Below are 72,089 nucleotides of genomic sequence, written 5' to 3' on the forward strand. Positions count from 1 at the left end.
GAGGAGAGAGAGTGTTTTGCGTGCATGCACACTACCATCTGCGGTGCCCTACAGCGCACGGAAAACGGAACACGCGATGGGAGTGCGCATGCGTGGCTTAGGCTTTTATTATATTATAGATGTCAGTAGGAGTAAAATTTGAGGCCTGAAAGCTGGCATGAGCAAAAAACACAGTCACTCAATATTAGGGGCCAGCTCTGATGATATAATGAGATATCTATGGAAAGGGTGAATATAATCTGTGGACACACAGTACAGTACTTGAGTTATTGGACAAATTCTATGATTTGAAAAATGCAGGCACACCAATTTCCCTATGATACTCCACATACTGGATAAGAAGGCAAAATGAACATAAGAATAGCCTTATTGGGTCAGATCAATGGTCCATCAAGCCCAGTAGCCTGTTCTCACGGTGGCCAATCCAGATCCCTAGTACCTGGCCAAAACCCAAGGAGTAGCAACATTCCATTATATCAGAGTAAGCAAGATTCCGGAACCCCAAATAGTAGCAACATTCCATGTATTGTAGATGATTGCAATCAAAAAGATTCAGGGAAGGGCAATCAAACTATTAAGGGGGATAGAAAGGCTCCCCTTGGAGGCAAGGCTTTCAAGGTTAGGGGATGTATGACAGAAGTCCAGAAACTCATAAGTAGAGTGGACCACATAAACACAAATCACTAGTTTACTCTTTCAAAAAGTACAAAGACTAGTGGATACTCCATGAAATAATTAAATAGCACATTTTCCCTGGGGATAAGCAGCTTGGAATCTATCTACTTTTAGTGATCTTGACAGATACTTGTGGCTTGATTGGTTAGTGTTACAAAAAGGATACTGGGTTGCTGGACCTTTGGTCTAACCCAGGGATCTCAAAGTCCCTCCTTGAGGGCCACAATCCAGTCGGGTTTTCAGGATTCCCCCAATGAATATGCATTGAAAGCATGCACATAGATCTCATGCATATTCATTGGGGAAATCCTGAAAACCCGACTGGATTGCGGCCCTCAAGGAGGGGCTTTGAGACCCCTGGTCTAACTCAATATATATAGTAACATAGTAGATGACGGCAGATATAGTACCTTTAATGCTCGTAGATTCTTATGTGTCAATATTTAAGCAAAAGCCATGGCATATCTGATTATTCAGTACTGACCAGTACTGGATGCTGGTGCTGAATATCCAGGTATAGCGGTGACTGCCACCGTTATCCAGTTGATGGCGATATTCAGCGCCATTATTCTGATACGTGTCCAACTAGCCCAGAGTTTCTCAACTTCCCCAGTCATTGGGCCAGGTTTTCTGGATACCCACCATGAATAGGCATAAGATATATTTGCATATAAGGAAGGCAGTGCATGCACATTTATCTCATGCATATTCACTGTGGAAATCTTGAAAGCCAGACTGGTTTGGTGTGTCCAGAGGACGGGGTTAAAAAGTCCCTGAGCTAGCTCAAAAACAGTTTATTTTGCTGTCTTAAATTATCTGGATACCAGGGCTGAATATCGTCAGTCTCCATCCTGGACCTCTCTGGTGCTACCCAGATAGAGGCAGTGTCATTTGCAGATCGCTAGTATGTGTCGAGTTCGGATAAAAACTTGTATTGTATGTAGCTATGGCAAATTGTAACCTGTTAACTGTATATTATGTATGTTTAACCTGTAACCCGTTCTGAGCTTTTTGGGGAAAACAAGATAGAAAATGAATTAAATAAATAAATACATTTTTACCAGCATACCAGTCCTTGGATAGCACCAGTCAATGCTACTTATTTAGGTAGCAATGCCTGCTCTTCAGATAAATAGTTTTGAATGTCAGCCTGTCAATTTCTAGGTAGCTGAGTCCCGCCCGCATCTGGAGTGCTGCGTCCAATACTGGTCGCCGCACCTTAAGAAGGATGTGGTGATGCTCGAGAGGGTCCAGAGAAGAGCAACGGAAAATGATTAAGGGCATGGAAAACCTTACATATTCCGAAAGGCTGGAGAAGCTGGGGCTCTTTACCCTGAAAAAGCGGAGACTTAGAGGGGACATGATAGAGACCTATAAAATCATGAAAGGTATAGAGAAGGTGGAGAGGGACAGATTCTTCAGGCTGGCGGGGACATCAAAAACAAGAGGGCATTCGGAAAAACTGAAAGGAGACAAATTCAAGATGAATGCTAGGAAGAACTTCTTCACTCAGAGGGTGGTGGACGCCTGGAATGCGCTTCCAGGAGAGGTGATAGGAAACAATAATGGGTTTCAAAAAGGGCCTGGATGACTTCTTGAAGGAGAAAGGGATTACAGGGTATAGATAGAGGAGTACTATACAGGGTACTTCAGGATTAGGGCATAAACAATTCAGGTGGTGGGAACTTACAGGTCAAGGATCTGGAGGGCCGCTGTGGGAGCGGGCTGCTGGGCACGATGGACCCCTGGTCTGACCCGCCAGAGGCAATACTTATGTTCTTATGTTCTCTGTCCTAGTCAATAAGAATTTTTGGCTTCAAATATAACATTCCACCTCACTCAGAATTCTGGAGGGGAAACTTGCTCATTGCCATAACGTTTGGGAACGCAACTCAGTGTGCTGAGGGAAATTACAGCATTTATCCCCTCATCTTTGAGCCCTCTTCTGCTTTCTAAAGGACTGTGTAAATGCTAATAAACTGATCTTGATTATCTTCTTTCCTGCACAGTAATTATGAATTCGCAAAAAAAAACCCAAAAAAAACACTTTCCCTTTTGGAAACAAAAGCACAGGCAAAACTCATTGCCCAGCTCATTAAGCGATAATGCTATATTTGAAGCCAGCAATAAGACTCCCATCACAGTCTGATTTATCAGGAAAAGAATGGAAAACAAAGCTGAAAATGTTATAATGCCCCTGTATCGCTCTATGGTATGGCTGCAACTTGAACACTGTGTGCAGTTCTAGTCGACGTATCTAAAAAAAAGATAACGGAATTAGAAAAGGCACAAAGAAGGGTGACGAAAATGATAAAAGGTTTGGGATGACTTCCCTATGAAGAGAGACTAAAGCAGCTAGCGCTCTTCAGCTTGGAGAAGAGACGGCTGAGGGGGATCTATAAAATACTGAGTGGAGTGGAAAGGGTAGATGCGAATCACTTGTTCACTCTTTCCAAAAACACTAGGACTAGGGGGCATGCGATGAAGCTACTAAGTAGTAGATTTAAAACAAACCGGAGAAAATATTTCTTCACTCAACGTGTAATTAAACTCTGGAATTCGTCGCCAGAGAATGTGGTTAAACCAGTTAGCTTAGCGGGGTTTTAAAAAGGTTTGGATAATTTCCTAAAAGAGAAGCCCATAGGCCATTATTGAAGTGGCTTGGGGAAATCTACTGCTTATTCCTAGGATAAGCAGTATAAAATGTATTTTACTACTTGGGATCTAACTAGGCTTGGGACCTGGGTTGGCCGCTGTTTGATACAGGATACTGGGCTTGATGGACCTTCGGTCTGTCCCAGTATGGCAGCTCTTATGTTCTTATGTGAGCTAAGTATAGCACAATCAAGCTATTGTGACATCACTGATGAGTTTGGCTCTTAGGCATTGGTGGAATGAGGCATTATGACATCACAATCTCAGCTCTGGAATGTTGCTGCTCTTTGGGTTTCTGGCAGCTACTTGGGACCTGGGTTGGCCACTGTTGGAAACAGGATGCTGGGCTTGATGGACCTTCAGTCTGTCCCAGTATGGCAGCTCTTATGTTTTATGATCACCAGACCATTTTCTTTTATTGAAATTGACAGATATCTTCATATCATTGGAAAGATGACAACTATGGAGCCCCTGCTCCGCAATTTGCACAAGAACATCGGGAAAACCTCCCTGCGTATCTTCACCCACCTTCAATAATGCATCTCCTCATAAAGGCACTTCTCATTACAGTGCTAGGCTAATTTTTACTAAGCTTAGAATTGAAATAAATAAATAAAGGGCGCGCCTACAAAAATCAAATCAATAAAGAAAAAGTCTAATAAATATTTAGTGAAGTACATACTTAAGCTATCATAGTTTTGATAGCTATAGCAATAAATGATTCTGAGAATCAATAGATGTAATTAGAACAGACAAACCTGCTGGAGCTAACAAGATTCAGGCATATGGTTTTTTTTGGCGTTCCTGATATACCCCCTTCCTTTACAAAGTCACGCTAGCATTTTTAGCGATGGCCGTAGGAACTCCGACGCTCATAGAATTCCCATGAGCACTGGAGGTCTTACCACCGCGGCCAGAACTAAAAATGCTTGCGTGGCTTTGCAAAGGCGAGGGATAGTAAGCTGCCATTAATCTATGGGCTCCTTTTACAAAGGTGCGCTAGCGTTTTTAGCGCACGCACCGGATTAGCGTGCGCTATAGCGCGCACTATCCAAAAAACTACCATCTGCTCAAGAGGAGGCGGTAGCGGCTAGCACGTGCGGCCTTTTAGCACGCAGTATTCCACACATTAAAGCCCTAACGCACCTTTGTAAAAGGAGCTCTATGTGTCTATACAATATAACAAACCCATAGTAACTGTATGCAAATGAGTTTATAGGTTAAAATTTTCATGAGAATGTGTCCATGATGGTAGCTGTACCTTTACATTCCCATGTTCTAATGCATATTTTAACTATGTGAATATAAATAATACATTTACATACACAATTATTCAACTCATTTGATTTTGTATAGATTGCGACCTGATGCTTGCAATAGCTAAATATCCCCCTCTTTTACTAAGGCGTACTAGACGATTTAGGACCCTTATATGATTTTAAAAAAAAAAAAGCAAATGGAATAGCATGCATTATTTGTCAAATTAATGAGTCTTTTTTTTTAACAAATTGCTTTTGTGAAGCATCAAAAAGATGCCTATTTTATTCCTGTTTTGTAAAGGCAATATAGGTATCCATGTGCCCTTTAAAAATAGAGGAGAAGGGATTGGGTCTTTTATACCACCTGTTTGTAGTTATAAAACCACACTCAAAGTGGTTTACTTGCAAGTACTTCAAGCATTGTCCCTATCTGTCCCAGTGGGATCACAGTCTATCTAATGTACCTGGGGCAGTGGAGGATTAAGTGACTTGCCCAGGGACACAGCTTAAGGGGGATGAGGCTGTAGCTCTAACCACTGCACCACACTCTCCTTCAATAGACTTCCAGAATCAGCCCCAATAGTGTGAAAAAGTGAACACACGCATTTGCACTTGCTCAGAAAGTGGTAAAAATGCTACACACACACAGTAGAAGGGGATAATTTGTGTATTATATGATCCTTCCACACTTGTGTTTGGTGATCTAATATTTGTATGCTACACACACATATACCTATGAATTTTATAAAATAAGAATGTACATCACAACTCCACCTCATAGAAACATAGAAACATAGAAATTGACGGCAGATAAGGGCCACGGCCCATCCAGTCTGCCCACCCTAATGACCCTCCCCTGCCTTTACTTTGCGAATAGATCCCACGTGTCGATCCCATTTGGCCTTAAAATCAGGCACGCTGCTGGCCTCAGTCACCTGAAGTGGAAGGCCATTCCAGCGATCAACCACCCTTTCGGTGAAAAAGAATTTCCTGGTGTCACCACGCAGTTTCCCGCCTCTGATTTTCCACGGATGTCCTCTTGTTGCCGTGGGACCCTTGAAAAAGAAGATATCCTCCTCTGCATCGATGCGGCCCGTGAGATACTTGAACGTCTCGATCATGTCTCCCCTCTCTCTGCGCTCCTCGAGTGAGTATAGCTGTAATTTATCTAACCGTTCTTCGTACGGGAGATCCTTCAGTGCCGAGACCATCCGGGTGGCCATTCTCTGGACCGACTCCAGCCTCAGCACATCCTTACGGTAATGCGGCCTCCAGAATTGCACACAGTATTCCAGGTGGGGTCTCACCATGGATCTATACAGAGGCATAATGACTTCAGGCTTACGGCTGACGAAACCCCTGCGTATGCAACCTATGATTTGTCTTGCCTTGGAAGAAGCTTGCTCCACTTGATTGGCAGCCTTCATGTCCTCATGGCCCAAACTCTGTCCCTGGGAACATCTTTACATGATCCTTTAGGTGGGCATGCTGTACATACACACAAGACAACAATTTCACATAATTTTATAAAAGAGCTTTTCCACTTGTAAGCTTGTCTCTATAAACCTTTATAAAATTGCCCCAATGTGTGCAGTATCTATTTCTTAGTAAGAAAGGCCACTGCATACAGACTTTTTAAAGATGATCACCCCTTATCAGCGGCATAGCGAGGGAGGTGGGCACCTGTCATCACCACACTGTATGCCCCACACACACCCCAAGCATACCTCTTTAAATATTCAACAGTGAAAGCAGCATCACGCTGGCTTCGGCTCCCTTCTGATGTCACACCCTGGTCCCGCAACCAGGAAGTAACAAAAGGAAGCCAAGGTCAGCGCAAGCAGCAGGTGGAAGATGTTGCCCATGCTGGTGAGCATTTCAAGAGGTATGCAGGGGCAGAGAGGAGGAGAGGTGCCGGCACCAAGACAGCACCTGGGGCAGTCTGCCCCCTACCCCCTCACTACGCCACTGCCCCTTTTACATGCATCCAATGAGAACTTTGTCTTCTTTTTATAAAACTAATAAAATGTTTTTGAACTGGGAAAAAAGAGGTGCATCTGAGTGTTATTGATGAGCAGAACATCTGAGCACTAAAATATTTTAGCCTTTGAGAATAATAATTTATACTGTAATCTATGTATCTCTTCTAGTTCTTCTTGTATTTCCTTTTGTGTGTAACATAGTAACATAGTAGATGACGGCAGATAAAGACCCGAATGGTCCATCCAGTCTGCCCAACCTGATTCAATTTAAATTTTTTTTTTTTCTTCTTAGCTATTTCTGGGCGAGAATCCAAAGCTTTACCCGGTACTGTGCTTGGGTTCCAACTGCCGAAATCTCTGTTAAGACTTACTGAGATTTCGGCAGTTGGAACCCAAGCACAGTACCGGGTAAAGCTTTGGATTCTCGCCCAGAAATAGCTAAGAAGAAGAAAAAAAAATTTAAATTGAATCAGGTTGGGCAGACTGGATGGACCATTCGGGTCTTTATCTGCCGTCATCTACTATGTTACTATGTTACACACAAAAGGAAATACAAGAAGAACTAGAAGAGATACATAGATTACAGTATAAATTATTATTCTCAAAGGCTAAAATATTTTAGTGCTCAGATATTCTGCTCATCAATAACACTCAGATGCACCTCTTTCTTTTTTTCCCAGTTCAAAAACATTTTATTAGTTTTATAAAAAGAAGACAAAGTTCTCATTGGATGCATGTATAAGGAGCAGTGGCGTAGTGTGTGTGTCTGTCTTTTGTTTGTCCAGTTTTGTAGAAAGGGACTTTAATTCTGGAAAGAGATATACTTTTTCCAACTTTGGGGGAAAAAAATCTTTATTGAATGACACTTAAATTCATGTTTCTCTGTCAGACCTGTGAAGAGGCTTCTGTCCATGGTGCTGAAAGCCACAAAACAGCATAGTAAGGATGCCCCCTCGCAGAAAGTCATTAATCAAACTTCTAACTTGTCATGCCGAGTGATCAAGATGAGTAAGAGAAGCCAGTATCTAGGAACAAAACATACTAGTTTGATTAAAATGCCAATAGAAAGGTGGAGTTTAATTCATACCGCTGGAGAAGCCTCAGAGTTATTCAGTGAAACGGCGGCCCCTATGGGTCTTAAAGTTGAGTTTTGGGACCCAAGTGAAAAATGTGAGTCCACAAAAAAGAAAACAACCAAAACCCGACTGTACTGCCATATAGGTGCTACCTGCAGCCATAAGGGCTATTGGGGTGGTAGACAGGTGGGCATAGTAGGTTTTGGGGGTGGTTGGGGGGGTCACCATGACCTGCAAGGGAATTGTGGTGAGATGTTTATGTGGCACCCTTTTTGAAGTTCACAGCAGCGCGCCACTACTCTGTCTGGGTGGCCAGTCCGTCATTTTGCTGGCCTCTCCCACATCCAAAAGGTCTGGTTCTAGGCATTTCAGACTTGGACAATTTTTTGGATGAGAATGTGATATAAAGATAGACGACTTGGCAGGCTGGACGATCAAATGGCTGGACGTAGAAGTGGATGATTTTCTAAAAAAAAAAATATTTTGGATGTATTTTTCGAGAATGGACTTTAGACGCTGCTGATTTTGGGTGACTAGCGCCCTAGGCCCAAAACGGACTTAGACGTATTTTTTTTATTATGCCCCTCTATTGCCACATAAAATCCACATGTATTAAGCAATGGCCATAACCACAAACTTTTAAAATCCAAAGCAGTTTTGACTTTTGTTCTTTATTTTTCTTTCATACAAATTGTGTCTTATTTTACCATCAGCCAAATAAAACCAATTGTGAATGCTAAGTCTTAAATTCTCATTATTGAATTACTCTGTTTCCCTTCCAGCAGAGAGGCTGATGGTAGTGAGAATTGCCAGATTAGAAAGATAAGGGTTGGAGAGCTTTTCGCAGATATGAACACAAAATAAATATAAATACAGTAGGTCAAACGACCACAAAATTCTTCATAAAACTATCTGCTGTCCACCATGTTTCATGATATAGATGTGTAATAAGGAACTTTTTAATGCTCATTTAATTATCGTTTCTGTGCCCTACACTTTCAAATGGAATTGAAAAGCCTACAAACACACTGAAAGATGAAGCTGTAATAAGAGTTCAAATGAAAATTATAGATTAAGGGACAATTTGATGAGGTGCTTCTACCGAGACAAGGATAGGAATACAGTTAACAACTTTGAAAGCGACGAGAATAATCTGGAACCATGCAGCTAACTCTTCAGGCAGCATTTGGTCTTGTTTATGACTCTACAAATTGATGATTTCATACTGGTAGATGATTTAAATGTTCCAAAGGATAAAATCTACAATTGAACTGCTTTGTAGGACTAATAAATCTGTTTATTAATCTTTTACAAATATATTAAGGGTCTCTATTTAACCAGAATAGCAACAAATTAATGTATGAAAAGATGTTCTGTAAAACCAGACATTGAAAAGAGTCAGGTTACTATTCTTACCCCCCCCACCCCCCCTTTTTTAAAAAACCGTAATGCGGTTTTTGGCACCGGCCATGGCGGTAATAGCTCCGATGCTCACAGGAATTCTATGAGCTGTCGGAGCTCTTGCCGCCATGACCAGTGCTAAAAATGCTAGCACAGTTTTGTAAAAGTGGCAGGGGGGGTAGGGCTGGAGTCCCCTCCCCCCTCCCCCCCAGTGTGGACATTCGATCTAATTCAGGCACTGGGTGTTCTCTGCACAACTCCATGCATAGCTGCAGGGATGGCTAAGGCATCGATGGCATTGATGGTGGCATGCTAACCTGTGCCGATGCAGTTCCCGTGATAGTTGCAGGTTTCTTACACTGTATGTACACTATGCATAGTGGAAATGCCAGATAGTCTGCAGTCAGCTGTTATAGCATCTTGCTATTGACAATCGACACATCTTTATCATACTTCACATACCAAGATATTTTGACTCCTAAGGCAGGTAGTTCCTCTGCCAAAACATTGTTCTATGTCGAGTCACTTATTTAAGTTTTATTGAATAAACCTGGTTTGGTATTGAAAGCCAATTGTCTTCACCCTACATTTTTTCTAGATCTATGAATGGCATCCTAAGCAGAAATTATTGACGATACCCCCTCGAGGGGCTTGTCCCCACCAACCATTCTATGGTGTGGGATAGGAAGGGGGTATACATGGGCTTTTTTAAAAAAATGGCACAGTGGCAGATTTTGTCACCGTCCCTGTCCCCGTGGATAACAGCGGGAAACCATCCCCATGTCATTCATTAAGGAAAGAGGGAAGGATCAGAGTATGAATGGGCAAAGCCACTGACCCTCAAGCCTTGCATTGAAGAATGCTGATGTAGAAGGACTGAGGTTGAGTAGCAACATTCCAGAGCTGAGATTGTGATGTCATAATGCCTCATTCCACCAATGCCTAAGCGCCAACCTCATCAGTGATGTCACAATGGGTTTATTATCCTATACTTGACTCAAATAAGAATTAGAGTATGAATGAGCTCAGCCACTGACCCTCAAGCCTTGCATTGAAGAATGCTGATGTAGAAGGACTGAGGTTGAGTAGCAACATTCTAGAGCTGAGATTGTGATGTCATAATGCCTCATTCCACCAATGCCTAAGTGCCAACCTCATCAGTGATGTCACAATGGGTTTATTATCCTATACTTGGCTCAAATAAGAATTAGAGTATGAATGAGCTCAGCCACTGACCCTCAAGCCTTGCATTGAAGAATGCTGATGTAGAAGGACTGAGGTTGAGATAAACACTAAAGAATGACACAGGGTGGTTTCCCGCTTCCCCTCTAACACCGGCTTTATCACCACTCTTCATATACTTTTTTACGCTCACACTTCTCCTTTCTCAATATCTCAGAATCCAGTTCTACTTTCTGATGCACTACTGGCTGGGGATATAACTACAAAGAGAACCAGCTTTGGTACAGGTTCTGATACCCACTACATGGCATCCTGGACAACTGTCCTGTGTTCCTTGCAGAATCCTTTGTCTCAGTTATACATGCAGAGCACAATCGAACCCTCCTCAAGTTTTATTAAAGCTTTAAATATCGCTTAACATTCCTAAGCGGTTTACATCGTACAATACTAAAAGTTAATAAAATAGAGAGGTAAGACATACCCAATTAAAATATTAAACAGCTCATTAAAAAAAACTTCACAGGATACAAAAGGGAAACGAGAACAATTACATTGACGGGGAAGTTAAAAACAGAATAAAGAACTTACATTAGCAATGGAAGCATTTGAAGGGCTTATTTTCAAAACCCACTATGGGATGCACTGGCTGATTTAGTGTGCCCTAAATTCTAAGATGCCCATAGCAATATAATGGTTATCTTAACATTTAGCATGCACTAATCATTAGTGTTCGCTAAATCAGTTAGCATAGCTTAGTAAAAGGATGTCTAAGTCTTTATTAGTTGCATTGGACTTAGAGAGTTTTGGAAATAAGCCCCTTTTTGGGGGTGGAAAAAGTGCATCTTATGGACCGAAAAAACGGTATATTTTGTAAACCGCTCGTATCCTTTGTTGGCTGGTATGCGGTATATAAATTTTTTAATAAACATAAACATGTTGAAGTAAAGGAAGCAGTGCTCACCTGGCTTCGGGAACAGCTGAAAAACTTCTCTGCGGGAATACTGAAGCTAGTTGAACGATACAATAAATGCGTCGTCTTGCAAGGGGACTACGTGGAAAAGTGATATGTTCAATTGCTCACAGTTACTTATTAAAGCTGTTAAATGTACTTTGTCTTTACTTTTTGGTTTACCCTTATATATATATATATATACACACACACACAGATATACAGTATATATTTTTTGTATATACTGGATATATAGATTTACTGTACTCTACGGTGATTTACCTGTCTCAAAAGGGTTAATTACAAGTTCAATAAAATCAATTAACTTTCAAATGTCCTTATGCTGCCACTTATTATAGGAAAAATATATATGTGTGTGTGTGTGTGCGTGTATATATATATGTATATACTATACATATATTTATTGTACTCCACAGTGATTTACCTGTCTTGAAAGGGTTAATTACCAGTTCAGTAAAATCAATTTACCTTCAAATGTCCTTTTGCTATACATAAAGACACAATAATTGCATTTTCCTAAGGATGTGTCTGGCATAAAGCACTTCTCTGTTCCATGAGATACGTGATCATAGTGGTGTCATCCTGACAGTGACAATGTATGTATGTATTTATCTGGGGAGTTCAAAATCACAGAGGTCTCCTAAATATGCTGTCATTTATTGTGAATTATGAGGACCAGGCTACTTGCAGGCCTCTCATTTTATTTACTGATTTTAAATAAATAAAACGGGTCTGTTCTTCTTATCTGCTCCCGGTTGATAATGATAAACGGGAAAGCCATTTCAAGGCTATGCATCGATGTTTTCCAGCCAACGTATTTCAAGGATATATGAAGCCCCCCTCCCCCTTAAAAAAAAAAAATGAGAACAGCTGTTTCCTCCTGCTTTTTGATAGGTTTGAGCAGCTGCATTAGTCCTGCACAAAATAGTGAAAACAATTACTGGATTCACACAAACAGGATCGAAAGATGTTGTGGTAGGTGAGCTCTTAAAGCCACTTTACAAAGCCACATCTAAAGAGGGAGAAGAGGAAGTCTGAATGAAAGCTCCTGATAAATACCTCATCTTTGGTTTATTCTTACCCTGATTAAAAAAAAAGGTCTTACATCCTGCAAATAATCCTATTGCTTTTCAGAATTCAAAGCGGAATCTTAATGCATGATCATAATTCTGCGTGTGCTTTATAAAGTGGCATCACTAAAGTTGCAACAATTACAGCTGGAATAAATGTACACAGCGAATGCATTTTATAACTTACCTACTTTGTGATTCCACCCATGTTGCAACCAAACTCCTCTCCTTAGAATGTCTAATCTTCAGTTCAAGTTAAGGTTAAAGTTAGGGAGTTGGGATACCAGATTTTACAACTATAAAATCTGGAGCCATGGCTCCGCCCCCCCAGGCCCACCCAGCCCCGCCTCATTCCACCCAAGCCACATCCCATTCTGCCCCTGCTCCGCCCCCTCAACCTCTTCTCGTGATCAGAGCTGCATCAGGAGGGCATCTGCGCATGAGCAGGTGTGACGCGATGACATCACATGCATGCGCACATGCGTGTGATGTCACCGCCTTGCATGCGCAGACGCCCTCCTGACGTGGTCCTGAGCTGGAAGATTTTCCAAAACCCAAAGTGCCAGGTTTTGAAAGGCCGTCCGGATGCCTGGACAGTCCTCTACAAAGATGGCATGTCCGGATAAATCCGGATGTCTGGTAACCCTAAAGTAGAGGCTTAGCTTAATGGTCAATGCATCAGCCTAAAAAGCTGGGGAATTGGGTTCGATTCCCACTGCAACTCCCTGAGACTCTGGGCAAGTCACGTAGCTTACCGTTGCCTCGGGTGCAAAATAAGGGGCCGATTGGCACCTAAATTGGCTGGTGCCTAGAAAAAAGGCACTGGCCGCAAGTCAATCACCCTTAGGCATCGTTTACAGAATCACAGCTAGCAGCGCCCATGTAAAAACATAGGCACCTCAAAATCACTGGTGGAAACTTATCAAAAGTTCAAATAAACCAAAAGGCAAAGCTATCGTGGATATGATAATATAGTGGTACCTTGGAATCCGAATTTAATCCGTTCCAGAACCCCGTTCGAGTTCCAAGACAATTTTGATGCAGGGCCACCATCAGGGCAGTACTACCAGTCCTGCATTCAGGGGCCCGGAGCAAACAGGGGGCCCGGGCTCCCCCAGGGTCCTAGGCCACAGTTCTTCAACCGCCGGTCCGCAGACTGGTGCCGGTCCACAGGAAATTTTTGCCGGTCCACGCAGGGCCGGCAAGATTGACTCCCTTCAATTTCCTGCCAGTCCGCACAGGGCCAGCAAGATCAACAGCTGAAGTCTGTGCTGGGCCGGAGAGATCTTGGGGAGCCTCCGACAGTGGCTTTCTCCCCTCTCTGCTGCTCTCCTTTACTTCCCAGCGCAGCGATTCACGAAGGCAGCCTCGGGGCTTTTGCTGAGTCGTAGATGCCTCTGATGATGCAACTTCCTCTTTCCTCAGAGGCGGCGCGACCCAACAAAGGACCCGAGACTGCCTTCATGAATCGCTGCGCTGGGAAGTAAGGAGAGCTGCTGGGAGGGGAGAAAGCCACTATTGGAGTCTGGGAAGCTGCTGGGCAAGGGGAAACAGGGACAGCTGCTACTGGAGAGGGAGAAGGAAAGATGCTGCTGGGAGGGGAGGAGGGAAAGGAATCTGGGAAGCTGCTGGGCAAGGGAAAAAAAGGGACAGCTGCTACTGGACCTGGAGAGAAGGAGAAGGAGAGATGCTGCTGGGAGGGGAGGAGGGAAAGGAGTCTGGGAAGCTGCTGGGCAAGGGAAAAAAGGGACAGCTGCTACTGGACCTGGAGGGAAGGAGAAGGAGAGATGCTGCTGGGAGGGGAGGAGGGAAAGGAGTCTGGGAAGCTGCTGGGCAAGGGAAAAAAAGGGACAGCTGCTACTGGACCTGGAGGGAAGCTTGTGGGAAAGGGAAAAAAATGGACAGCTGCTACTGGAGAGGGAGAAGGAGAGATGCTGCTGGGAGGGGAGGAAGGGAAGAGAGTTACTGCTGGACAGGGCAATGGTCAGACCACACTTGGAATACTGCATCCAACATTGGTCTCCCTACCTAAAGAAGGATATAAAACTGCTGGAGATGGTGCAGAGACGAGCAACAAAACTGGTGAAGGGTATGGAGAAACTGGAATACGAGGATAGACTTATAACACTAGGATTGTTCTCCCTTGAGAAAAGGAGACTGCGTGGGGATATGATCGAGACCTTCAAAATACTGAAAGGAATCGACAAATTAGAGCAGAGAAGATTATTTACATTGTCCAATTTGACACGGACTAGAGGACATGTAATGAAGCTAAGGGGGGACAGGTTCAGGACTAATGTCAGGAAGTTCTGCTTCACTCAGAGAGTGGTTGACGCCTGGAATGCCCTCCCAGAGGAGATTATTGCGGAATCGACCGTCCTAGGCTTCAAGAGCAAACTAGATGCATATCTCTTTAAGAGAGGCATATAAAGATATGGTGGACTATAAATTACGCCAGGTGTACACCTGGCAGGGCCTCCGCGTGTGCGGATCGCCGGACTTGATGGACCGAAGGTCTGATCCGGAGATGGCAGTTCTTATATTCTTATGTACAGGAGGAGGAGGGAAGGGAGAATGAAAAAAGGAAGGAAACAGCTGGCAGAGAGATTAGAGGAGGGGAAGGGGAGACACAGGCATGAGAAAGTAGAGAGATTGATGATAGGAAGGGTCAGCAGAAAAATAAGCAGAGAGGGACAACGATGATAGATCTGGTGTAGGAGAGATAAAAATGAAGAGAGCAGTGAAGCTGGAATGAATCATGAAAAAAGGAGAGAGGGGGCACAAGCTGGATGGAAAGGGGAGAGGGGCATAGAAAGAAGACAGATACCATATGGAAGGGGGAGAGGACAGACAGTGGATGGAAGGGGCAGATGCTGGATTGAAGAGACAGAGAGGGCAGGCGCTTGAAGGAAGAGAGTGAAAAGAAAATTGAAAGCAGAAACCAGAGACGACAAAAGGTAGAAAAAATAATTTTATTTCTATTTTGTGATTAGAATATATCAGATTTGAAATATATATCCTGCTAGAGCTGGTGTTAGACATAACTGGGGACTGCAAAACCCAGGCAGTGCTTCTTTAGCTTCCAGCTGGCTTAGAGCGCTCTCTGACCAGGGGGCAGTTGCCCTAGTTGCACTCCCCTAAAACTATTCCTGTCATGTGTGACTCTAGTATTCTGTTAGCATGATATTTCTGTGTAGCATTCTGTATTAATTTGGCTTGTTCAGTTTTCTTGATAGTAGAGGGGATATATGTGAAGGGGAGGGGAGACAGGGGTTTTGTTGATCCTTGCTCTGAATTATTTGTATTTATAAAATGACAATTGTACAGATTATTGTTTCTTTTTATACTTTAATAAAATACATTCAATATAAAATCATAACTGAGACTTGTGTGGTTGGGTCAGATGATTTGTGGAGACCGAGCTCACAGAGATGGGGGTTTTTAAATTTTAGTCCTAGTAATTTGCCGGTCCACAAAATAATTCTTTTTTTTCTGCCGGTCCACGGGTGTAAAAAGGTTGAAGAACACTGTCCTAGGCCACCATAGCACAAATTCCTGTATTATGCTTCTGCTGTGCACAACAATAAACAATAAACACTGCTGTCATACTTTTTTTTGTCCCCTGCCGATTTCCTGATAGCACCCCCCCGGACAAAAGTGGATCCATCTACCTGGCCCGCGGCCGCAGCCAGCGATATACTAGGTGCGTGCCTCTCGTCTCCTGACTCCTTCACCAAGGCCCGCCCTGTCTCCACTCCGATTGGCTTGGGCTTAGGGTGCCTAGCCAATCACTTGCCTGCCACCGAATCTGCGAGAGCGGGTCGGCCGGATGACGTCAACACATCTCTAGGAGGACAGGACGAGAGGAGCAGCACGAGGAGCTGCAGAATTAGTAAGGCAGTGATCAATTTAAACATGCACCTTTCTTCCTCCATCCCATGCACCTTTCTTCCTACATCCCATAACACACACAGCCTGGTGGTGATGATTATCAGATTGATCCATGAATATATAATGATGTTATGAGTGTGCACCTCTTCCTTCCCATCCTCCTTAGCATGTCACATACAGCACAGTTACTTACCGTAACAGGTGTTATCCAGGGACAGGGAAAACCAAGGCTGGCGTGACCACCGAGGAGCGATCAAGATCATAGTGGCTCGCACTGGTTTGAGATGGACCAGCGTCCGCAGAATCAGAGGAAAAGGCGGAAACGCGTATAGAAACCTTCCCTCCCAATCTAGGAGGAAGGCGTCGGCCTCGAGGCGGTCCGGCGAGTACATCCGGGAGCAGAATTGAGGGAGTTTGTGGTTGAGGGGGGAGGCGAACAGATCTATCTGAGGAGTCCCCCACTTCTCGAACACCTGTCGTAAGGTTTGGGCGTGCAGCGACCACTCGTGCGGCTGAGTCTGTCTGCCAGACAGTTCCGCTCTCCTTGTATGTACACCGCTCGAAGGAAGGTGTTGTTGGAGATTGCCCACTTCCAGAGATGCAGGGCTTCCTGACAGAGGGCCCGAGACCCCGTCCCTCCTTGCTTGTTTACGTAGTACATTGCTACCTGGTTGTCGGTTCGGACGAGAACCACCCGGTCGTGGAGCAGATGTTGAAAAGCCACAGCGGCGAGATAGATGGCCCGAAGCTCCAGCACGTTGATGTGGCAGCGGCGGTCCTCTGTTGACCACATCCCCTGAGTGCGTAGGCCATCCAGGTGAGCTCCCCAAGCGTACTCTGACGAATCCGTGGTGAGTACCTTGCTGTGTGGAGGGGCGAGAAAAAGTAAACCTTTGGACAGATTTGAAGAGTCGGCCCACCAGAGGAGTGATCGTTGCAAGGAAGGAGTCACTGTCACGGGACGGTCGATTGGGTCCCGGTCCTGACGCCATTGGGAGGCCAGGGTCCATTGGGGAGTCCTCAGGTGGAGGCGGGCGAAGGGTATGACGTGGACGGTAGAGGCCATGTGGCCCAGAAGAGTCATCATCTGTCGAGCTGATACGGAGGTCAGCAGCGAAATCCTTCGACTCAGACTTACTAACGATACCGGGGATCAGGGTACCAATCGATGTCGAATCGGTGACCTCGACCCGGACTCCCTCGGCGAAAACCTGGGACCTTGGCTCGGAGCCCTGGTCCAAGGGGGAGTTAAGAGGATGTGAGGGTAGGAGAGTGATAACTCAGTCACCTTCAGCGGTCCTGTACGGGGCGTCGGTGAACGGCCTCGTAGAGTGGGCGAACTCCGGGCCTTCTTAGAGGTACGGCGGTTTGTTTCGATCATTTTAGCGCGACATTTTGCCCCGCGGCGGTCCGTGGAGGGAGAGCATCTCGGGCGCCTCGGCGAGGAATCCGAGGAGGATGGAATGCGGCGAAGCTGGCGCACTTTGCCTCGAGGGGGTTCGACGCGAGGCTCAGGCTGGTCCAGTGCACGCGAGGTCGAGGTCGGGGCCGGTTGTAGCTGGGCCAGCGCAGCGGACAGCTCCGACGAGATCATCGCCCGGAGCAGGTCCTGGAAAACGGGCACGGACAGCATCGAGGGCATGTCCGATGCCTCGGTGCACTCCACCGGGAGCGACCTCATATCAGAGTATTCCCGTGTGGTGGAGGCACGGCCCGAAGGCTTGGAAGGCTTCACCGGGGCTGAAAGCATGGGGCTTCCACCATGCGTCGCCGGCGTCCCCGAGGCTGGCTTCTTCGCTGGTGCGGAACCTGAAGAAGGAAGAGGAGACTTACCCGGAGCCGAGGCTTTTTGTTGTCCCGAGGTCTTCGGGGTCGAATCTCGGGGTGGTGCCGAAGTATACGAGGCCGAGATCTAGGCCGGGGCCGAGGCCGGGGCCGACCTCGAGGCCGAGGTAGTGGGTTGGTCGGCGGTGAAAAGGTCCGCCATGCGGGCTTTTCTTCGACGGAGGGCCCGGTTCTGAAAAGTAGCGCACTGGGGGCAGGAGTCGGTTGGATGGGCGGCCCCCAGGCAGAGGATGCACCGGCGATGCGGGTCTGTGATGGAAAGAAGCCGCTCGCACCGGGTGCACTTTTTAAAGCCGGTCAAAGGCCGGGACATAGAAAACGAAACTGGCCGCGGCCCAAGTAGCCACGTGGCCGCGGCGACCCGGAAGCCTCCGGGTCGGTCAAAATGAAGCAGGAACAGATGAATAAAAAATCAGAAAAATCGCGCACAGCGACTAAATCAATAAAACAAGAAGAAATCGCGGTGCTAGAAGGCAGTTGGGGCAGAACCTAAAAATACACGACTTCTAGGCTCAGCGGAAAAATTTGAACTGGAGACCACGAGGGGGAGATGCGCCCTCTAGTGGAGCAGGAAGGCACGCATGCATGGAGCAGCAGAGCAAACTTAAAATCTTCAATCAAGTTTGCTTGAAAAAGCTGTCCGCATCGGGGCTCCGTAGATGACGTCACCCACATGTGAGAATATCATGCCTGCTTGTCCTGGGATAAAGCATGTTACATTACACAAAAGTCTGTGTAATGTAACATGCTGTATGTGACATGCTGAGGAGGATGGGAAGGAAGAGGTGCACACTCATAACATCATTATATATTCATCCATAGTTGCATGTTAATGATGTGCTCATATGCACTTATTTATCATCATAACATATACATCATCATTAACATGCAGCTGTGGATGTGTAAGGAGAGGCTGAGGAGGATGGATGAGAAGGAAGGAAGGTGCACATATCAACATATCGTACATTTTTAACATGCATGATGCAGCTATAGGCAAGCTGAGGAGGATGGGATCATACAGATGTGTATGTTCAGATATGCGCTCAGATGTGTAGTTTTTTCTGATATATTTATTAAGCTTACAGTATTTATAAAAACACATTTAATACTTGTTACAAAAAATATTGTGCAATTGTGATCTACTTCTGGCCTACAAAGGTCAAAAGAAATCCTTAACTGAGATTTTACATTCAAAAGTGAATTATAGCTACTAGCACTATTATTTATTAGTTATTTATTATGCAGATGTTTGTTAGTTTGTTATTAGTTCAGTATTAGACATATGTTAGTTTAGAATAGATAGGTATAGATTAGTTTATTTTAGGTTAGGTTAGGGCCCTGCTGAAAGAGTCTACCTTGACGTGGTTGCAGGCTTACAAATCTTTTGGTCAAAGAGTGCGGCGACAGAGAAAAGTATGTGTGTATTCGGCCCATGGAAGAAGGGGGGGGGTCGGTGGGGGGGGAGGGGTGCGTGGGGGGCCCAATAGGATTGCTCAGTAAGGGGCCCAGAAATTTCTGATGGCGGCCCTGTTTTGATGTAGTGCATCATGATATTTTTTTTTTTTAATGTTCATTAAGTTTTATTAAGTTTCAATAAAACAAAACATAATAGAACAGAATACTGCAACAACAGTTCACGTTTCCAACAGCAGAGGTATAAAGAAGTATGCAATCAAGAACCCTGTTTAAACATCTGTCAACACGTCAATGATTAACAATCAGTGAGAAAGCAATCAAGAATTAATTGAATAAGATATAACATGAGACCACATCGAAATAAAGGAGTGGTGTGAGGGTCTATCATTTTCCACTAAAGATTTTTCATATTTAGCGTATAAACAAAAGGTGTTCCACCATTCATTTACAGTTAGAGCTGAAAAATCTTTCCAATGAGATCATATTGATTTTATTGCCACAAGTAACATACGTTGCAAAAGTTTACTTTCGGATCTATTGAGCATACAGGACAGTGCAGCACTACCAGTAATAATAACAGCATAAGAGATGTTATCAGTGATAGGTAAGATTTCACAGATGATAGACCATACTTTGGACCAAAAAGGTCGTAATAAACTGCACGTAAATAGCATATGATCCAAAGTGCCTATTTGGGAAGCACAAGACCAGCATAGATTAGACGGTTTAGATCAGTGTTTTTCAACCGCTGTTCCGCGGCACACTAGTGTGCCGCGAGATGTTGCCTGGTGTGCCGCAGGGCCGCCGGGCCCGGAGCTGACAGGGGGCCCGAGGCAGGGGCGCCAGTAGCTCGCCAAGGCAAAGTGAGTCGATCACCCAGGACTCACTTTGTCTTGGCGATCTAAAATCTATCGAGCCGATAAGTCTTCTTCTCCCCGACGTCAATTCTGCAGTCGGAGAGGAAGTTCGGGCCAGCCAATCGCTGCCTGGCTGGGCGGAACTTCTTCTCCGATTGCAGAATTGACGTCAGGGAGAGCATGCGTCGGCGTCGGTTTTGGGGCCTGTTATCCATTGGTGGGTCCTGTTCCCCGATGGCAGTGGCAGTGGCTTGGGGAACGGCAGGGAGAAAGAAAGAAAGGGGGCAGGCAGGGAAACAGAAGGAAAGAAGAGAAACAGAAGGAAAGAAGAGAAACAGAAAAAAGAAAGGGGGCATGAAGAGAGGAAGAAAAAGTTGGGGGAGGGAATGAGGTGTGGAGGAGAGAAAGCATACAGGCTGATAGAAGGGAAGAAAGATTGGATGCACAGTCAGAAGAAGAAAGTGCAACCAGAAATCACCAGACAAGGTAGGAAAAATTATTTTATTTTAAATTTAGCAAAGTGGAGGCAGTATTACCACAGTTTTCAAAGGAATTTGCCCAAATAACTTAATAGTTAACTGGGTAAATTCCCAGAGATGAAAACTTCCCTTCACTTACTATGCACAGTTCTGAATTTATATCTGCTGTCTATATTTTACAATATGGTCACCTTTTACTAAACCGCAATAGTGGTTTTTAGCGCAGGGAGCCTATGAGCGTCAAGAGCAGCGCTGGACATTCAGCGCAGCTCCCTGCGCTAAAAACTGCTATTGTGGTTTAATAAAAAGGATGGAGGGTATATTTGTCTATTTTTGTATGCTATAAAAACCAAATACAGAGAGAGACTGAGAGCTGTTGACGAAGAGCTACGTGTGTGTCTTTCTTCGATTCCAGCCAGAATATCAGCTTTGTGTTCAGCCAAACAGGCCCAGGTTTCGCACTGAATAAAGTATTTTATAATTTTTATAATTTTTATTTCATAATAAAGTAATTATAAAATACTTTCTTTGTGTTTATTTGATTCCTATTCAAGAGAATTACTTTATATATAGTCAATATAGGCAGAGAGTTAAATTTTTTAACATTTTCTAATGGTGGTGTGCCTCGTGATTTTTTTCATGAAACAAGTGTGCCTTTGCCCAAAAAAGGTTGAAAAACACTGGTTTAGATGACATCTTAGATCGTTTGTATGGTGTCCAGTATGCTTTGTGAAACAAGTACAGAACCAATTGTTTAATCGAAGCTGAATGTAGGGAACCATAAGAGGTTAACCATAGTATTTCCCACGATTTGGGGGAAATTGAGAAGGATAAGTCTTTAGACCATATGCCATATAAGGCACATGGAGGTTGAAATTTAGCAGACTTTAACAGTTTATACCAGCGAGATGCTTCGCCTTTCCGTGAGCTGAATTCCACACACCAATTCAAAATAGTAGGGGTTTCATCAGATAATACTATTTCATTTAAAAACGCCTGTAAGCAATGATGTAGTTGAAACCATGCAAAGAATTGTGAAGAAGGCAGCTGATAGGTGTCTGCTATAGATGCAAATGTGGATAGTTTCCCCTTCAACATTAATTGAGAAAGGGACCATATTCCAGCTTTGATCCAGGATTTCCATTCGATGTGTTGACCCTGAATCTTTATGTGTCGGTTGAGCCAGATGGGAGAGAGAGTAGAAGAATTCCATTTAAGAAGCGCTATGGAATCCAATTCTCGTATCGCCTTAATGGTAGAATGTAAAATCGGATTAACTTTTTCAGTAATGGATGTCGTTGTGAATGGAGAAAATCTTAGAAAATCCCTCTGATATAATTGATGCTCTAATTGCAGCCAAGTAGGTGTTACCGTGGATTGTTGTTCCAGTAGCCATTTAGAGCCTTGGCGTCCCAGGAAGGTGAGGTGGTACTCATAGAAACTAGGGAAATTCACTCCACCATGCTGTTTGACACATTTTAATTTCTTAAGCGCAATTCGAGGAGATTTATGGTTCCATAAGTAGTCCGATAGTAGAGTTTCCATTTTTGCATATGTTTTAACTGGAAACATAAATGGTAACATGGACAGGATATATGTAAGTTTAGGAGCCAAGACCATTTTAATAGAATCTAAACGACCCCACCAACTGAGTTTCAATGGTGACCATTTTGCTGTGATATCCTTGATGATCGATAACAATAGTTCTTCATTATATAGTAAGGTCTCTTCAATGGTCGGAGCAAAATAGATTCCCAAATACTTTAGTTTAGTGGCAGCGTATTTAAGGCCATGGTGACGTACAATATCTCCACAGATGGCACCAGATAATGGTCTTTGTAGAGTTTAATTTGTATCCTGATATTGCAGCGTAACTATCGATGGTCTGTAGGATGGACGAGATGGAATCCAGTGTGGAGTAAATCATAATATCATCTGCATATGCTGATAGCTTAATGTCCAAGTCAGCAATATGCAGTCCAGCTACCTTAGCGGAAGATCTGATAGCAATTAATAAAGGTTCCAGTGCCATGTTGAATAGAAGCGGAGATAGGGGACAACCTTGACGTGTGCCCCTCGATGGTTGGAATGATGCAGAGAAAACATCATTTATCCTAATTTTGGTGCTAGGATTGGAATATAAAACAGTTGCCATGCGTATAAAATCCTCTGGGACACCAAACCATTTTAACACTCTAAACATGTATGACCATTCTACACGATCAAATGCCTTTTCAGCATCTAAGGCAATGGCCACCATTGGTAAGGGGGACGTTGGACCCTGCATAAGCATATGAGCAAATAGTCTTGTGTTGTCACTGGAAAGCCTGTTTTTCATGAAACCATTCTGATCAGGAGATATAATAGTAGTCTGTACTTCAGATAGACGATTCGCCAACATTTTTGCGTATACCTTCGCATCAACGTTAATCAGAGATAGTGGTCTATAATTGGAGATCTGGGTTGGGTCCTTACCCGGTTTTGGTAGTACAATGGTAACTGCATCAGTAAACAATCCTGCGGCTTCGCCCTTCTGTGCTAGATGTCGAAAGTATTGAGTCATAAAAGGAAGGATTTCTTCCTTAAAGGCACAGTAAAATTCTACTGTCAAGCCATCCGGCCCTGGTGTTTTATGTTTAGCCATAGATTGTAACGCCTGCTCAATTTGAGAGGTCGAGATTTCCACGGCAAGCAGTTCTTGTTCATCTTCTTGAAGAGAGGGATGTTGTAGTTGTGAGAGAAAAGAATGAAATAGTTCAGGATCCGGACGTTCTGATGTATATAGATCATTGTAGAAGGAATGAAATTCTTTGCAAATGTCCATAGTATTGGTCAATATATGACCTGTAGAAGAATAGATCGCCGGAATGGTAGTCTTCTCAGATTGTAGTTTTAAGTATTTTGCAAGATGATGACCACATTTATTCTCATTGGAATAGTAATGAGCAGACTTCTTAAAAATCTCTTTAGAGGCCTCAGAACTCAACATCAAATTGTATTGAAATCTAAGCTTATGCAGGAGAGCTTGTACTTCAGGATTCGACAAGTCAGACAAATGTTGTTGTTCTGCGTTATGTATTTGAAGCTCCAAATCTTGGATTTCAGTTCTTTGGATTTTACGTTTATTCGCTGTGTAGGAGATAATAGCGCCTCTTATGTAGGCCTTGAATGTGTCCCAAGTGAGCTGCCATGAAGTGTCTGATACTACATTGAGGGCGAAATACTCTGTTATATGCTTTTTGATATTTCCGAGGAACATCAGATAAAAGGGACAAATTAAATCTCCATTGATGCATAGTGGAAGCATCACCAATGTCCTTAATTTGAATTAAGATAGAGGCATGGTCAGAGATTGAAATAGGGTTTATCTGAGCATCCGTTATGTGCTGAGAAAGAGAATAACTGACTAAGAAGTAATTAGTCTGGAATACGAGACATGTGGTGGAGAATAAAAAGTGTATGTGCGTTCACCAGGATGTAATATTCGCCATATATCTATCAGTTTTGTTTGGTGCATTAAATTTTGTATACTAGCCCAAGATTTAGTTGGTCTATAAGGTGAATTAGATTTTCTGTCATATACATTATCCAATATTTGGTTGAAGTCAACACCAAATACACAGGGTGTATTACCAGATGCAGCTATTAAATCAGCAATGGTATGGAAAAAGGTGGGGTCGTCCACATTGGGAGCATATATGTTTATAATATGTAATTTAGAATCACCAATAGCTAAGTTTACAGCAATCCACCTTCCTTTATCATCTGTGGAGTGTGATAGAATTTTGATGTCAGCTCATCTCTTTATCAATATAAGGGCTCCATTCTTCTTTCCCCATGCTGGCGAGGCGATAGGAGGATAAGCCCATTTGGGTGAAATCTTGTCAGATTCAATTTGGGATAGGTGAGTTTCTTGATATAGCACTATATCAGGGTTGTATTGTTCAGTGTAACGAAGTATTTTACAACGTTTTATAGGATTATTAAAACCTTTTACATTCAGCGAGAAACATGTAATAGTCATATCAGTACATTATTGAGATGGTAATCATATATATATAACCAATTGGCTGAAGATAACAATAGTAAACCAGATTCAGCAATATATTGAATGAGGTGTCTAACCGTGAATATGCTGGAACACTATATATGAGCCAGATAGAGATCAAAAGTAAAATAGTGACTATAACATAGTAGTGAGGTACCAAATTATGCTCATGAACTATAGCAATCATATACAATAATGAAAACAGTATAGCATTGACAGCATACCCTATTAATATCCAATAAGTGTGCAATATTAAGAAGTGGAAATGTATGTATCTGAAAATTGCTAAATTAAAATTACACATTAGATATGCACATCTATTAGAGACAGCCAATATATTGTGCAGCAGATTCAATATTGCAACGCAACCTTTACGCCATGAAGGCCAATTGAGGTTATAAGAGATAAGTACCTGATTACATTCAATAATCATATACACAAGGAAAAGAGAGGAGTAAGGAAACAGCCCAATTAAAAGTAGAAAGGTATTCCTAGGTGGAAGGAAGGAGAGAAAAGAAGAGGTGAGAGAAAAAGCTTCTTCAATAGTATAGCCATGGAGTATTTTCTGCAAGTGATTCAAAGAGAATAAAGAAAAAATTATCATCAGAGGGGTATAAATCCAGAGCCATATAGAGGAGGTAAAGAGATATAAAGACCAGTAAGCAACAAGGAGCCATAAAAACTGAAAAATAAGATAAGATCTTGTAGAATATGGGTCATGCCACATAACATCCAGGCAGACGATTGGTAATAATAGCCAATATAAGTGAACACAAAGGATGTGTAAAAAAACAAAGAAAGCCTTAGAAGAAAAAGAGTAAGAAAGAGAGATACATAGAGAGAAAAAGGCAGTATGTTAGGTTGACAGATAGAAAGAGAGTATTGTATTTTTGCAGGATAATCAAGTGCATACAATAAATATAGAATGAATGCTGTGATGAGGGAAACGTGAAAATAACAGTAATACCAAAAAATCGCCATGGGTGGGCGAGCAAAAATCAGGGGGCATGGAACAATCAAGCAGCAGCTATATTAACACACAAATCTGAAAAACATCAAACTTTCAGGATGAAACGCAAGTAGGAGACACAACTCAGAAAGTGAGCCGCGTCGAGTCATATTGAGCAGTGAATATAATGAAGACAGGTCAGAGGTACTCATCGTGAAACATGAAAAAAATTCCACTTCAGATCTTCATGGATCAGGTTTTATCGATGTTAGTAGGCTGGATGCTCTCAATATATTCAGCTAAGGCTGCAGGGTTGGTAAAATCCTTCGTGTTGTTGTTGAATGTGACACGCATTCGCGCGGGGTAAAGGAGGCCATGTTTAGCCCCCATAGCAGATAATTTTGGACGATATGCCAGAAGTTGTTTTCTTCTCTTGGCGGTTTCCTTTGATAAATCGGGTACAAAGATCAATTTGGTGCCCTCGAAAACAGTCGGTGCATGCAGCTTTGCTTTTTGTAATATGAGCTGGACCTGAGCCTGACGCAGAAGCGTGATCACTATCGGCCTAGGAAATTTAGTCGGGCGAGCCATGTGCTGCGGGACACGGTAAGCTTCAGGGGGAATTTTTAAGAGTTCCGGTAACAATGCAGCAAGGAATTCAGCCAAATCACAAGCTTCTCTCCCTTCTGGTAAGCCCAGCAAACGCAGGCTAGTACGTTTGGCCCTATTTTTCTCATCTTCAAGGGCTGCCTCTAGCTGCGTTATGCGTGCTGTCTGTTTAAACAATACTTTAATAGAGTCTTCCGATACTTGCATTTTGGTCTCCAGGGTGTCCGTTCTGGTCTTCACATTCGCAAATTCCTCGTGTAGAGCGGTGAGATCTGTTTTTATATCATTTATGTCTTGTTTAGTGTCTAAAATCAGATCCCTAATCGAGTGCAGTTCTGCCATGAGGGAGGCCGCAGATGGTTCCTCCGACTTTTCATCCGCGTTTTTTAGCGGCGACGCAGGTTTAGCGTTCTTGCGCTTTCCAGGTTTAGATGCAGACATAATAAGTTATCGATGTTGTAATCAGCGATCACAAAAGAAATTGGTTAATCGATGTTTTTCTTTGATTTATAAAAGTGCAAGGCTGGAGCTCGATCACCACGCGACCATCCCAGACAGTGCTCACCAGGTTGTTCTTGACTGGTTTTCTAAATTTTTACTGTCTCGTTCATACTCAGTCAATATTGAAAGTAATATTTCTAATTCCTGGCAGCCTTCTTGTAGGGTGCCACAGGGTTTTCTGCTTTCCCCAGTCTTGTTCAATCTTTATATGACTACTCTGGACACCTTAAAGTTGTCACCTTGGGAAACGCTTCATACATATGCGGATGATATCTTTATATTGACCGTGTCGAGCTCTATCTTTATGGAGATGATGCAGTACACAAACGTGGAGGGGCATATTCAAAAGGGACGTCTAAGTCCGTTTACGTTCATCTCGCAAGTCGTCCAAAGTTAAAAAGAGCCTAAGACACATTTTTGAAAGATATGTCCAACTTTTATTTCGTTTCGAAAATCGTCTAATTATACGTCCTGCTGATCTGATCGTCCAAGCCACTAAATCGTCTATCTTTATACCACATTTCCATCCAACCTTCTGTCCAACCTTCCGTCCAAGTCCAAAACGCCTAGAACAAGCCCTGTTGGACGTGGGAGGGGTCTGCAAAGTGATGGACTGCACACCCAGACATGCCACCTAAATAGTGGGGTACCTTACAGGGCACTACTGTGAACTTCACAAAAAGGGTGCCATGGCTTCTCCTCACTACAGCTCTCTTATAGGTTATGGTGAGCCCCCCAAACCACCTCCAGAATCCCCTAGATCCACTTATCTACTACCCCAATAGCCCTTATGGCTGCAGGAGCCACTTATATGCCAGTAAAAAAGAGTTTTGGGGGTGTATAGGGCAGTGCACATGTTTCAGTATCAATGCAGTGATTACAGGTGCTTATGGGCATGGGTCCTCCTCTCTATGGGTCCCTAACCCACCCCCAAGATGACTTAAGCTGCCTCTGGGCTGGACGACTAGGCTTTCCTATGCCAGGCAGCCAGGTGATGATGGTCTGGAGGCTGAAATTTAAAGTTGTGAATAAAATTTTTATGGGGGTGGGGGGGGGGTTGGTGATCACTGGGGTAGTGTGTGGGGGTCTGTTTTATGTGTTTTCAGTGCTTATCTGGTGAGTTTAGGTGGTCTAAGTCACAACGTCCAAGTTCCGTCTAGGCTCTGTTGTTAAACTTTCGGTTATACATGCTGTACGACTAAGTCTAAGCCGGCCCACGTCCCGCCCAACTCCCGCCCTCGACACATCTCCCAAAATGCCCCTTTTTGCTTTGGACGTTGAGCAGCACTATGAAGGCCTAGGTCGTTTAGAAATACGTCCAAAACCCGGTTTTATTATCGGCCCTTGGACATTTTTGAGAAATGTTTGTCCAAGTGCCGACTTAGGCCAGTTTTTGGACGTTTTTCTCTTTCGATTATGAGCCCCTTAGGGTTTAGTTTAGTTTAGAGATTGATTCTACATTACCAATTTAGTCTTTAAAACAAATCATTGTATTTCCAGACTTCAAGCTTGGGCTATGTCCGTCCAGGCCCAGATTCAGTAAAAGGTGCCCAGGAAAAATCAGCATGGAGTGCTATTCTACAAGGAGAAAAGCACTTAGTCCTTGATTCTATAAAGTCCACCTAAAGTTAGACGCCGATATCGGCAATACCTAACTTAATTAAGGCCAATACCTAACTTAATTAAGTAGTAGGCCTAATCAGTGCCGATATTGGCACTCAACACCTCAAAGTTGGCTTTAATTAGACTTAATTGAAAGTTAGATGCCTAACTTTAGGCAGACTTTATAGAATCAGGTCCTTAGAGCCCATTCCTATGCCCACATTTGGGTGCTGGTATTTACAGCACCTGAAATCTGGTGTAAATGACAGCACCCAACTCTTGGCATTTGAGCATGAGAATGACATCTTCTCTTCACCTTTCCTCTGTACTCCTCCCCCCTCCCCCACCATGGCCAGTATCTTCTCTTCCCCTTTGTACGCTATCCTCCTTGGTAGCCAACATTTTTTCTCTTCTTTTCTACCCTCCCCTCAGGTTACCAACATCTCCCCTTCCCTATCCCCATCCTGTGTCTAGCATCTCTCCTTCTTCCCTCCCATTTCTGTGTAGCTGCTGATGCCCTTCACCTCCTCCTGTGCCAGCCCTGATTTTAAAGATTTAAAGGCCCTGTAAATATAGGCACACACTGGCTTGCTGTTGTGTATGCCCCCTTCCGACAGGAAGTCTGCCTCAGAGGTGGGCAGAACAAGGCAGCACTTGGGCGTAGGTCTGTGCTTACAGAGCCCACCCAGTGCTGTATGCTCAGGAGCAGCAGAGAGGAGGGAGGCAGCAGCAGCAGGTCTGGCAGATGGAAGATCTGGCACCCACCGGCCACACCAAATTCTGATATCCTTGGCATATACCTAGTCTGCCTAGTGGCAGGACGGGCCCTGTATGGGTTCCTCGTAATTGAATCTGACTCAAAGATTCTGCTACACCCCGCAGAAAATTGCTAAATTCTCTCATGTTGTCTCCAATTTATGCTGGTCCTGTGAGAAATCAGTGGGTACACTGCCCCATATGATATTCCAGTGTCCTCATCTTGAATTGTATTGGGATAGAGTCTGGAACACCATTTCTTCTAGGTTGAACATTCATGAACCCTTACACCTCAAAATTATCATTCTAGGACTAAAGGGCCTTAAGCACTGCCTATTTGAACATAATGCACGCTTACTCAACATCTTACTATTTTTGGCCATCAAAAACATTTTGCACTGTTGGAAAGTCTTATCAAAAGTGGAATATATGGTATGGTGGAACACAGTTTGCATAACCATCAAGTTTGAAAGTGGAAAAACATAATTCTACTAATTCATTTCTCAAAATATGGAGCCCAGTTCAATTTTACTGCACTTTAGACCGTTGACACTGTATATTAGATCGCTTAATCTATGTTATGCTGTGATGCTCGTTGAGAATTTATTCCATGCTTTGCATGTGCATCGTCGAATAAAATATGTATACTGAACTGTTATATTTGTTTGGCATGAGGTACCTGGTTGTATTGTATTGTCTTGTTCACGTTATTCTCTTCATATATTTCGCTTGGCTTGTACAACTGGAACTTATCATGTCCTAATTAATATTTGTATACTGTTTTTTTTCTTTATATGTTATTATCATAAACCTAATAAAAAAAATTTTTTTTTAAAGAATCTGACTCAAAGATATTATAGCCTGCAAATATTTCAGTATTTTTGGACACCCAGACAGCTGCTGGAGGCTCTCTTTGGCCAGCAAGGCAAGTATAAATCAAACCCAGTTAATGATATCTACACAAAAAAAAATCTCCAGTGGTTCTGCTTCTGAATCCTAAACAGTTCATATATTTCATTAGCATGTGGTAACATCACCCAGTTATCAAGCCTTCCCTACACAAACTGTTTGTCTGAATTATGTAAGACAGATCGGTTTGCTGAGATTGCATCATGTGATGGTTACATAATGGTAATATAATTAATACATGGGTATCTCTGTTGTTGTCCCAAGGTAATGAATATAATGAAACGTTCTGATTGAAATAGTGGACAGTGCTCTAGTTACAAAAAAATCAAGAGTGATCTGTTTTGGTCATGTCAAATAACATAATTTATAGATGCGATATTACTGCGAAGAGATCCTTGCAAAGCTGATACACAAGAAGAACCTGCGTTAAAAACTTCATCCTTGATCTTGTTGTATGCTTTTTATTTCTTAATAAACTTAATAAAGCTTTTGAACTGAAAAAAACAAACAAACTTCAGACTAAAATATTGCAACTTAACGTGTGCCGGCATACCACGAGGTGTAAGCTTCAGCTTTTTAAAGGTGATCGGTGTCTGAAGAAGACATATCCCTGTTCCCTTTCTCTATTTCCATTCTTAATTCCCTCTCTTCCTTCCTCGATGGCAAGACAGGTCAGAATGGACTGGAGTGAGCTTCTATGGCAACTCCAGTAGTTGGAAAGTAGGACCAGTCCAGGGCAGACATCAAGGGGCTGATTCTCCAAACAGTGTCCCGATTGTAGGTAGCGGTAGACATCCTTTTGCTGTCTCATCAGCCAATCGAGATGCACATTTAAAAAAAAAAATCCATGCTGCAAAGGACGCCTACGATATAGGCATCTGACTCATGCCTACGGAGGCATCTAGGCATGCCTACCGATGCCCAAGGCCAACCAGAAGTTCCTTTGGGCATTGATAAGCTTCCCTATGCATCTCTGTAGGTACAAGACAGATTTCCTTAAATGTAGGCCCGTAAAATGGTGGGCTACATTTAAGGCGTATGTTAGAAAAAAAAGATGTGATTCACTAAAGGATGCCGATGCATGATTGACACGCAATCAATAGCCAATTCTTAGGCCCTTTAATGTCTGAGCCTTGAAAATGGCAAAGATGGATCAAGATAAAGTATACGTATTACATACCACATTCATTTCATATATACTATGAGTGCAGGTGCTGTATATCTCAGCGGAGGAAGGGAAGACATCTTGATCGGAAACTTGGTAAGTAAAATGTTGCTAGTAATACTATTGGATTGTTGGCTCAATCATGAGTTGATAATGAATATGACTTTTGAGCAGACCAGATGGACTGTGCAAGTCTTTATCTACAGTAATTCACTATGGAGTCCTTTTACTAAGCTGTGGAAATGCCGCCACCATCCAACTCTAATCAATCTTTGTTTGTAAGATCCATTGATTGATTAGAGTTGGATGGCGGCGACATTTGACAGACCCCTGAAGAAACAATTGTGAAACATGTCGGGCCTTACCGCCAGTCTACTGTGAGAACTGAGAGTTCGCCCTTACTAAGATAAGTAAATTTAAGCATAAGAATTGGAGGAATGATATAAAATTTAAATTAAATAGGCCGGTGAGGAGTGCACCACTTGCATCTCCCCGTGATTACACTTCGGTGGGTCAGAGGAGTGGTGGTTCTGAGGTCTATTAAACAGACTATAAAATTATTGAAAACATTTATTAAAGTGACATAAGATGTTTACTGAGCACCTTAGAAACCATTTATTTATATATTGTACTTTTTCAGATAGGCATTAGTAGACATCCTTAGGCTTGGGATGGCACCTCCACTTAGGCATCACTAGGGTCCTAAGAGTTCAGCATCAAACTCTTAAATTCTTTAATGAATGTTTCTTATTGATTGGCTGAAAACCAGTGCAGTCATTTATCATGCTGATTAAGCCAATTAAAATAAAGTTCCATGTAAATCCTGAATTTAGGCATCACTAGGCAGCCTAGTGAAGCCTAATATAGGCATCCTATATAGAATCAGGCCCTAAATGTGCTTACTATGGCAAAAAAAGGGTTTCCTGTGGGGTGCGCTCAGGCATCCTGAGGTAATTTTTGCACGCGTGCACGCACTACTCAAACGCTACAAAAAATAATTGTCAATGAGTAGTTTCTTCTCTGTCTTCTTTGCTGCCTACTTGACTTTGGAGGAAAGTCTATAAACGGCGCCTAAACCTAGGCGGCATAGGCACCCTACCAGCGCCTAAGTTAATTGAGATACGCCAATTGGAATGACAAGCAAAGTTAAATGTAAAGTGCCTACCGGCGCCTAAAGAAAAGGCGCAAGAATCACACCTCCAGAGGCTCCTACCGGTGCCTAACACCACTATAGGCAAGGCTAATGCCGGAAGTGGCATTGGGCACTGAAACGCGCCTATGTAAGTGCGATTCATGGCAAAGATAGGCGCCAAAAATGTAGGCCGCTAAAACCCCTGGCCTACATTTTCAGCGCCTATCTTTCCCAGAGGTGCAATTCTCTAAACGATGCTGCCGCCTGATTGATGCACGATCGGCAGCCGCATTTTAGACAGTCACCAATTTCGGCACCATTTAGAGAATCTGGGCCTTTGTGCTTGAGGCCCAAGGATAGTATCCAGGCTCAAAGCATGGTCTCTCTGTCACAGCTCACATGATACTGGAGAGTTGTTAGACAAAGATTATAAGGGTCAGGCAGTAGCACTTAAGCAGATTAGATGCTGGAGCTGTCTATTAGCGGAGAGACTGTGCCTTCAGCCTGGATACCATCCAATGGCATAGCGAGAGTGAGAGGTGCCTGGGGTGGTGGTGCCCTCTCCCGCCCTTATCTCCACCCCCTCTGCTCCTTCCCCAATCTCACCTGCCACGCACACATCCTCCTCTTCCCTTCTCCCATACCTCCAGTTGAAGTTATTGTTCACGGCGGTCAACATGCTCCTGGGCACTGCACCCGGAAGTCACATCAGAAGGAGATCCGACAGGGTCAAGAAGAACATGTTGACCACCACAAACGACTTCAACTAGAGGTACAGGGGAAGGGGGGCATATGTGTGGAGGGGAGTAATGGGAAGAGGCGGGGGGGTGGAGAGGAGGAGGGATACCAGTGCCCCCATCAACATGGCGCCCAGGGCGGACCACCCCCTCATCCCCCCTTACTACGCCACTGATATCATCCTCATGTCTCAAGCACAAAGCCAACACATAGGCAGAAAAGAAGACAGTGAGGAAGCTACTCATCGGTCATTATTTTTTTTAGCCTTGGGGGCAGGTCTGGGAGTAGAGCGTGAGTGTGTTCTTTGCATATTGGTTCACACAGTTGCATTGCCACGTGCTGATTAGCACATGGGCCCTTACCATCTACCTAATGGGTGGCGGCGGCAGGAGCTCATGCACTAATGGGAAAATTAACATGTGGCCATTAATAGGGAAAACGACCTTTGAGCACGGAAAAAGACCTGTGTAAGGATGTGCTAAGGCCACATTTTACTGCCATTAACCAGGTAAAATGGACCACATAAAACCCAGTCCTATTTTAGTCCGGTTTCACTTAAGCGGTCAAGTGCTGGGTCAGAGAAAACCGGCTGCACAAATCTGGATATTCAAATTCGGAGCCCAGATGTGACCCAGCATTGAATATCCAGGCATAAAACCGTCAGCAGCCAAAAAACGCTGACCGCCAGCTGAATATTTACCCTTACATTTAGGTTTTAAGGTTATACATTTAGGGGTATAGTGCAAGCCAGCTTCTAGTGGAAATTTGATAAATCAAAGTATTTCTGCCATCGTCAGTAGGATGGAAGATAAGCCATTTTTCACCGGGGATTTTTTCTTTTTTTTTTAATTCCTGACAAGTGAATTTATAAGAGGACTCAAACAAGTTGCAGGCACCAACAGATTAACCACTGAACTGCAGTATGACTTCAAGGAAACAAGAAGTGCGAAGTTGCCGGTGTGAAAGAGATCAAAAACATGAGCGATTCTCCCTCTGCCGCCCAGTTAATTACTTTGCCAGAAAATGGACACTACATTGGAAATTATTGCTGCGATAAATAAAGCGTTCACCTACTGCACTCTGCTAGACTGCCAGTCAAGAAGCCTTTCAGGTGCTGTGGATACACATTCAGGCAACGAAGTTCTTTTTGTGTTATTAGGGGGGTTTTCAAGAAAGAATAAACTGAAGGAAAAAAAACCTTTAAATAACAGAATTCTTCACAATTTCCTTTAAAGGCAGTCTCAGTTTACGAGGGCTTTATGAGTGAAAACCATTTGCTTTTGAGGGGGGGGGGGAGAAGAGTTCAATGGTTGCAATTGAAGGGGTCCCTCCAAGGCAAAACTGAAACGTTCAGGGCTCCTTTAACAAAGGTGCGCTAGCGTTTTTAGCGCGCGCTATAGCGCGCTAGCCAAAAAAATACTGCCTGCTTAAAAGACAGCCCACGCTAAAACCGCTAGCGCACCTTTGTAAAAGGAGCCCTCAGTCTTGGATGAAAGTTTTTTTTCAAGTCCTCTTGGATAAAGAGGAATAGTTCTGAAGGGATGAGAGAAAATAAGTTGTACCACTAAGAAGTCATTAGAACATAAAAATAGCCTTACTGGGTCAGACCAATGGTCCAGCTTGTCCAGTATCTAATCTAATCTTCTATTTCTGCGTTGCGCATACCTAAGCAGGCTCAAGGCGACTTACAAAGAGAAGTGAGAGGAGAGGAGAGAGAAGGAGAGGAGAAATGAGTAAACATTTGGGCAGGAGAAGATCTGAGATGTTCAAGGGTCAAAGAGGTAAGTTTTCAGTTTTTTTCCGGAATGTGGTATAATTGGGTTCCGTTCTGGTCGTTTAGGTGAGGTCATTCCAGGTTTTCACTCCTAGGAAGGTAAGCATGGAGTGAAAAATTTGCTTGTATCTCATATTCATGGTGGCCAACCCAGTACCTGGCAAAACCCCAAATAGTAGCAACATTCCATGTTACCGATCCAGGGCACGCAGTGGCTTCCCCCAGGTCTGTCTCTATAGCAGACTATGGACTCTTCCTCCATGTACTTGTCCAAACCTTTTTTTTAAACCAACTATGTTAACCACTCTTACCACATCCTCTGGCAATGCATTCCAGAACTTAACTATTCTCTGAGTGGAAAAAAAAATTTCTTCCTATTGGTTTTAAAAGTATTTCCCTACAATTTTGTTGAGTGTCCCCTAGTCTCTGTAATTTTTGATGGAGTGAAAAATCGATCCACTTGTACCGTTCTACTCCACTCAGGATTTTGTAGACTTCAATCATATCTCCCCTCATTCATCTCTTTTCCAAACTGAAAAGCCGTAACCTCTTTAGTCTTTCCTCATATGAGAGGAGTTCCATCTCCTTTACCATCTTGATCAATCTTCTTTGAACCTTTTCTAGTTCCGCTACATCTTTTTTGAGATAAGGAGCCCAGAATTGAACACAATACTCCAGGTGAGGTTGCGATATAGAGGCATTATAATATCTTCAGTCTTGTTAACCATCCCTTTTTTAATAATTCCTAGCATCTTGTTTGCTTTTTTGTTGGCTGCCGCACATTGGGTGGAAGGTTTCATCGTAATGTCTACAATGACACTCAGATCCCTTTCTTAGTTACTAACCCCAAGGTGGACCCTAGCATCCGGTAACCGTGATTTGGGTTATTCTTCCCAATATGCATCGCTTTGCATTTGTCCATATTAAATTTCATCTGCCACTTGGACACCCAGTCTTCCAATTTCCTAAGGTCTACCTGCAATGCTTTACAATCTGCTTGAGTTTTAACAACTTTAAACAGTTTAGTATCATCTGCAAATGTAATTACCTCACTCGTCGTTCCAATTTCCAGATCATTTATAAATAAGTTAAATAGCACCAGTAGCTTTGGCTGTAATTTTATTAATTTATTTAATTGAATATTTATGTATAATCTTTTAATCATTTTTATGTACTCATTCGTCCTTTTTATCTATTTATTTTCAATAATTCTTGGAAGTTTTTTTATGGCTTTTTAAAATTATTTTTAGCATTTTATAAGAAACTTTGCTTTTTATATGGAACTTGTGTGTGAACATAAGGGCACCGGATTGGTAGTAAAATTTCAAATAACAAACATTTAAAAGTGTTTTTTTAATGTTCAAATCTGCCCTTCCCCCTCCCCAACCCCCCACCCTTGTTTTATCCTTATAGTCTTCTCACTGGTTTTTTTGCTTGTTTGTTTTGTGCTTCTTTTATTTGTTTTTGTTTATTAATTACTTTGTTAAATTTTATAATTTTTTTTAATTTTAAACCACTTAAGCTCCTTGATAGGTGTTTTATTAAGTCTCCAATAAAATGACACTTATATACAAGATATACTAACGATCACCACATGTGACCCATTGACACAATAATGCTCCATCAAAATCTTGATAAATCCCTTTCTTATGAAGATTATGCAATATTAAGACATTATGTATATTAAAAACATTTTTAGAAGGGTTCATGTGACCTTAATCAAGCATTTAAGGTGTCGGCAAATCAAGCCTGGTTGATATCACCACAGAAGCTGAAATGAGGGTGAGAGTGAGGCAAATGCTCCAGAAGCATTTTTTTTTTTTGCTTTTCAAATAGTAGTGCGGAAGTGCGACAGTAGTGTGGAAGGTGTTTTTTCACCTCCGTTTGGTAAATGGTCTTAGACCTTATTTGTCAGCCATCTGTTTAAAATAGTTTTGCAGACGATCGTTCTTTTGGTTCTTGATTACTGTAGTTTGGTACTCCTGGGTGTGCCGGGGTCGGTATTGTGTGCGCTCCAGGTAGCCCAAAATTCAGTGGTCAGAACTTTGTTCAGGTTGGGAAGACGAGAACACGTGACAGAATATTATATAAGTCTGTATTGGTTGAAGGTGAGGGATAGGATTCGCTTTAAGTTATTGGTTACTGTCTACAGGCGCCTGCTTGGTTTGGCACCAAGACATCTTGTTGAGAGTATTCTGCCACGTGCTCCATCTCATCCACTTCGCTCTGCAAAACAATTAGAATTACAAATTCCATCTGTAAAAGAACTGAGGCTAACATTATCCAGGGATAGTGTATTTCATTGCATTGGGCCTAGAGAATTAAATAATCTTCCTGAGTAAATTAGTTGGCAACAGAATATACAGAATTTTAAGAGATTGCTCAAACGGTATCTTTTTTTGCCAGATGAAATACAGGGTATGAGATTGTCTGTTTAATGAAGTTGAGATGATGGCAGTAAGGTGCAGGTCACCTGTGCATTTTATTGTTTGTATTTCCGGGTTTTCTGTTCTATATTTCTGTTTTTTTGATAGGTGTGTTTGATGTCGATCTGGTTTGTATTTTGTACGTAAATTTATATTCTTCTATGTAAGTTTGTAACCCGCCCTGGATAAGGGCAGGATATAAATAAATAAACCAAACCAAATGTATTTTCAAATGACATATTTATACATTTTTTAACGGTTATAATTTGGTTGTAGCTAGTATCAGGTTGGCGCATGCAGCTACACTCATCGATCTGGGTATGTACAATCAGATTTTTAAAGTGACCCTATGTCCATGTCTTTATTTTGTTTAAATTTATAGAAGTGAACTTTTTTAACCCCTTCTCCTTTTATAAAACCATTGTCTGGTTTTTAGCGCCGGCTGCGGCGGTAACAGCTCCAACGCTCATAGGAATTCTATGAGCCTCGGAGCTGTTACCGCTGCGACCGGCGCTAAAATCCACGCTACTGTTTTGCAAAAGGGGGGGGGGATAAATGTATAATATGATTTCCTCACTTTAATTTAAGTTGATTTATCATTTTAATGTTATGCTTTTATGATTTTACTAATATTGATTTTATTGATATTGCTTATGTTTATATAGTATTATTGCCCCTGAGGCAGCTCTAGGGAGGGCGAAACTTGATCAAGTCAGGCACTTGTTTGCAGCCCTCACAGGTTACTATTATAAGTTTACATTTTAGAACATTTTATTGCTCTGGTGTGCTCTTTTCTTGCTGGTTTGCAAAGAAGTGGCATCATATGAAAACTGACAGGTTCATGCCATTCATTATTCCTATGGGTATATTGTAGGACTGCAAATTAAATGCAATTAACTCTGCCATTAATGAATTAATTTATTAATCATGATTTTAAAAAATGAATCATGTTGCAGCGCCTTCTGTCTCCTTCAAATCTCTTCGGCTCTCTTCCACGTCCAACCTCTATCCTTGGCATGATCCAGCATCTTCCTCCACCACCACATTTCAACATCGCCCCCTCTCCAGTCTACCTGTCAGGGAAATGTGCTGGATCTGGGTGTGGGAGGGAGGGAGATTACTGGTCCTTTAGGGCAGTGGTCCCCAACCCTGTCCTGGAGGACCACCAGGCCAATCGGGTTTACTGGACAGCCCTAATGAATATGCATGGAGCATATTTGCATGTCTGTCAATTCCATTACAGTACTCCCCCGAAATTTGCGGAGGGTTCCATTCCAGGAATCCCCGCAAACTTCAAAAACCTGAAAATGCGGTTTTTCGCCTGTCAAAAGGCAGGGGAGGCAGGAGAGGGCAGCTGGAGCGCCGGAAAATGAAGAAAATCACTCGCGGTCTGATCCGACCGCCTCTTCCTGTAGTAAAGTCGGGCTACACCAATCAGGAGCTGCTCCTGATTGGTGTAGCCCAACTTTACTACAGGAAGAGGCAGTCGGAGCAGACTGCGAATGAGCGAGTCCGTGATTCACAAATTCACGGGGGAACATTGTATATGCAAATCTCTCTCATGCATAGTCATTAGGGTTAGCCTGAAAACTCGATTGGCCTGGTGATCCTCCAGGACAGGGTTGGGGACCACTGCTTTAGGGAAAGGAAGAGGAATAGGATTTGATATACGACCTTTCTATGGTTACAGTCAAAGCCATTTCCATATTACATGCAGGTATTTATTTTGCATCTGGGGCAATGGAATGGTAAGTGACTTGCCCAGATTCACAAGGAGCTGCCACGGGAAATTAATATACAAAATACCTTGCATTGTGCAATAGCTGCAATTCAAATGTTTTTAAGCATTTGAATGTTTGAGCTCTGGAACAACCTTACCTCCCCTCTTCGGAACTTGAGCTCTCTCCAAGTTTTCCGCAAACATCTGAAAACCTGGCTTTTCTCAAAAATGTAAGCCTCTCTCCAACTTTGATATCCCAAGTCCCTCAAAAACTCTTCAAATCTGGCATCCCAAGTCCTCTAAATATTCTTCATACTTTGACCTCTAACACTTTGTTGTAGTTCCTTCCTATTTCATCTACTGTAAACCGCTCCGAGCTCTACGAAAGTGGAGATGATGCGGTATACAAACCTAAGGATTAGATTAGATTAGAAATTAGCACACGTTGGGCCACTTCATTCGCAACTACGGCCCCTACGATATGGAATTCCTTACCTCTTTATATCAGGGCAGAAAAAAAAATTGAGACACATTTAAGGGAAACCTAAAGACTTACCTCTTCCAAGATGCATACGACTGTTAAAAGACTTGGATTCAGCCAGAGTTGTTCAATAATCCTGATTCCCTTTTGTGGTTTACCTTTTATATATTCTTTACTTTTAATTTGTAGTTCTCCCAACTTTCCTATTGTTTTACGTTGGTCAAGAATTGTTTAGTGGGTGTTTGTTTATTATCTCCCCCTTTTTTAATACAAATTGTAAAACGCTTAGAAGCCTTGATTGGCGTTTTATCAAAATTTTAAGAAGCTTGAAACTTGAAGTATGATTAAGCGAATATTCTAATTGTAAATAAAACTTGAAACTTGAGTTCTAGTATATTGCAAAACAGCTGATCCCTTCACACTCCTGCAAGTGCTCATGGGGGAAGCCACTGCTTGCCCTGGGATTGGTCGCATGGAATGTTGCTACTATTCTTAGGGATTCTGAAATTTTGCAACTATTTGGGGTTTTGTCAGGTACTAATTTAGATGGACCATTGGTCTGACCCAGTATGGCTATTCTTATGTTCTTATTTTCTTATGTAAAAGGCTCCATGTGAGCTGTATTCAAAGAGCATTTTAGTGTAAATTGTTTTTTTTATTGTTGTACAATAAACACAACAAACCAGTAACACAAGTTCGAGAAAACAAAAGTACAACAATAGGTAGGTTTTAATTTCTCCCGCCCCCGAAGCGCACATCCCATACTCAACCCCCCCCACCCCCCACAAGCCATACCCAAGCCCCCACCTCCCCTTCCCAATACAGATGATACCAGAATGGAAGCTGAGCGAGCTGTGTTCTTATGCCGCTCAGCAAGCGCCTAACCAAGACTGGCCCACCCCCTCCCCACCCCCCCACAGAAATCACCACCACAGTTCTCAGATCACATGCAAACTCACACCACCACAGCCACTCCATCCATCCATACACTTCCATACACCATACCAAGCACTCCGGGGAACATCTGAGAACAAGCAAAGCCTAAACTTAAAATGAATTTAAGACCAAGCTTCTGGCCCTGGGGGCAAGCGATTGAATGTAAGAGTCCAAGATCTGCAAAAAAAAAACAAAAAAAAACACCTTTTTTCCGCTTGAGAGACAAACGAGGATGTCGCTGCATCAAATTATGAAAGCGATTCCGCCAAGCCCAGTAAGCAGGTGCGGTCGGTTGCATCCAAACACATAATAAGGTGCGCTAGCATTTGTAGCACAGGCAGGAAATTATCGTGCGCTACGCTTCTAGAACTAATGCCGGCTCAATGCTGGCGTTAAGGTCTAGCGCACATGACAATGTAGCGCCCGCCATTCCACGCGTTGAAGCCCTAGCGCACCTTAGTAAAAGGAGCCCCACGTATAATTTTCTTACCCAAAACAGCAGCTTTCCGAATTAATATCCGATGTCCCCGAGCAGACACTCGTACGGATTCATACCGGTCCAAAAGCAAGCCCACGGGGGATATCGGGATTGATTGTCCAAAAAGCCATTCCAAAAAGCGAAGTAAAGCCCTCAAAAAAACCTTTTATGCGAGGGCAACTCCAAAAAAGCATGTATAAACGAATTACAGCCCTGTTGACATTTAGGGCAGGTTGGAGATGAAAGACCCCCCTGCTTTGTGCACCTGCTCCTGGGAAAAATATGCACAATCACCCTGAATTGGCATTCCCTTAGCTCAGCGCTACCAATAAAAGCAAGAACACAATTCAAACTCTACTGTCTCATTTTCAAAGTAACCCACGGCATGGCACCCAGTTACCTAAACAACCATTTTCACTACTACCTCTCACCCAGAAGAAGGAGAACACAGAACCTTTTCACCTACCCACCTCTCAACGGTACTCGTCTTAAGAAACTTTACGACAACCTTCTGGGGACACAGGCAGCTAAAATCGACTCTGACATCTCAAAACTTCTGACCAAAACAACAGACATAAAAGAGTTCCGTAAAGAAATAAAAACACTACTGTTCAAAAAATATCTCCCATCACTCTAACCACCACCCAATGAGTTCCCAATCAACGCCTTTGGAAACACCCACCTATAGCATCTCTTTGTCTGTGATCCAGAATGTACTGTAACTCTTTTACACTACACCCGATTTAACTTGATTCAATTGACATGTATTATCTTCCGTGATATGTATTATCTTCTGTGATATGTATTATCTTCTGTTATATGTATTATCTTCTGTGATATGTATTATCTTCTGTGAAATTGAAGTATCATAATCCTTTACTGTTCCTGTAACTTACCCTTATCCTGAAATGTAATTCTACTGGAACTGCCCAGATAATTTCTATATTGTAATCCGCCTAGAACCGCAAGGCACAGGCGGAATAGAAATCCGTAATGTAATGTAATGTAATGTAATAGAGAGAGAGGAAATATGATTGAGGAGGGAAGAGAAATCCAAGGATTCAACAGGTATACCCAGATCTCTCCCCCATCGATGTCCCGACGCCTCATAGGATTTACCAGGAAAGAGACCGCGTAAAGCACCATGCAACGCAGACACCGTCAGGCCACTATCCTGTCACTGAGCAAAAAAGAGACGAAGTTGGTGTCCCAGACGAAACCACAGGCCAGGTCGAGCTAACGACTCCACATAATGGTGAATTTATTTATACGCAAATAAGCTGCCCATGCCCAAAGGGTGGAGCACTAGAAGGGAAGTCCAAGTTTTCGCAAAGAGCATTTTATAAAATACTAGAATGGTTTTGCACTCATGGATGTAAACGTTAGTTTTATAACCTAGACAACCTATAGAAAATCGGGCTTCATACAGCATGGAGTGTTCATGCCTCTATTTATTACAGTATCATGTCACTGGAATTTCACCAACAGGTGTTCTATGGTCTATGACAGTGTTTCTCAGCTCAGGGACAAATTTTTTCCCCATCCCCGCAGGAACTCAATTTCCCCATTCCGCCCCCATGAGTTTTGTCGCTGTCACTGCCCCATTCCTGTAAGCTCTGCCTTAACCGCATAAGCTTCAAACATTTATGATTTTAAAGTGTTTGAGGCTTGTGCAGATGAGGACAGAGCTGAAATGAGGCATTATGACATCACAATCTGAGCTCTAGAATGTTGCTACTTATGATTTTAAAATGTTTGAGGCTTGTGCAGATGAGGACAGAGCTTAGGCATTGGTGGAATGAGGCATGATGACATCACAGTCTGAGCTCTAGAATGTTGCTACTTATGATTTTAAAGTGTTTGAGGCTTGTGCAGATGAGGACAGAGCTGAAATGAGGCATTATGACATCACAATCTGAGCTCTAGAATGTTGCTATTTATGATTTTAAAATGTTTGAGGCTTGTGCAGATGAGGACAGAGCTTAGGCATTGGTGGAATGAGGCATGATGACATCACAGTCTGAGCTCTAGAATGTTGCTACTTATGATTTGAAAGCTTTTGAGGCTTATGCAGATGAGGACAGAGCTTAGGCATTGGTGGAATGAGGCATGATGACATCACAGTCTGAGCTCTAGAATGTTGCTACTTATGATTTTAAAGTGTTTGAGGCTTGTGCAGATGAGGACAGAGCTTGCAGGAATGGGACATGGACAGGAAAAGAACCCCCAGTGATGGGATGGGAAAATGAGTTCCCGCAGGGATGGGGAAAACTTTGTCCTCCTGTCATTCTCTATTCCACAATGAATACGCATGAAAGAAATTTGCATATAATGGGGGCGGTGTATGCAATGCATATTCATTGTGGATATCCTGAAAACCTGGCTTGCAAGGGGGAGGGGGTACTCCAGGACTGAGCTGAGAAACACTGGTCTATGATTCCCAGCTGGCTAACACACTGAAAATGTAATTAACTTCACTCCAGCTTGTTTTGTGACCAGCATAAGAAACAAATTAATATAGGCTTTTGCCTCATATAACTTTGCCTAAAATGCAGGAGTTTCCCCCCTCCCTGGAACTCCACAGTAGATTTGATTAATGTTTACACCACTTCTTGTATTGATTATTCTAATCTGCCACTTCTTAGTCTCTCCCAATCTAACCTTTGCTGGCTCGAAGTATTATGATGTGTCCTCATCAAAGCAATAAAAAAGCTCCATTGCTCTCACTTTAATGAGCTGACATTGATTAGGTCTTGTATATTTTAATAATAGGCAATATTATTAAGATTATCCTTTTGTCCTTTGACTGTCTGCCAGGCTGATCGTGTTACAGTCTGCCCTAAGCTGTTATGTCTTCATTCTAGCAATTTATTGATTGTTTTACAATATGGTCAGGCGGTGGCTGGCATACATCTTTTTAATTTGATGGCTGCCGTGGGTGGGCTTGGAAACCCTAAGGGAGACAGAAATGCGTTAAGGAAAGATCATCCCAACATGAGGTGACAATGGAAAAGGAAATTTGACAAATATTGAGCCTCTGCAGGAGCAGCAGTTAGACCCTGAGGGCAACGGATGCGGAGGACACATATTGGAGGGTCACTAGAGACATTCTCCAGCCCATCAGAAAGTGTCGATCGACAGCTAGATTAGCCCCGGATGTTCTGTGCTGGGCTATGTCCAGACACTGGCACTGAATATCAGGGGCTAATCTGGCCAATGCTGGTCGTCAAGGCTTATGCAGGTCCCAACCAATAGTCATCCAGCGGATAGCAGATAGCGTAGCTGGTTTTAAGAAACATTTGGACAAATTCCTGGAGGAAAAGTCCATAGTCTGTTATTGAGAAAGACATGGGGGAAGCCTCTGCGTGCCCTGGATCGGTAGCATGGAATGTTGCTACTCTCTAGGATTCTAGAATCTTGCTACTCTTTGAGGATTCTGGATGGAATGTTGCTACTCTCTGGGATTCTAGAATCTTGCTACTCTTTGAGGATTCTGGATGGAATGTTGCTTCTCTCTGGGATTCTAGAATCTTGCTACTCTTTGAGGATTCTGGATGGAATGTTGCTACTCTCTGGGATTCTAGAATCTTGCTACTCTTTGAGGATTCTGGATGGAATGTTGCTACTCTCTGGGATTCTAGAATCTTGCTACTCTTTGAGGATTCTGGATGGAATGTTGCTACTCTCTGGGATTCTAGAATCTTGCTACTCTTTGAGGATTCTGGATGGAATGTTGCTACTCTCTGGGATTCTAGAATCTTGCTACTCTTTGAGGATTCTGGATGGAATGTTGCTACTCTCTGGGATTCTAGAATCTTGCTACTCTTTGGAGATTCTGTATGGAATGTTGCAACAATTTGGGGTTCCAGAATCTTGCTTACTCTGAGATAATGGAATGTTGCTACTCCTTGGATGTTGGAAGCCATGGATGAAGGTTGCAGACCAGGAGCTTCACACAGCTACTTCCCTTTAACAAAGATGACAAGTTACCGATTCCAGAATGGAGATTTAGGGACGTCCCTGGTTTTGAACTTACATCTCAAAGCAGTATGGCATTTGTAGTAGGATTACCAGGCGTCCAGATTTACCCGGACATGTCCTCTTTTTAGAGGGCATGTCCAGTCGTCTGGACGGCTTTTCAAAACACGGCACTTTGTCCAGGTTTTGAAAAATAAATTGCATCAGGAGTGGCATCTGTGCATGCACAGATGCAACACAGTGACATCACACACACATGACATCATTGTATCACATCCGCACATGCGTGGATGCCCCTCCCGACTGAGACAAGGGGGCTAAGGGGCGTGGCTAAGGACGAAGCTGGGGCATGGCGTGGGTGGAACTGGGTGAGTCTGGGGTGGCTCTAGGGAGTCCAAGTAACCCTAATTTGTAGTGCCTGATACTGCCTGCTAGACTCAGTACTGCACGTCCCATAATGCACCAGGATGGAGTGATCAGATATGTAAGATTTCCCCATCTCTAGCCTGGAACTGGGTAACTTGGCGTCTCTGTTTTAATGTTATGATTAAAGCAGAAACAAGTGGATCAGTTGGAATGTTTCCAAATGAAATCTTTATTGATGGAAAGAAGAGATACAATTCTGCAGAGAACGAATCTACGCTGCAAGCGTGTGGGGACGCTGAGGACGCCATTCTGAAACAGGGCGAGATCAGCACACTGATTTCCTGGTCCCTGTGAAAGAAATGCTGAATCATTCCTTCTCTCCCCCTTTACCTGTCACAAATTAACCCTTATCTTAATTTAACTAGTCCTTATTTGGAAGGGACATCAGCTGACAGGCCTTGGATATGTGCAGAGACTCAGGGTTTGTCAACATGTTAATCATGCATTGCCTACGTGCAGAGTTGAGGGTGATACGATGTAAATGCATGTGATTTTGTTTCCACCAATCATTAGACATGTAATCGAGGGAGTTACTATGATGTCAATAGCATAGAAGCATAATAAAAGGGGTTCGGAGCTAGCCACTGGCAACGCCTCCTTCCCGACTTGTATCCTTTGTGTGTGTTCACTGTGTTCCATCCCTACAAGTGGCGCCCGGAACAGGGACCCTTCGCCCTGCTTGCTACGTCTGACGATAAGACTAGGTGCACCTCATCCTCTGGGATCCTCTCGAGTAAGTATGGGAAATTCCCTGTCAGAGTTACAACGTGCTCATTTGAAAGAATTGAAGTATATTCTAAGACATACAGATAGAGAGGTCTCTGATTCACAGTTAAAATGTTTAGTACAAGAGATAGGAGAGCACTGCCCCTGGTATCCAGAAGAGGGATCTCTAAAATTAGAAGATTAGATTAGAGTAGGGAAAGTATTGTATGCTCAGCCTAGGGCATCGGCAGCCATCTTAATTGTATGGCATAAGTACAAATGTGCATTGGAGAAGGTAGGGACAGAGGCGTCCTCCGAGGTGTCAATGGTCTCATTAACCGTTCCCCCTCCCTGACTATTCCAATGAAGAGTTTTACAATCTGGAGGGCTTTATAGCCCAGATCAGTTATATTGGACAGGAAATTTCTCTACTATTCCCCAACAAGGTGTCCTTCCAACAGAAACGCTGACGATAGGGAGTCAGTGTGCCTTCAGGGCATATCATAAAGTACCAGCCTCAGGAACACCAGTTAAAAGTTATGCAAGCATTAAAAAGGGAGCCACTGAGCCTTATATAGAATTTATAAACAGGTTACAGGAAGCAATGGGCATTTTAGCAGCTGCAATACAAAAAAGGTTCCACTCCAAAGGGCACTTGTTATGGCTGTGGTAAACCAGGACATTTCAAACGAAACTGCAAGGCAAATATTAATAAACCACCCATATTGAGCAGAGGATGACCACCTAGTATTTGTTCAAAATGTAAGAAGGGATATCATTGGGCTAACCAATGTCGCTCAGAAACAGCGAAACACAACCCTTCGGGAAACTTCCCATTGGGCAGATCTCTGGCCCGGTACAAACAGAGGCTATAATGACATGCCCCTTGAAATTTCAAGCACAAAGCTAACTGTGTTAAATTTAAAATCTGAAACAGGTCAAAGTACGGGCATAGATATATATATATTCTAGAAGAACAGGAATTGAAAAAAGCAGGAGAAATATATCAATTGGAGTCTCAGCTTTTGGGACCTTTACCCCCTAACTCTGTAGGATTGGTATTACCCAGATCTTCTGCTGCATTAAAGGGTATATTTATAATTCCGAGAGTGATAGATGCTGACTACACAGGAAAATAAAGATACAAACTTGGACTAACATTCCTCAAACTGTGTGTGCAGGAGAATCATTTGCATAGTTAATCTTGTTACCATTTATCTCACCTGCAGGAGGAAAAGAGGTGTTCTATGTGAATCAAGGATTTGGTTCAACTACAAAGTCCAGGTTTGGGTGCCGAGCACACATGTGCGACAGGCAATGGCATGCACAGCCACGGACACGCCACCTGTTCCAGTCTCGGAAACTACAGAAGAAGAAGGGAATGTCCAGCATCAACAATTGCAGAATCCCATTCCCGAATTCAAATTCATCTTACGGAAACCACAACAAATCCCCATACCACAGCAAGACGACCGAAAAAGGAAGTGTTATTCTAAGACTGATCCTGTGACTTGGGGGACACATTAAAAGCTTAAGTGACCAAGCCATTCTCACCTTGAAAAAGGCTGATAAAGAAATGACACCTGAAAATTTTACTGCTGCTATTTTTGCACAATTAACTTACAATTCTTTAATGATTGTTATTTGCTTGTTAACTTTTCTTAGCCTTCCTTTACCTTCTGCTAGGGAATCATGGGAGCAAAGAATGCAATATAACATTTGGGGGAAAATAGCAGATATTTCAGGTAATGACAACTTCTGCTTACAGCAGAGCACAGATGTACACATTTTGTTAGGTTCCTGTTTAATTCCAGTGTGTAAAGCTCCTGGGGGAATAGTAAATATTTCCCAACCAACCAATTTTATGACTGAAGATGAAGTATCATATACCATGTTTACATCATGGGGAAAAGTAGCCAGAAAATTACCCTGGGATGCCATGACCATTTATACCCCTATAGTAGCAAATCATAAAAATCCACCATGTGCTAGGGTACAAAATTGTACTAGAAATTGCATTAATAGAGGACTAGCCTTGTGGAACTGTTCGCATTTTGTGAATATTTCATATATTAATGCTCACCTTGTCCTGCCTGCAGGTTGGTTTTGGACACGTGGAAAGCGAACATGGAATTACATTCCTGCCAATTTAACACACTACCCAATGCTGCCTGAGCAGATTAGTGGCAGCATTGGTAAATAAGAAGCAACTGATTAATCCCAGGACTACTAAAGAAAGACGCTCTGTCTCTTTAACCTCTAATACCGTGTTTCCCCGATGATAAGACAGGGCCATCAAATAAGACAGCCCCCCCTTTTTAGAAAAAATTGTAAAATAAGGCAACCCCCCCGCAAATAAGCCACCCACCGATACCTGCGCTTACCCGAATCGGGTGGTACGGTGGGTGACTCCGTGTGGTCCCTCCGTCTACCGCGGGGGTCGGCAACCCGCGGCTCCAGAGCCGCATGCGGCTCTTTTCCACCTTTGCCGTGGCTCCGGTAGTGTGTCACGCAGGCGTGCATCTTACAAGTCCGGCGTCGCGGCGGGAAATAGCCATGCTGAGTGAGCTCAGCACGTACACAGATGAAAGCCTTGCTTGCTGATTGGTCCGGCGGCCATGCCGCCGGACCAATCAGCAAGCAAGGCTTTCATCTGTGTAGTGCTGAGCTCACTGCTCAGCATGGCTATTTCCCGCCGCGACGCCGGACTTGTAAGATGCACGCCTGAAAAAGAAATCATCCTGGCCGGGGTCGGTGTCATGCTCCGGAGATCTACAGCCTTCCTATCTCCCTCTCCCTTCTACCAGCTTCCGGCCACATCCCCTGCTCCGCGGCTCTCTTCGGCAACTCAGCAGCAGCGATCGACACAAGCTTCTGACGTCGGGGCCTACCCTCTGCGAGTCCCGTTTGTTTCAACTTCCTTTTTCCACAAAGGCGGGACTCGTAGAGGGAAGGCCTCGATGTCGGTAGCTTGTCTTGATCACCGCTGCTGACAAGTTGCTGAAGAGAGCCGTGGAGCAGGGGGGTGTTGCCAGGTGCAGGTAGAAGGGAGAGGGCCAGATGCAGGACTTGTGGGTGAGGGAGCAGAAGAGAGAGAGAAAGGATAGAGATACAGAGGGGACATGAAAGGGTAAATAAGGCATCCCCCCGAAAATAAGCCCTAGAGCATATTTTGGCCTTCCAAAAAAAATAAGACAGTGTCTTACCATCGGGGAAACACGGTAGTTATCCATTAGACAACCAGTGTGATAGTAATGTCGACTTGCTATCAAAAGCTGAATATATTTCTTTGGCAGTATCTTTAGCTGGTGTACCTGGGTTAGCATTATATAATCATAAAACTTTAACCCGATTAGCATGTGCATTAGCAAAAAACATTAATCATACCGGTTCATAAACAACCCCGTGAAAGACAAAGGCGCGTGCCGACAACTGAGCGCAAGATGGAGGCGCGCGCCGAAGAAAATTACAGTTTTTAGGGGATCTGATGGGGGGTTTTGTTGGGGAGCCCCCCCAGTTTACTTAATAGAGATCGCGCCGGCGTTATGGGGGGTTTGGGGGGTTGTAACCGTCCACATTTTACTGTAAACTGAACTTTTTCCCTAAAAACAGGGAAAAAGTGAAGTTTTCAGTAAAATGTGGGGGGTTACAACCTCCCAAACCCCCCACAATGCCCCCACAACGCAGTGCGATCTCTATAAAGTAAAGTGGGGGGTTCCCCCCCCCCCGTCGGAGCCCTAAAAACAGTAATTTTGTGCGGCGCGCACCTCCACACTGCGCTCAATTGTCTGGGCGCGCCTTTGTCCCGGCGCGCTTTTGACCTGACACCATCATACCTCGCATGCACTTAGCTTGCTAAATCAAGAACAAAATGAAATATGGACAGCTGTGTTAGACAACAGAGCAGCCATAGATTACCTCTTACTATTACATCATCACGGCTGCGAAACCATTAAAAATATGTGCTGTTTTAATCTGACCAATAACAGCAACAGAATTGAAGAACAAATTCGACAACTACCTGAATTGGCTTCTCAAATGCAACAAGATATCTTACCACAGTGGTGGAATGCTTTATGGTCCTGGCTTCCATCCAGCCAATGGATCCGGGTCCTTATGCAGTATTTACTCATTGGAATAGGTCTTTTGATCGCTCTCTGTTGCTTTGTCCAATGCCTGCCTTCTTTGTTTACCTTACGTGTAAGGCCATGTCATGGTCGTTACCGCAAATTATCCCGAGCAGATTTGCCTTACCTCCATAAAGCCCTTAAAAATAGTAAAGTAAGGGGAAATGTGGGGACGTTGAAGACGCCATTCTGAAACAGGGCGAGATCAGCACACTGATTTCCTGTGAAAGAAATGCTGTATCATTCCCTCTCTCCCCCTTTACCTGTCACAAATTAGCCCTTATCTTAATTTAACTAGTCCTTATTTGGAAAGAACATCAGCTGACAGGCCTTGGATACGTGCAGAGACTCAGGGTTTGTCAACATGTTAATCATGCATTGCCTACGTGCAGAGTTGAGGGTGATACGATGTAAATGCATGTGACTTTGTTTCCACCAATCATTAGACATGTAATCGAGAGAGTTACTATAATGTCAATAGCATAGAAGCATAATAAAAGGGGTTCGGAGCTAGCCACTGGCAACGCCTCCTTCCCGACTCGTATCCTCTGTGGGTGTTCGCTGTGTTCCATCCCTACACAAGCGTTTCAGTATAGTGGACTATACCTTCTTCAGGAGTCTTGGCCACACAGCTGGTGGCATTGATAATAGGCTGATATCTCCTGCAGATCCAATGCTTGGGTGCATGAATATGAAAGCAGTAGTGCTGTAATTCTTTTATACACTTTTTTTTAACGTGTATAAAAGAATTACGGCGCTACTACTGCTTTGATCTACTTCCTTCATGGGACTACCGTGTTGCTTTATATCCCTACTTAATGTTACGATTTCCATATAGTGGTTCAAATGACAGTAATTCAGAAACTGGATTTTTGTAACGCCCTTTCTTTAGGTATTTTGTCATTGCGGTGCAGAGCTTTGCAAGTCATTCAAAATGCAGCCGTGCGTTTGATATGTGGTGGAAGCAGATTTGAACAAGTTACACCAAGTTTGAGAAAACTCCACTGGTTACCTGTCAAATTTTGTATCGTTTTCAAGGTTCTGGTATTAACTTTTTTTAAGTCATTTATTATAATACAATTGATGAGGCTTTATCATCCATCTAGATCAGTGGTTCCCAACCCTGTCCTGGAGGACCCCCCAGGCCAGTCAGGTTTTGAGGACAGCCCTAATGAATATGCATGGAGTGGATTTGCATGCCTGGCACCTCCAGTATATGCAGATCTCTCTCATGCATATTCATTAGGGCTATCCTGAAAACCCGACTGGCCTGGGGGTCCTCCAGGACAGGGTTGGGAACCACTGCTCTAGATCATTAAGATCAGAGGGAGAGTTACGACTGTCAACAGTTGGATTAGCGAATGTACATTATGCTAATATGAGAACATCTATAACATCAGCTGAAGGCGCTTCTTCCCTGGAACTTACTATCTTCATCCTGCACTCCCTTGTAACTGTATATATTCCTTTCTCTCCTCTCTTCATCCTTCCAAAGTATTTTAGATCAATGTAGTCTTGTTAGAATGTTTATTTCTTATTTTTTCCTCTATCTCTATTTTTCACTTCTTTGTTATTCTCCAGGTACTTTAGTTAGATTGTGAGCCTTCGGGACAGTAAGGGAATTTCTAAGTACCTATCTTACTTTTTAATTTTAATTGTTATTGTTACTGGTTACTTTACCCTGGTTAATCTGACTCTGCATCTTCGCTGTAAATGTACAGTCTCTTCTCCTGTAAACCGCTCTGAACTGTTTTGTGGTATTGCAGTATACAAAAATAAAGTTATTATTATTATGGAATAATCAAACAGGACAGCTGAGGTTGCTTTCTGATATTCAAAAAGGGGTCCTTATACTACGGGCGCGCTTGCCGATTAAACACACGCTAAATGCTAATGTGTCCATTCTATTCTATGAACACGTTCGCGTTTAGCGAACGCTAAATCGACTAGTGTACCCCCAAATGTAAGAAATTATTGAAAACAGCTATGCTTGTGGAGACATTCTCTTGCTTGACCTGGGATCTTGATCGAAGATGTTTCAGATATGTTTGTTTACTCGGGCTCCGTCTCTAGCAGTGTTCAAGACCCAGTTAAAAGCCCACCTCTTCGAGAGTGCTTGCAACTCCTAACTCCTCTTACCTTGGGTTCTGCATCCCCACCCCTATATGTCATGCCTGTCCAAGTTAGATTGTAAGCTCTTCTGAGCAGGGACAATCTATAAATGTCAGTCTACCTCTTCGAGAGTGCTTGCAACTCCTAACTCCTCTTACCTTGGGTTCTGCATCCCCACCCCTATATGTCATGCCTATCCAAGTTAAATTGTAAGCTCTTCTGAGCAGGGACAATCTATAAATGTCAGTCTACCTCTTCGAGAGTGCTTGCAACTCCTAACTCCTCTTACCTTGGGTTCTGCATCCCCACCCCTATATGTCATGCCTGTCCAAGTTAGATTGTAAGCTCTTCTGAGCAGGGACAATCTATAAATGTCAGTCTACCTCTTCGAGAGTGCTTGCAACTCCTAACTCCTCTTACCTTGGGTTCTGCATCCCCACCCCTATATGTCATGCCTGTCCAAGTTAGATTGTAAGCTCTTCCAAGCAGGGACCATCTATTAAATGTCAAAATGTACAGCGCTGAGTACGCCTTTCAGCACCATATAAGTGATAAGTAGTAGTGGTTCTATGATGATTATGTTTGTATTTTTGTAAACCACTTAGGTGTAGGCAGGTTAGAAATTTTTAAAATAAGTAAATTTGCAGGGTAGTGAAATGACATGTGGCAGAACTGCTCTTAGGATTGGCTGCTTGCCTAAATTGAGTAGGTTGTTAGTACCTATGGGGGAAAACCCCCCATATCTCTAAATCAGCGGTCTTAAACTCAAACCCTTTGCAGGTCCACATTTTGGATTTGTAGGTACTTGGAGGGCCGCAGAAAAAATAGTTAATGTCTTATTAAAGAAATGACAACTTTGCTTGAGGTAAAACTCATTATAGTTTATAAATCTTTCCTTAATTGCTTCTGACAATTTCAGCTACACAAAGCTGAAAGCAGTGCAACATGCAGAAAGTGGGAAACTATCAAAGTATCAACTGCAAGAGACAAGGTACTATTTTGAGGCCCTCGGTATTATAAAGAATGATTCTGTATGGAAAACTTGTGCCTTAAGTGTCCGGCGGTCGCGTTCTGGAACGTTGCCACTGCTGTAACCTCACGCAATCGCTTTCCTGCGTCTGTCATGATTGTCCTCTCCACTCCACCTCACAATTGTGTACAGCTTGTGTGAGGTTACAGCAGTAAGGCAGGCAACGTTCCAGAACGTAAGCCAACCACTGGAGGCAGTGCAGCTTGTACGTGTGTACGTAATCTCGTGCTGGAGGTGAGAGCTGAAGGCAGTTGTGGACGCAGCCACCAGACTCAAAGGCACAAGTTTTCCATAAATAATCATGCTTTATAATACCGAGGGCCTCGAAATAGTACTTGGCGGGCCGCGAGTTTGAGACCACTGCTCTAAACGAATCTCTATTTATATGAAAGAATTTGTTTCAAATATTAAGTTATAGTGACTGGGTATTTATGTGTAATTGATATGAATTCTTTAGCCAGTTGTGTAGTGAGTGGACCACATTTAAGGGATTTAACTTATTAATATAGGACAGCTGCTATGGGCTTTGGAGTCAAAATACCACCACACACTCACAGGAGAAATATAAAAGCAGTAATGAAGACGTGTAACGCTATTCTCTAATTGTTGCATCTATTGGTTCAAATCCCTCCTCTTGGCTTCTAATGACTACTATAAGCACCTTTTCCAATTTAGCAAACACTGGGCATGCTCGACAACAAAATAAAAGACTTCTCTGAGAAGCCGTAGGGTTTAATCAACTAGTTCCTCAAAGGATTTGACCTGGTAACATTTCAAAAGAAAAGAGATCATTCAAGACTAATTTATAACATTGTTCTTTTAATTGCATCTTCATGTACTCCTAATTTGTAAAGAAATGCACTTTTTAGTAATAAATTCCTTCTCATTTCCCTACCCAATGGAGAACCAATGAGAGTCAGCCAGGGCAGGAACAGAGGGGACTTCTTCACATGGTGCTCATGGATTGGCTGAGTCTACAGTCCAAAGGAGCAAAAGCAAAAACAAATGGGGAGAAATATTTTTTTCACTTAAATGAATAGTTAGGCACTGGATGTGGCAACATAAGGGAGCCTTAAAGGGAAGAGTGTGTGTGTGCCTTGGGAGAGGGGGTCTTGATTGGGGGATAGTCAAACAGGGGGATGAGGTCTTCCTGGGAGGAAGTCCATAGTCTGCTAGTGAGATAAAAATGGGGAAAGCCACTGCTGTCTCGGAGATTGGAAGCATGGAATCCTGCTACTATTTGGCATTCTGCCAGGTCCTTGGGACCTGGACTGGATGCTGTTGAAAAAAAACAAGATATCGGGCTAAATGGACCATCAGTCTACTCTGCCCCAGTATGGCTATTCTTGTGTTCCTATGATCTTTGTGTGTTTTTAAAACAGACTGAAATTCAAGAAGTATTTTTCTGTCATTTCCACTATTTTCGGTGCCTTTTGCATCAATTAATTTTCATTGGCTTGGAACAACAATTGAGTGCACATTCAGTCATCATCAGAAGAAGAGTTGGAAGAGTCACCAGTAGCCCAAGGACCCTGAAGTCTGGCTTCTCCAAGTCGGTAGCGTCCAGCAGGTTCCAGCAATCTGAAGTGAGCTTCCCTCCTTAGGGAGTACCTAGAGCAGGGGTGTCAAAGTCCCTCCTCGAGGGCCGCAATCCAGTCGGGTTTTTAGGATTTCCCCAATGAATATGCATGAGATCTATTTGCATGCACTGCTTTCAGGGTATGCTAATAGATCTCATGCATATTCATTGGGGAAATCCTGAAAACCCGACTGGATTGCGGCCCTCGAGGACCGACATTGGACACCCCTGGTCTAGAGTGAAGGTTGCATTGTTATTAACCAACTAGAATCATAATTTATATCCTCAATCGCATCTATTGACACCCTATATTGTCAGCCCTTGTTCTGCATGCAAAGAATACTAACCCTGCTAAGTGGCGACACTTGACCCATGCATTTCCTCTCCCCCCGCCCAATACAGCACACACAAAACTTATTACAATTTCAGTATTATAATTTACCCCCCATGCAAATTCTTTCTAATTCTTAAAGCTTCATCTTCCCAGTACTTACCCGGTTAATCTATTCCTTGTTCTCTACCCTCTGAATATATTTTTTTTTGTACTAGTAGTGATTGATAAGGGATAATGCAGAGTCCACTAATCTGTGGAAGTGGCCCACATAGCCTGGCCACCTGAAGTGTTTAAATGCAGCTTATGAAGGAGGTCTAACCTTTGCACATCAGGTTGGATCCTTATTAAAGCAGCTCGAGCTGCCCTGACAGCCAGCTCTCATGGGCCCAGGAGACAGACGAAATCAATAGAGGCTGCTAATTACAGAAGCTAATTTCACAGCCAGAGCTGGTTTCTTTTAAAGGATCAAGCCATCCCACTGACAGCGACCGGCAGGACATCACCAGCCGACGGCAACCCTGGTACACAATTAATTTCAATTTTCATCACTGCAAAGCCCTTAAAACTGCTGTTCAACCCATGTGACATCCATGTGGGTTGCAGGGTTTCAGAAGGCCGTTTGCAGTTATCCTGGGAAAAATGCTTTTGGAAACACAAGGGCCGATATTCAGAGCGATTTGGGTGGGTCAGAGAAGCTCTGGCCCACTTAAATTGTTCATGGCCCTCCCAACTGCCAATATTAAGCCGCACTAAGCAATTTCGGCTCCGGACGGCCCCAAAAGAAGTGGCTTAAGTGGGTTCCAGTGATATTCAGCCGGGCTCGCATAAGATGAATGGGTAAATCTTAAGACAGCTCAAAAGCTGTCCTAAATTTGTTTGCTCATCGTATGCGAGCCCTAGCTGAATATTGGGCTGGGCCCGCATAAGTTGTCTTTTGTTTGTCTGTCTACCTGTAAATCCCCCCCCCCCACCGGAGACCCCCAATCCCCCCTCTCCCCACCTGTGGCCAAATCTCCCCCCCCCCAAAAAAAAAAAAAAAAATAAATGTAGGTAGACTCTTTTAGGCCTTTAGGCTCTCTTACACCTGCCCTTTGCTCATGGCTCCTCAAAATGGCTGCCACATGGCAGCTTACGCTACTACAGAAAGTACTACACATTGGGGGCAAGAGGGCCTTCGGGAGTAAAGGCTTGGCCAGGGAGAGAGTGCATGGATCAGGGGGATTAGATGTAGAGAAACAAAATATAAACTTATGTGAGCCTGACATTCAGCTGGAGCTACATAACTCTTATGCAGCCCCAGATGAATACTGGCCTGGCTACATAAGCCCTGGGTGGGCAGGTTGCCCCAAATTATCCAGGGATATTCAGTGCTGGTTCCCAGACTTGGCCCGGCACTGAATATCAATAGATAATTTATCTAGTGGTGGTCAGTGTGTAAAAACACACTTACCACTGCCAGCTGAATATCAGGGCGACAGTCTCTCCACAGAAGACCCTCCCCCCCCCCTACAGCAACCTAATTCAATGCATTGCAAATTTACAGGCCCGTTCTACTGGGAAGGGCAGGGGCATGGAAGACGTCTGTTCACGCCGGCAAAACATTTAAAGAGGGGGCAGAAAAGTGCTAGTGCCCCCACAGGGACGGCACCCCCCCACACCCCATTATTATGCCACTGAACATGATCTATGTCAAGTCTACCTATAAAGACAACCTCATTGTCCCAATTCAAGAGGCACATACGTTAATTGTTTTAATTGGCTATTAATGGCATGGTAATTGACTCCACTGTTAAAAAAATAATTTAAAAAGTAGGAGCCACCGGGTGCCTACAAAACATGGCACCAGAATTGCGTCTATGCAGATGCTTAGTGTTGGCGAACATCAACAGAGGCATGGTTATGGGCAGAGTTGATGTTTGGCCCCGCTAAGAGTGATTCTACATTGAAGGTAGGTGCAAGAAATGTACTGTAGGCCTGTAAAACCCTAGCCTCCATTTCTGGCGCCTACCGTTGACACAGGCTACGATTCTGAAAATGGCGTTGTATTTTAAGGCACCTGCTGATTACGATGCCGCATTCAGAATCCAGGCCTTGGTGCTTATTTTCCAAGAGCTATTAAAATACATTAACGTTTTCTTAGTCTTTCTCTAAACTCTACCTTTGTAACTTTATCATGACTGGAATACAGTATAATCCCGTAATAGCGAACGAGGTCCGCTGGTCCCGGCCGTGCGCCATTATAAACATATAGAAAATCATCGCATATAGCGGACTTTCGGATATAACGGACAACCAATTTGGTCCCCAGAGCTGCTTTTAGCTGTAGTTTTGTTCAGCTATAATGGACATGCAGGCTCCGCCTACAAGGCGCGTGGCGTGCCGGTGATATAGTATCAAAATGCAGCCCAGAAGAAAATGACAGATTATTTTTCTTTTCAGTACAGTACGACATAATGCTTTAGAACATCTTTTAGGGTTCTGGTTTTGCAATCATTTCGTGCCATGCCAGTGTTTTGCTGAGTTTTGGTATGGATGTTTGTGCAGTGACTGTTGTTCATTGATTGTACGTTGTTTCAAGTTCACCTAAATAAAGTTTTTAAAAATGCCAACTCTTGATATAACAGACTGTTTATCCAGGTCCCTTGAAGTCCATTATAATGAAATTATACTGTATTAAAAATTTGTTTTTAAAAAAAATTGGCTAACACTCGTGGGACCAAAGTTTTGCTCATTAAACACAATTAACGGTTCATAGACAACGGCGCGAAAGACAAAGGCGTGCGCCAACAACTGAGCGCAAGACGGAGGCGTGCGCCGAAGAAAATTACAGTTTTTAGGCGCTCCGACGAGGGGTTTTGTTGGGGAACCCCCCCACTTTACTTAATAGACATCGCGCCGGCGTTATATGGGGTTTGGGAGGTTGTAACCCTCCACATTTTACTGTAAACTTAACTTTTTCCCTAAAAACAGGGAAAAAGTGAAGTTTTCATTAAAATGTGGGGGGTTACAACCCCCCAAAACCCCCACAATGCCCCCACAACGCGGCGTGATGTCTATTAAGTAAAGTGGGGGGGTTCCCCCCCACGCCCCCCCGTTGGAGCCCTAAAAACTGTAATTTTGAGCGGCGCGCACCTCCGCGCTGCGCTCAATTGTCTGGGCACGCCTTTGTCCCGGCGCGCTTTTGACCTGACACCACAATTAACATGCACTATAGGGCTTTTTAACATGCTTTATTATTATCACAATGTGGCCCTCTGATCTAAAAGCTCAAAGAACCTAACTGTGCTCGCTGGGCTCCACGACACCGTAGGCTGATGGCCAGAGACTCAACATCACATTTTCACTTCACTGATCCAGGCTGTCCTAGATAGGAAAAGGGTACCAGATGTAGCTACAGCATTTATGATTTTTCTCATACCCAGCTAGAAAAGAATCTGAGGTCAATGCTACATCCCCCAGTTCATTTTAATAGCTATCACAGACAGAAGGCCGAGCGTTTACCGGGAAGCAGGGACAAAGCTCGCTTACGAGACTCGCCCGACAAATCAGAACCGGTAATTCAGTAACTAAAGCACATTCAAGCCCTGTGAAGAATCTGCTGGAGGCTTTAAAGATTTTGTAATCCAACCTAATCAGTTTAATTGATGTAACTTTCCATTTGTTATTGGGATTTTTTTTTTTTTTTTTAATGCTGGACAGAAACTGTTGCTGGGGGTGAGGGAGCTACTGTAAAAGATTCGTAAAAAGATTTTGTCTTTGGTTTAAGTGCCTTAGGGGAATGTTCTCTAAGTTTTCTCTGCCCACGCTGATTTCCCTCTTTCATGAGCTGGAGATTTTCTTTCACGGAGCTGGTCATTTATTTGTTAGGAAAAGGTGACAAATGTGTTGTAAGATGCCAAAAACAAAACAAAACCCCAACAAGGCGAAAAGGAGACTTTGACAGTGGCGTAGCGAGGGAGGTTGGCGCCTGGAATAACGGCACCCAGTATCAAGAAAATGCATCCAAAGAAAGTTATTATAATACACTTAAGAAAGTTAGTCTCAATATAAGTCAATTTTAATACATATAAATGTCATTTTTATGACAGTGAGACTAATTTATTTTTTTATTTTTTTCAATTTTTTAGCTCGTCCTCCCAAAGGAGACCAGAACGGGTTATAAAGTACATCCATAATAATCGAGACAGGACAGAGAAGATATCATTTACATAAATTACAATATAGACATGACTAAGCTGCCAAAAGGATGCTGGGGTTGTATAAAGAGAGGCATAACCAGTAGAGGAAAAAAGGTGTTGATGCCCTGTAGAGGTCGTTGGTGAGGCCCCACTTGGAGTATTGCGTTCAGTTCTGGAGACTGTATCTGGCGAAGGACATAAGAAGACTTGAAGCGGTCCAGAGAAGGGCGACGAAAATGATAGGAGGTTTGTGCCAAAAGACGTATGAGGACAGACTGGAAGCCCTGAATATGTATACCCTAGAGCACAGGAGTCAAACACAAGGCCCGTGGGTTGAATCCGGCCCGCCTGGCCATTTTATGTGGCCTACGGTGCAATGCGGTATTTTCATTGCCGCCCCCGGGTGTTTTATCTTCTGGCCGGCTCCCTCATTTCCGCACAGAGCACAAAGCTGCGGGCGGCAGCTCCTCATGCATCCCGCACCTCACCTGAAACCATTCCCTCTGACATTGCAACATCAGAGAGAAGGCTTCCGGTTCAGGCACAGGACGCGCATATTAGCCGCCACCCATGGCTTTGTGCATCTAAAACTGAATATGGCTAGGACCGAGCTCTCCTTATCTTTCTGCCTAAGCCCACCTCCCCTCCCCCATTCTCTATTTCTGTGGACAACACTGTCCTCCTCCATGTCTCATCAGCTCGCAATCTAGGGGTCATCTTTGTCACCTTTCTTTGTCACCTTCTTTCTCCGCTCAGATCCAACAAACTTCTAAAGCCCATCACTTCTTCCTCTACAATATTACCAAAATTCAATCTCTCCTTTCCAAGCACACTACCAAAACCCTTATCCACACTCTCATCACCTCTTGCTTAGATTACTGCAACTTATTTCTCTCAGGTCTTCCGTTCAACCATCTCTCTTCCCTCCAGTCTGTGCAAAATTCTGCTGCATGACTTATATTTCTGCGAGAGCCACCATACTCACCTTATCCCTCTCCTCAAGTCACTTCATTGGCTCCCCATCCATTTACGAATACAATTCAAACTTCTCTTACTGATCTATGAGTGCACTCACTCTGCAGCCCTTCGATATCTTTCCTCACTTATCTCCCCCTAAGCTCTCCCCCCCCCACCAATGAACTCCTTTCATCAGGCAAATCTCTCCTATCTGTATCCTTCTCCTCCAGTACCAACTTCAGGCTCCTTCCCTTCTATCTTGCTACGCCATATGCCTGGAACAGCATGCCTGAGTCATTACGTCTGGCTCCTTCTCTAGCAGTATTCAAATACAGGCTAAAAGCCCATCTTTTTTGAGGCTGCTTTCAAAACCTAACTCCTGCTCACCATAAAATTACCTATGTCCATCCCATCATTCTCTCTGCAAGAAACTCCCCAACCCCTATATGTCCTGTCTTTCCAAATTAGATTGTAAGCTCTTTACAGCAGGGACTGTCTATTACATGCCAAATGTACAGCACTGCGTACATCTTTCAGTGCTATAGAAATGATAAATAGCGGTAGTAGTGGATACCAGCACACATCCCACAGTAAGCTTTTTAAATATGCGGTAAGCTTGCGGGTAGCGCTTACTGCAGTTTAGTAAAAAGATTCCTAAGTGAAGCAGGGATGGCAGAAGCCACCAAGAAAAAAAAAAGGATCACATCATTAGCATTTATGCTTTCAATTTCTCTGTTTCATCAGGTTACAGATCACTAACAGCAGATCAGCAATTTCATGTTTGAGTTCTTTCAGTATCCTGGGGTTTATACCATCTGGACCAGGTGATTTATCGCTCTTTAACTTGTTGATTTGGCTCAGTATGTCTTCCAGGTTCACTGATATTTCTTTGACATCCTCCGTATCATCACGCTTGAAAATCATTTCTGGTTCAGGTAAATCTTTGACATTTTCTTCCATAAAGACCGAAGCAAAGAATTAATTCAGTCTCATCACTATGGTCTTGTCTTCCCTCAGTGCCCCTTTTACTCCTTCATGATCTAATGGTCCTATGGATTCCTTCACAGGCTTTCTGCTTCTGATATACCTGAAAAAAATTTTTTACTGTGAGTTTTTTCCTCTCTAGCAAGTTCTCTTCATATTCCTTTTAGACTTCTTTATCAATGCTTTGCATCTAACTTGCCAATGCTTATGTTGCTTCATTTGGATCCTTTTTCCATTCTTTAAAGGATGGGTTTGGCTCTAATAGCCTCTTTCACTTTCCCTTTTAACCATGCCGATTGTTGTTTGGTTTTCTTTATACCTTTGATAATATGTGGAATACATTTGGTGTGGGCTTCCAAGATGATATTTTTAAACAAGGACAATGCCCGATTCAAAGTTCCAACCTTTATGGTCGATACTTTTGCCTTCTTTTTAACCATTTTCCTCATTTTATCATAGTTGTCCTTTTGAAAATTAAGTGCCATTACAGTAGATTTCCTTTGACGTCAGCCCATTTAGCTAAAATTTGATCATGCTATGATAACTGTTTCACAGTGGACCCAACACCTTTACCTCTCGTAAAATGCCCTGCATTCCACTAAGGACTAGATCTAAAATAGATCCCCCTCTTGTCTATTCCTGGACAAGTTGCTTTATTACATCTAGGAATTTTACCTCCTTTGCACACCCTGGTGTAATATTTATCCAGTCAATATTGAAGTAGTTGAAATCAAAATTTTTTTAAAAAATCCACATCTACGCTCTTCCAACAAAGAGAGAAAAATGGTCCCAAGAACCGGAGCACACACTTAATTATGGAGAAAAAAAGACTTCAGTATTCACCAGGACTCTACTGCTATAGCCAAACATAGCAAATGCAGTAGGTATACCTCAGTCATCGGTCAAAAAAACAAACAAACCCTCCACATCCAAATACAGCAGACCCTCAATATTCACAGGGGTTAGGGGCAGAGCTGGCCCACCAATATTGAAATATCGCGGATAACTTTCAGGGCCGACTCTGACCCACCCCTGCGTCCCGGATCTTCCCCAGACCTTACCTAGTGATCCAGCAGCAACGCGGGGCAGGATTGATCGTCCTACACTCTGCCCCGTGCAGAGCCATCTTCAAAATGGCTGCCGTGAGTTCCCATTGTAGTCTCAAAACTACAACGGGAACTCATGGTAGCCATTTTGATGATGGCTCTGCACAGGGCAGGAGCGTAGGACGATTGATCCTGTCCCACATCGCCACTAGACCACCAGGTAAGGCCTGGGATATAGCGTTTCTAAAAAAAAAATTGTGAATAACCAAATCTGTGGGTACTGAAACCGTGGATTCGGAGGGGGTCCTTAATAACCTCAAAGCATGAGCCGTTCCTCCCTAACATCGAGTAAAAAAAACATATTTGAGACTCCAATGCAAAAAATATCAAAGAGCTGCCAAAGTATTAGTCACTTATCTGTCTCCATAAGTAGTGCTCGCATCTCATAAATTAAAATCCCAACAGGAGAAACCTGTTTTGCTTTCTGCATCATCAGGGGAAAACTTCCATGGAGCTCAATCATTTCAGCTGTATCCTCAATGGCGATTCTCCAGCAGAATAGTCATTATCACAACACACGGTGGCAATGATGTCAGCACACTCCATGACGCTAAAAATTATCCAATCAAAAGAATGTCCTCCATTTGACAGCAGATTTCAAACAATTTGGTACCATAAAATATCCTGTTTATTCTGTTTGACTCAATTCCCTCTAACATATAGTGCAACCCCTCTCCAATTTGATCTGCACTATCATTGCGATATAATTTGTACCCTGATAACTCAGTATCCCACTGATTGTCCTCCTTCTATCTGGTCTCTGAAATGCCTATTATATCTACCTTTTCATTTCATGCTATTTACTCTTACTTTCCCATCTTACTTTTTTTTTCCAGGCGTCTGGCATTCGTATACAGACACTTTAAATTGTATTTTTACCTTGCATCTAAAGGCTGCTTAGAAGTTGACAGGGACAATTTGCATTCTGTACTCTGCTCTCCCCTTAAACTTTCCTGGCTTTCTTGAAACTTTCCTGGCATTATTGAAAACAATCTATTGGGATTCCCTAAATGTCCTGTTTAAATAGTATCCTTCAAGGATACTCCACACCGACTCCTGGATGACTGTCTGCTCTCCCCCCTTCCCTCCACCCCCCCCATTAGAGAAGCTTTTAAACTATCTCCTTTTTAGACAGCCTGGTTCTATCCTGGTTAAGGTGAAGTCCATCCTTTCGAAATAGGCTCCCCCTTTCCCAGAATGTTGTCCAGTTCCTAACAAATCTAAATCTCTCATCCCTGCACCATCGTCTCAACTATACATTGAGACTTCGGAGCTCTGCTTGCCTCTTGGGTTCTGCAAGCAGAATGGGAAGTGGTTTCAAAAATGCTACCCTGGAGAATCTGGATTTCAGCTTTCTACTTAAAAGCCTAAATTTGACTTCCAGAACTACCCACCCACGTTTTCTTATGCCATTGGTACCCGCATGTACCAAGACCAATAACAAGAGATCAAACTTCCACCCACAATCGCTCTACGACCAAAAGCAGGGATCAACGTTCCACTCATAATCTATGACCAATTAAAAAAGGTCTAAGTTCTACCCGTAATCTCTCTATGACTAATAAGAGATCAAAATTCTATCTATAATCGCTCTTTGCGAACAGGATTTATCAGATCACTATAAGATCATCCAATAAGTATATCTAACCAGGAAATAGCTACATCACAAGTGACATTTTGCAACTATTTTCCAGCTTTACTCTAAAACAAAAAGTTTTCTTGGTTCCTGAAAATCTGAAAAATGTAGTTTTCACCCTGATAATACTTTTTTTTTTTTTTTTAAGAAGTTATAGAAGACAGCAGTTACCACAAATGATTCCTACTTGCTAAAATGAGACTTAAAATCCATCAAAATATTAACTTTCCAGCCTCCTACAGATGAAGTGTTCACTGCTGCCTTAATTATATTTGCAATCTGGTTGGATCAGTTCATTTGTTTTATGAGAAATGTGATAGTTGTCATTAGAAATTGAAGGCAAACTAGGTTAGGTTACATGAGACACAGAATAATTACTTTTATAGCTTGTATGTTGCAGTAACAGATTCCAGGGATAGGGAACTCCGGTCCTCGAGAGCCGTATTCCAGTCGGGTTTTCAGGATTTCCCCAATGAATATGCATTGAAAGCAGTGCATGCACATAGATTTCAAGCATAGACATTACAGGGCGGGGATGGGTGGAACTGGGCAGCCATGGGGGCGGGTCTAGGAGTCCAGATTTTCCGATTGGAAAATCTGGCAACCCTACCTATGTGTAAACATTTGATTACTGCATTAAGAAGCCATGTGCTAAGTGTTAACTGCGTGGCTCTAACAAAAGCTTACTATATTGTCCCCTGAATGTCCATTCCTGCCGTAGCTCCCTAAAATGCTCCATTTTTCTGCTCATATCATAAATGTGTTCATTTATCTCTTTTGCAAAGCCCCAACTAAAACACACACAGGTTGCCTGAAGCTTTAACCTCCTTATATGATCTTGAAAAGTGATAAATCAAAGCTTGAAAGCCCAAAAAATAAAAAATGATACTACAAAGTAGGCAGAATCTTGTTGTTTCCAGGAGCAATACGGTTACCACAGGTCTACACTTTTGGATTAATACTGACACCCAGTGGCCAGATATGTAATGCAATTTGATGAAGTTAACCCAGGTGTATTTTCAGTTTTGCTCCAAAAGCAATGCTTGTTCAGCAACATGAAAGATCCCCATTTACTACTAAATATATAATTTCAACAGACGTATCACAGTGGAGCAAAGAAGGCCTATGTATTTTTTCACAGCTGTCTTCTAAACTGTGAAAAATGTACAATCACAAAGCATGAAAACAAAAGGAAATAAATCACGTAGCAAGGGCCCCATGCTCATCATGGCACAGGGCAGTGCCACACAAGGCAAGAGTGGAAACGATGACCACAATAACCAGTTTATTGTTCGTAGTTAAAAGTCTTCACAAGTAAAAGCGATGCATATGCTCAATACATCCATACACAGCAAAAGGTCTGTGGCACGGTCCGTGTTTCGGCATTTGACAGCCTTCTTCCGGGATCCGTCCTGGTTGAGCCACAAAAGATAAAAATGCTAAATTGCATCCAAAATACTGTGTTTGTTTGTTTATTCATTTATATCCTGCCCTTATCCTGGGCAGGTAACAAACTTACATACAGAACAAGAACAGAAGCGGCAATTCTTATACGGGACATGATCGAAAGAGTCAAGATAATGAAGGGAATAGACTTAGTAGATAAAGACAGGTTATTCACCATCTCCAAGGTAGAGAGAACGAAAGGGCACTCTCTAAAGTTAAAAGGGGCATCTTATACAAAATCCGGGCCTTAATGCTTGGGTGTTTGGAATGCCATTGGCAGATGACGACACCAAAATGTGCTTGTTTAGTTATTAGCTAAGTAGGTTAAATTTTTGTTATTTTCCACAATCAAGTGCAGATATTGAAAGTTCGTTTAACCCCCCCCCCTTTCACAAAACCAGTTTATAGCCCTAGCCACGGCAGTTACAGCTCCGACACTCATAGAATTTCTATAAGCGTCGGAGCTGTTACTGCCATGAATGGCGCTAAAAAACACGCTACGGTTTTGTGGTTTTGTAAAATACTGCTAGATTTTTTTTGCATAAAATGTCTTTTTATCATTATTTGATGACAGGTGAATGTTTTACTATTCTTTTGTATTTGTAAGTATTAGTGGGGTTCTGAAGAATCCGAAGCCACTTGTTATAAGCAGCATATTGGAGACTCTAGTGCAGTGGTCTCAAACTCCAACCCTTTGCAGGGCCACATTTTGCATATGTAGCTACTTGGAGGGCCTCAGAAAAAAATAGTTAATGTCTTATTAAAGAGTTTGAGACCACTGAGTTAAGGGGAACGGTTAATCTGCTGGCTGGGTTGGAGGCCAGAGGGGAGAACAGGACAATCAAGCCATTGTGACATCACTGATGAGGTTGGCTCTTATTGGTGGAATGAGGCATTATGACATCACAATCTCAGCTCTGCTTCCCAAAGACAAACAGAATGTCATGGTTACAGTTAAGCCAATGGTCTCTAAATCAAACCCTTTGCAGGGCCACATTTTGCATTTGTAGGTACTTGGAGGGCCTCAGAAAAAATAGTTAATGTCTTATTAAAGAAATGACAATTTTGCATGAGGTAAAACTCTTTATAGTTCATAAATCTTTCCTTTTGGCTAAGTCTTAATAATAATATTGTCATTTATAGCTACAGAGACACATGATCAAGAAACTGCTTTATTTTACTTTTGCGATTATGATAAACATACCGAGGGCCTCAAAATAGGACCTGGCGGGCTGCGAGTTTGAGACCACTGCTCTAGTGTTATTTCTATACTGAGTTATTGTTCTTTTTCAATAAAACAGACTTCCTATAACCACTGTGCTCAAAGAGCTCATTTTGGAGGAGTAGTTAGGGCGGGAGGTGGGCCGACCTAGACTTAATCGTACTGTAGGAATAATCAAAAGTTTAACGAGACTGCCTAGATCAGGGGTCTGCAACCTTTAAGACATAAAGAGCCACTTGGACCCGTTTTCGAAAAGAAAAAAAAAACTTGGAGCCGCAAAACCATTATAAAACAAATCTAACACTGCATATATTGTTTCTTATCTTAATGCTATATACAGGATCACTAAATTGAAAATAAAATCATTTTTCCTACCTTTGCTATTTGGTGATTTCATGAGTCTCTGGTTGCACTTTCTTCTTCTGACTGTGCATCCAATCTTTCTTCCTTTCTTCCAGCCTCCTGTATGTTTCCTCTCCTCCAGACCTCATTCTCTCCCCCAACTTTTTCTTTGTCTCCCTGTTCCCCCTTCTTTCTGTCTCCGTGCCGTCCCCCAAGCCACTCGGTTTGCTGCCACCGCAATCGGGGAACAGCCCCCAAGCCACCACCGTCCCAAGCTTTCCCTGCAGAAGTGTTGCGCTGACCAGCATTCCGCTCCCTGACGTCAATTCTGACGTAGGAGAGGAAGTTCCGGGCCAACAAGGCATTTCTCCTCATTCCATCCAGCCTGAGCCCCATCTCTCCTTGATCCAGCATTTCCCTTCTGTGTCTGTCAGAATTACCATTCCACCTATTTTCCAGCATCACCCTTCTTTGTGTCCATCTCACCTATATCCCTATCTCATCATTTTTTCAGAATCTTCATTTGTCTCTGTCCTTGTCTTTACCCCATGTTCACCATTTGCCCTTTCAATGTCTTTATCTCCCCCCCCCCACTTTTTCAGCATTACTTCTATGTCTCTATTTCACCTCCTCTTCATGTCCCCTCTGTATCTCTATCCTTATTCAGTAGGTCCTGCTTACTCTTTCTCTTCTTTGTGTCACTATCTCCATTTTCAGCTTTCCCCCCTTTTCCTTTGTTACTGCACCCTGTAGCCAGAATCTTTCCACCCTCCCTCCACTCCGGCCCAGCCCAGTATGAAATATTTCATTTTGTTTCCTCCCCTCTCTCTTTCTCTCTCTCTTCTCCTCCCTCACCCACGAGTCCTGCATCTGGCCCTCTCCCTTCTACCTGCACCTGGCAACACCCCCCTGCTCCGCGGCTCTCTTCAGCAACTCGTCAGCAGCGGTGATCAAGACAAGCTGCTGACATCGAGGCCTTCCCTCTACGAGTCCCGCCTTTGTGGAAAAAGGAAGTTGAAACAAGCGGGACTCGCAGAGGGTAGGCCCCGACGTCAGAAGCTGCTGCTGAGTTGCCGAAGAGAGCCGCGGAGCAGGGGATGTGGCCGGAAGCAGGTAGAAGGAAGAGGGAGATAGGAAGGCTGTAGATCTCCGGAGCATGACACCGACCCCGGCCAGGATGATTTCTTTTTCAGGCGTCGCGGCGGGAAATAGCCATGCTGAGCAGTGAGCTCAGCACTACACAGATGAAAGCCTTGCTTGCTGATTGGTCCGGCGGCACGGCGGGGCGGGGCCGCCGGACCAATCAGCAAGCAAGGCTTTCATCTGTGTATGTGCTGAGCTCACTGCTCAGCATGGCTATTTCCCGCCGCGACGCCGGACTTGTAACTGCATGCCTGCGTGACACACTACCGGAGCCGCAGCAAAGGTGGAAAAGAGCCGCATGCGGCTCTGGAGCCGCAGGTTGCCGACCCCCGGCCTAGATGGAACTTATACATTGTGACATAGGCGATCTAAAAACAGGTACGAATGACCAGAAGGTATCCAAAGTTACCAGATAACCACAGCAGGGACAAAGTACAAACCCCCCATACCCTCCCTCACACTGCCATGAAAATCAGAATAAAAATATACATACCTGCCTCTGGAACATCAGCACCTGGCATAGGAAAGCCTAGTAGAGCTGCACAGAGGTGGCTTAAGTAGTCTGGGGGGTGGACTAGTGAACCATAGAGAGGAGGACCCAGTCTCATAAGCCAATCTAACCACTACATTCATGGTGGAAAATATGAGCCCACTAAAACCCCAAACCCTACTGTACAGCCAATATAGGTGGCTCCTTCAGCCATAAGGGTTAGTGGGGTTGTAGACAGGTAGATATAGTGGGTTTGGGGGGTGTTTTGTGGGGCTCACCATGACCTGCAAATGAGTTGTGGTGAGATGTTTCTGTGGCATCCTTTTTGTGAACTTACATACTTATGTTCTTATGTAAGTTCACAGCAGTGCCCTGTAAGGTGCCCCACTACTCTGTTGCCATGTCTGGGTGTCCAGGCCATCACTTTTATGACCCCTCCCACGTCCAAAAGGTCTTGTTCTGGGCATTTGGGACTTGGACGATCTTGGGGACGAGAATGTGGTATAAAGACAGATGACTTGGTGGTCTGGACTATCAAACGGCTGGACGTATAATTAGACGATTTTTGAAAAAAATATTTTGGACGTATTTTTTGAGAATGGACTTTAGGCGCTGTCGACTTTGGGTGACTAGCGCTCTAGGCCCAAAACAGACTTAGACTTTTTTTTTTTTTTTTAATCTTTATTGTGAATTTCAAACTTTGACAGTGCAATACAATTAATTGAATATAAAATACTGCATAAAACGCACTATTAACTACACAAGTAATACATAAAACAATCATTTTCTCCCACCCTCCTCCCAATTATTAATACAATAAGACATATGATGTGATTACAATATTATAATTAGGTAATTTTAATCCTCAATATACATTTCCCTCCCCCCACCCACCCACCCTGCAAGGTGACAAATGTAGTCAATGGGCTCCACACTTTATTAAATGTTCTTAACACTTGCATTGTGAGGTCATAGAGCTTTATGGTTATAGAAATGTGATGGCAGATAAAGGTCAAATGTCCCATCTAGTCTGCCCATCTGCAGTAACCATTATCTCTCTCCTTATTGGCTAAGGCTGTTAACATTTGCATCTCCTCTTCCTATAGGCTAAGGCTCTTTACACCTGCATTGTGAAGTCATAGAGCTTTATGGTTATAGAAACATGATGGCAGATAAAGGTCAAATGTCCCATCTAGTCTGCCCATCCATAGCATCCACTATCTCCTCCTCATCCTAAGAGATCCCAAGTGCCTGTCCCACACTTTCTTAAATTCAGACACAGTCTTTGTCTCCACCGGGAGACTACGCATTCCACGCATCTACCATCAAACTGATTCTGTGTTACTTTTTAAGAAACATTTATGGCAGCAAATGAATGGCAGCTCTTTATGACAGGATGCAGTCTGCAGAGCTCGATGACTACCATGAATACGTTACTCCTGGTGGAATTCTGCGAGTGCTAGTTAACGGTTCACATAAACACTCAAGTCTAAACCAGCACAGGAGGCGGAAATGACCCACTGTGCATCAGGTCACTTCCTCCTCTACCGCCTGTGTCTGCATTAAATTCTGCACAGCATGTGCAGCATTCTCTACATCCTGAGGAGGTGTGGAATTCTGCACTTGCAGAATTCCGCCAGGAGTACGTAACATGTCCTTTGCATAGGTTTGCAACAAACTACAGTATTCTGAACTGTACTTCTACTGTACACTAGAGGGCAATGTTGCGTTACAAACTAATACTCAAACCAACTTAACTTCTCCAACATTTCATAAACAGAAGCATTGAATATAAATTTTAATATGCTCTACTTTTCTAACCATTAAATTAGAACAAGACAAAAACTAAAAGAAAACTTCCCGTCTGTTCTTAGTAGCAATATGCTTCCCATAGAATTTAAGTCACAAATTTGCTAAAGGTTGCAGTTAGAAAGTGAGTAAAGTGGTATGGTACAGGGCTGCCCAAGTCCAGTCCTTGAGATCTACTGGCCGGCCAGGTTTTCAGGATATCCACAATGAACATGCATGAGAGAGATTTGCATACCAAGAAGGCAGTGCAGGTAAATCTCTCTCATGCATATTCATTGTGGAAATCCTGAAAACCTGGCCTGGCAGTAGATCTCGAGGACCGGACTTGGGCAGCCCTGGTCTGGTTTATTTGGTAACTGTGTTAGGTCCATTTTTAAAGGTAATAAATAAAACCAAACATAGAAAAGAAAATAAGATGGACTAACTCGGTGGTTCCCAAACTTGGTTCCGGGGGGCACCCCAGCCAGACAGGTTTTCAGGATATCCAAAATGAATATTCATGCATCTACTGCCTTCACTGCATGCAAATCTCTCGTGTGAATATTCACTGGGGATATTCTGAAAACCTGACTTGCTGGGGTGCCTCCAGGACCAGGTTTGGAAACCACTGAACTACTTTAATAAATGAGGAGAAGCTGAACACGGGCATCAAAAAATTGTTAAAAATAGTATATCCCTGCTTTACCTCCTTTAGAAAGCAGCACTGCCAGCTCATCACAAAATTAAATCTGCTGCAGCCCTTACCAAAGGAACAGAGAAACCGCAAAAACACATTTTTTTTTCTAAATTTGCCTGCAGTATACAGTAAAACCTTGGTTTGCGAGCATAATTTGTTCCAGAAGCATGCTTCTAAACCAAAGCACTTGTATATCAAAGTGAATTTCCCTATAGGAAATAACGGAAACTCAGACGATTCGTTCCACAACCCAACTTTAATACAAAATACTATACGTACGCGAATTGCAAGACCCGTGCTCTTCAACATCTTTATAAACAATCTGGACATTGGTACGACAAGTGAGGTGATTAAATTTGCAGACGATACAAAGTTATTCAGAGTAGTGAAGATGCAGAGGGATTGCAACGTGACAGGGGATCTGCAACGTGACATAATCAAGCTCAAGAAATGGGCATCGACATGGCAAATGAGGTTCAACGTGGTAAGTGCAAAGTGATGCATGTCGGAAACAAAAATCTCATGCACGAATACAGGATGTCCGGGGCAGTACCTGGAAAGACCTCCCAGGAAAGAGACTTGGGAGTTCTGATCGAAAAGTCGATGAAGCCGTCCGCGTAATGTGCGGAAGCGGCGGCGAAAAGGGCGAACAGGATGCTAGAAATGATCAAGAAGGGGATCACGAACAGATCGGAGAAGGTTATCATGCCACTGTACCGGGCCATGGTGCACCCTCACCTGGAGTACTGCGTCCAACAATGGTCGCCGTACATGAAAAAGGACACGGTACTACTCGAAAGGGTCCAGAGAAGAGCGACTAAAATGGT

This window comes from Geotrypetes seraphini, chromosome 11, assembly GCF_902459505.1.
Source record: "Geotrypetes seraphini chromosome 11, aGeoSer1.1, whole genome shotgun sequence".
NCBI lineage: Eukaryota > Metazoa > Chordata > Amphibia > Gymnophiona > Dermophiidae > Geotrypetes > Geotrypetes seraphini.